Here is a 72,089-nt window from a genome sequence, read left to right as displayed (position 1 = left end):
AGGAGCTGACTGATGAAGAAAGATTGAGAAATGTGCCTGTACTCATTGGAGTTCAGAAGAATGAGAGGTGATCTTATTGAGACATATAAGATAATGAAAAGGCTCAACAAGGTAGATGCAGAGAGGATATTTCCACACATGGGGGAATCTAGAACTCGGGGTTATAGTCTTAGAATGAGGGGTCTCCCATTTAAAATTGAGATGAGGAGGAATTTCTTCTCTGAGGGTTTTAAATCTGTGGAGGCTGGGTCATTGAATATATTTAAGGCAGAGATAGACAGATTTTTGAGCGATAAGGGAGTAAAGGTAATGGGGAGCTGGCAGGGAAGTGGAGTTGAGTCCATGGTCAGATCAGCCATGATCTTATTGAATGGCAGAGCAGATTTGAGGGGCCAACTGGCCTAATCCTGCTCCTATTTCTTATGTTCTTATGTTCAACCATTTGATTAATCGTTTACAAAAATCAAAATAATTGTTCTTCGTGTTTAACAATGTTCAGTAATAAGTGTAGCAAAATTGGATTTAGTCTTTATTTGTGCTATATTAAAATCTAATTCAATTATCTACATAAATAATCCATCAAAAATGTATTGAACTTTTTCTTAATTTTTTACATTAAATATGTATAAAATGTTACTTTTTAATACTTGATTCAATTACTAACATGATTATTGAATTAGCTGCAGATTTAAACATTGCTCAGATACTAAGCAACCACAGCCCTGTGGTCAGCGACTGATGAGAATTCCTTCATATCAGAATTTCAGGCAATAAATGTTATAATTATAATTTTTTTAATGTATTCATTCACAGGATGTGGGCATTGCTGGCCTTCGAAGGTGTTGGTGAGCTGCAGGCCGTGTGGTGAAGGTACTCCCACAATACTGTTAGGTAGGGAGTTCCAGGATTTAGACCCAACGACGATGAAGGAACGGCGATATATTTCCAAATCAGCACAGTGTGTGACTTGGAGGGGAACGTGGAGGTGGTGGTGTTCACATGCGTTGGCTGCACTTGTCCTTCTAGGTGATAGAGGTCGTGGGTTTGTAAGGTGCTGTCAAAGAAGCCTTGGTGAGTTGCTGCTGTGCATCTTGTAGATGGTAAACACTGCATCCACAATGCACCGATGGTGGAGGGAGTGAATGTTTAATGGGAAACAGGGAAATGGCAGAGACATTTAACAAATATTTTGTATCAGTCTTCACAGTAGAAGACACAAAAGCATGCCAATAATTAATAATCAAGGGGCTATTGGGAGGAGGGGAACTTAAAACAATCACTATCACGAGAGAAAAAGTACGAGGAAAACTAATGGGATTAAAGGTGGACAAGTCCTCTGGACCTGATGGCCAGCATCCTAGGGTCTTAAAAGAAGCAGCTACAGAGATAGAAACATAGAAACATAGAAAATAGGTGCAGGAGTAGACCATTCGGCCCTTCGAGCCTGCACTACCATTCAATAAGATCATGGCTGATTATTCACCTCAGTATCCCTTTCCTGCTTTCTCTCCATACCTCTTGATCCCTTTAGCCGTAAGGGCCATATCTAACTCCCTCTTGAATATATCCAATGAACTGGCATCAACAACTCTCTGCGGTCGGGAATTCCACAGGTTAGCAACTCTCTGAGTGAAGAAGTTTCTCCTTATCTCAGTCCTAAATGGCCTACCCCTTATTCTAAGACTATGTTCCCTGGTTCTGGACTTCCCCAACATCAGGAACATTCTTCTCGCATTTAACCTGTCCAGTCCCGTCAGAATCTTGTACGTTTCTATGAGATCCCCTCTCATCCTTCTAAACTCCAGTGAATAAAGGCCCAGTTGATCCAGATAGTGGATGTATTGGTTGTGATCTACCAAAATTCCCTGGATTCTGGAGAGGTCCCAGTGAATTGGAAAACTGCAAATATAATGCCCCCATTTAAGAAAGGAGGGAGACAGAAAGCAGGAAATTATAGGTCAGTTAGCCTAACATCTGTCATTGGGAAAATGCTGGAATCCATTATTAAGGGAGTAGTAGCAGGACATTTAGAAAATCATAATAGTCAAGCAGAGTCAGCACAGTTTATGAAAGGGAAATGATGTTTGACAAATTTGCTGGAGTACTTTGAGAATTAAATGAGCAGGGTGAATAAAAGGGAATCAGTAGATGTCATGTATTTGGATTTCCAAAAGACATTCGATAAGGTGCCATATAAAAGCTTACTGCACAAGATAAAAGTTCACGGGATTAGAGGTGATATATTAGCATGGATAGAGGATTGGCTAAGTAACAGAAAACAGAGAGTCGGGATAAATGGGTTATTTTCAGGTTGGCAAAGTGAAACTATTGGGGTGCCCAGGGACCAGTGATGGGGCGTCAAATATTTACAATCTATATTAATGACTTGGATGAAGAGACTGAGTGTAATGTAGCCAAATTTACTGATGATGGTCATCATCATCATAGGCAGTCCCTCGGAATTGAGGAAGACTTGCTTCCACTCTAAACATTGAGTCCTTAGGTGGCTGAACAGTCCAATATGGGAACCACAGTCCCTGTCACAGGTGGGACAGATAGTCATTGATGGAAGGGGTGGGTGGGACAGGTTTGCCACACGCTCTTTCCGCAGCCTGCGCTTGATTTCTGCATGCTCTCGGCAACGAGACTCGAAGTGCTCAGTGCCCTCCAGGATGCACTTTCTCCAATTAGAGCGGTCTCTGGCCAGGGACTCCCAGGTGTTAGTGGGGATGTTGCAATTTTCAGGGAGGCTTTCAGGGTGTCCCTGTTGTTATGTATGGAGAAAGAGTCAGACTGAACACTGTGAGCTCAAAGTAAAGTGTGACCATAGTCTTTTACTGCAGGTCTCCAGAGTGCCTCTCCAACCTGTGAGGCCTCCTTAAATACCTGTGCTCACAAGGGATGATGGGATGAGCCCTCTTGTGGCTGTACAGAGAATATACAATTTTACATATATAAAACCTGTAATGTTTCCTCTGCCCCCCCTTTGGCTCATTTGCCGTGAAGGAGTTCTGAGTAGAGCGCTTGCTTTGGGAGTCTCGTGTCTAGCATGCGAACGATGTGGCCTGCCCAGCGGAGCTGATCAAATGTGGTCAATGCTTCAATGCTGGGGATGTTGGCTTGGTCGAGGAAGCTAATGTTGATGCGACTGTCCTCCCAGGGGATTTGTAGGATCTTGCAGAGGTATTTCTCCAAAGATAGGGGAAAGCAAGTTGTGAGGAGGACGCAAAGAATCTGCACAGGGATATAGATAGGCTAAGTGAGTGGTCAAAAATTTAGCACATGGAGTATAATGTGAGAAAATGTGAGGTTATCCACTTTGGTAGGAAAAGTAAAAAAGCAAATTATTATTTAAATGGGGAGAGATTACAAAATGCTGCAGTACAGAGGGATCCGGGGGTCCTTGTTCATGAAACACAAAAAGTTAGCATGCAGGCACAGCAAGTAATTAGGAAGGCAGATGGAATTTTGGCCTTTATTATAAGGGGATTAGATTATAAAAGTAGGGAAGTCCTGCTATGAGGGTATACTCCAGCCAGTGGCGAGTTTGTCCCTTGCTTCCCATTGACTTCAATTTTACTAAGGCTCCTTGGTGCCACACTTGGTCACTGCCTTGATGTCAAAGGCAGTCACTCTCACCTCACCTGTAGAATTGAGCTCTTTTGTTATGTTTGGCTTAAGGCTGTAATGAAATCTGGAGCCAGCTGGTCCTGATGGAACCCAAACTGTGCATCGGTGAGCAGGTTATTGACGAGTATGTGCTGCTTGATAGCACTGTTGATGACACCTTCCGTTACTTTGCTGATGATTGAGAGTAAACTGGCAGTAATTGGCCAAGTTGGATTTATCCTGCTTTTTGTGGACAGGACATACCTGGGCACTTTGGCCGGTAGATGCCAGGTTTTTAGCTGTACTGCAACAGCTTGGCTAGAGGCACGACTAGTTCTGCAGCACATGTTTTCAGCACTACAGTTGGGATGTTGTCAGGGCGCAAAGCTTTTGCTGTAGTCAGTGCGTTCAGCCATTTCTTGATCTCATGTGGAGTAAATCAAATTGGCTGAAGAGTGACATCTTTGATGGTGGGAACCTCAGGAGGAGGCCGAGATGGATCAACCACTCAGCACTTATGGCTGAAAAAGGTTAAGAATGCTTCAGCCTTGTCCTCTGGACTCAAGTGCTGGGCTCTACCATTGTTGAGGATGGGGATGTTCATGGAGTCTCCTCGTCCCGTTAGTTATTTAATTGTCCACCACCATTCACAACTGGATGTGACAGGACTACAAAGCTTTGATCTGATCTGTTGGTTAGCTCTTAGCTCTGTCTATTGCATGTTGCTTCTGCTGTTTAGCATGTCCTGTGTTGTAGCTTCACCAGGTTCCACAGTGCCTCATGGATGCCCAGTTTGCAGCTATTAGAGCTATCTAAATCTATCCCATTGAGCACGGTGTTCATGCCACACTACTCGATGGAGGGTGTCATCAGTGTGTAGGGGGTGGTGTGTGGAGTCAGATTCACCTCTGACTTTCTGAGCGGTTTGAATCGCTCCCACTCCCTGGGTTCTAGACTTTGGATTTATTTGGAAGATGGGAAAAAGTGCAAGAGACAACTGGTTTGGTGCAAAGAACTTCAATTTTATTAAGGACACGAAAATACAATGTCAAATTTATAATCACTTGAATAAAGAACACTATATCATACATTCAAAGGGGTTACAGAAATAATACACCACCCACCTCCCAATGCCTAACTCTGACTAGATTAAACTCCAGGGCAAACAGGGACTATGCTCATCGATCCTTTACTGGTAGTTGGTGGTGGCTCATGATTTCGGGGTTCGCTGGACTCTGTAGGTTCTGCTTACCATACCCCGAATGTCGTAGAAGACTTCTTACTGCGCAATCTTCAGTTGGGTGGTGTCTGCTGATACGGTAGGGCGCGTTTTGGACTCATGGGGTAAGACTTTGAAACCTATCTCTAACGAAAGAAAGTGGGTACTTACCCCATAAGTCCAAAACGGGGTAGACAGACCTAGATTGTAGAGTGGAAACTTCCGAATCTTCAGTTTCTTCTTGGAGGAGTTTTGTTTCAGAGTTGTTCGATTGTGGTGTTTTCGATGGTACCACGTTGGCTGTGGTTGGTTGCTGCCGCGATGATGATGTTCTTCCTTCCTTTTCGATAGCAGGGCAATTTGGGCCCAGTAGTGTCGTTGAAACTGGAGAGGCTTGTTACAACTGCTGCGGTGGTCTCTCTCTCCTTCCTTCTTGATGCTCTATGATACTAATACTGTCCTCTCAAGTAAAATCATGTCCTGCTCAGCATTGCATACCTTCGTGAAAACAGGGACACAGTTATACTTTTGGAGCTGTTCTAACCTTCGTGCCAAATCATTCCCGATTCTTTGTTTAATTTTTGGCGGGCTTGATATCTCTTTGTCATATTTTGGCAGGCTTATTAAATGTTAGCCTATCTCGGATGTGTCGATCTCCTGAATCCGTTTCCTGATGGAAAAATTAGCTTTGGTATTTGCAATGTCTGCCTAGGTTTTGGTTTTCCATGCGGGCTGGATGTGCCATTGTCATGATATATATGCTGGACTGGGTTTTCTGCTCACAGTGATGGCTGGCTATCTCTGGGTTGATTGTTGCTATGTTAATGTCTCCTGGGGAGAAGGGTTTTCAAGTTTACACAATTTCTCCAGACAATTTGTTTAGCTTCAATACCCCAGACCGTTTCATTACTCAAAACTGATTTCTTTGAAGGATAGTTCCTTTAGTTCTTAGCCCTTCACACATGGACTCAAACTGCCTTGTAAAAATCCCAAATTCGATTAAAACTTGTAGTTTCTTCCATGTGCACTTTAGAATCTTAAACTTTCTGGTTGATAGTTCCAAATTAAATATCCTTTCCAATGAGTCCAAACACTGGGGGTGGGGGGGGTTTACCATGAATTTTGTAACTCTACAAGTGCGAAAATGGGACTTTGTCTCCACAAAGAGTGTGCAGTGGTCACTGCTGCCAATACTGTTATGGACAGATATATCTGTGACCGGTAGATGGGTGAGGATGAGGCCAAGTAGGTTTTACCCTCTGTTGGTTCTCTCACCAGCTGCCGCATGCCCAGTCTGGCAGCTACGTAGTGGTGCTACCGAGCCACTCTTGATGATGGACATTGAACTCCCCCACCCAGAGTAGATTCTGTGCCTTTGCTACTCTCAGAACTTCTTCCAAGTGGTGTTCAACATGGAGGAGTACTGATTTATCAGCTGAGGGAGGGCGATAGGTGGCAATCAGCAGGAGGTTTCCTTGCCCATGTTTGACCTGTTGCCATGAGACCTCATTGACTATGTGAAAAAGATCTTCTAAGTAAGGGTTGTGGCCACTAACTACAACCCTTACTTAGGAGATATAGAACTACATTGGTTCAGGCTGGTTTAATGGAATATTCGGGTCGATTTTATCTCCCGGGCAGGAACACAGCCTAATGGGCAGCCAGCCCATCAAAGGCAGCAGCCTCGAAGCCTCATTGATTTTAACAGCCATGCCTTATTAGCATGTCACTAGCTGACTTCCTCACCAAAGGGGTCAGGAAATCTGCACGAAGCGACTGCTTGGCTGAAAAAGCTGCATGGGTACGGAGGCCTCTGCAGGAGATGTGTAGGAATGGTCCCCGGCACAAGGTTTGTAGCTTCTTGGGGAGAAGAACCATAGTCAGAAGTTGGAAGTGGGGGATGTTGTTGGCAGCCGGGAGCAGGGGAGATCCACAAAGAACCTTACAAAAACTTCAGAGGTTTACCTTACTCAGCCTCTTCCTGTTCCGAACAAGTTTGGTCTGATGGGGAAGACATCACTGCTCCCCCATTCAGGCCTCAGGTAAAAATAGCAGTCAACCCTGATGACGTCCCTGAAACTGCACTGATTACAAATAGTAATGCTGGTAACACTCAAATTCCGCTCATAACCAACAGTAATCCAATAACTCACTGATAGTCGACATGTAACCAGTAATTATATTTGTAACCCTCTGATATTTTCTTATAGTGATCTTATAAACCATTGATATTCACCCTGTTACTATCGCCAGAGCACCCACAACTGTACAAGGAGCAGTCAGGCTCCCCAGTCGAGTGCAGGGAGGTGGTGATATCAGGTGTGAAACCCAGTAGAACTTTCACTGTGTTGGTCTATGGCATTTTAACACAGCCACCTAATTATAATATTACTTCCGGGTAAGGTGCCGAATGTACAGCAGTGGGTGTGGTGCAGACCCGCATGATACAATTTCAACAGGAGTATTTAAAGGGCCAATCCAAAGATGGAAATTGGAGGAGTTAGGTGTTTGACTAAAGAGAGAGAGAAGTCATATCATGGATTCAGGATGGTCAAGGGCTGTGCCTTCATTTAACGATGCTTCACTTGATGTACTGCTGGCTACAGTGAGGCATCGGAGAGCGATACTCTTCCCCAGCAACGGGAGGAAAAAACCTGCCGCTGCAACAAAAGAGGTGTGACTGGGGGTGGCAGAGAAGGTCAGCTGCAGGAGCATTGTGCCACGATCCTGGATTCAGTGCAGGAAATGCTTTAATGACCTAATCAGGTCAGGAAAGGTGAGTACAGTTGCACATTCACCTATATCCTGTTGTGCACATCACCACCCCCGCCCCTCTCACTCTGCCTTGTAAAGCCGACTCCATCACATCACTCCTCACACCCACTTACCTTGCAAATGCACCCATCCCTCTCTAAACATTTCCTCACATTCCCATCGATCCATCCACCACACCCACTCACCCTCATCCTTATGCAATTTGATGCCTATGCCTGATAGTCACCCTCACCAAATACATTGCATCCATCAGGTGATTACCTGCCATTACACGCACTCATAGGTTTGTCTTTTCACTGTTGCAGGAAAAGAGAGCACAGAACACTTGGGGGAGGGAGGGGACTGAAGGTGGTCCTCCACATGTCTTGCAGTTGATAGTTGCAGAGGAGGAAACGCTGGAGGTCAGTGGCATTTTGGCTACCCGGTCCATCAGAGGGAGTGATCGGGACCTCCCAGCTACCTGGTGACAGAATTAAATATCAATGACCCACATGTCAGACAACACTTAGTCATGGTGACTTGATTTTAGCAGTGAGTGAAATCTGATCTTCATAATGCTAAGTTGCAACATTCTTACCTTGCCAGTACTCATTCACATCCTTTCTCTCCGCCAGGGCCATCATACGTACAGCAGCAGTCGATGGTCGTTGCGGACGATGAAACCTCAGAAAAGCAGATTCCTTTTGAGGGTGCACCATCACAGGACTCGTGCTTACCATGTACCAGCATAGATACTCGCACTTTGGTGGCTCCAGTTAGGCAGGCAGTTGGTTTTCACCTGGTGACTCACAATTTACAAGTGAGCAAGAGCAGACCGTTGTGGCAGGAACAGCTGTAGAGAGTCCATGTCGGAGGTCCCAGATGTCGGAGGACACAAATGCTGTACTCTGAGGGGGGGTCATTGATGAAAAAGATAATTATTGAGTGGCTGCAGAAAATCTGTGACATACTGGCGGACCTTTCAAGTACACTGTCCATGATTGTGGAGAGAATGGAGGAGTCTAGCTCAAGCATCAGTGGGTTGATGTTGCAGGGCATTACAAGGACGTCAAGGGATAAATTGGCCAACTCCGTGGAACATCAATCGCGGCTATCAAATGAGTTCATGCAGACTCATTTGGCCCCGGCTGTGCAGACTCTGAATGCCAACATGTCTGGTGCCTTAGATAGGATGACATAAACCTCAGCCTTGGCCTTACAGCACTGCAATGATCTGCACCAACATGCTCTCCAGCAGAGTGTGAGGAGTGAAGTACAGCTGGCCCATGAGGGAGATGCTGGTGAAACGGTACAAGGAAGTGGGAACTCCACGCAAAGCGCTCCCATTTCTCGCCTGTTGCCGCAACCCCCCACACCCGCTCCAGTCAGTTTCCGACATGCTACCTCCTTTCCCGATGACCGAGTCCACCCATGCACAGGTGCAGGTGGAGTAGGCTTCAGTGGGCCCCTCACTGGCCCTCAAGAGCATCTCAGCTTTCAGAGCAGGGATGTGCGTAGCCTGTCTCTACCTCTGCTCAAGCCATAGGGGTTGCACCATGTAGGAGCGGTAGGAAAAGAAAGAAAGGCTTGCATTTATATAGCACCTTTCACAACCTCAGGACATTCCAAATTGAAATGCTAGTTAAATTCTTGTTGAAATACACTGATTTAAATATTCAAATCGCTAACCTACCGGTCCAGAGGGGGTTACACGCACGCAGCCGAAGGCCCCTGAGTTAAATCCAGAAGTCAGTGTGAGAGAGCCAGCTTTAGGCTGTGCTGACATATTCCACAAATGTCACTCCCTACCCACACCTCAATTCACTCGTTGTCCAATGTTAAAATTCCTTCCAGTTTGCGTCTACAAATTGTATGACCCCCCATCCGCTACTAATCTTGCACTTTTTAAGAGTTTTTTCACACAAATGGAAAAAGGTGACATCTTTATGTTCCATTAGGTGTTACTTAAATGGTTTGAGTTAGGAATAATGGCTTCTCATACCAGTAAGGCTGCGTGTAGTATAAATTCAAACCTTTCTTGTGCAATTTACTGAGACATTTTATAGTGTTAATGGCCTTTAGCTTAAACGATTTTACAAACAAAAGCCTAGGTGATGGTTTGAACAAGTGGAGAACTGTTCCCAGCATTTAGTTCAATGCCATATTGTGTGTTCAGCCTTCAGGCTACATTTTAGGATATATCTCCCCATCAAATCTCCACTCCCAGTAGCTCTGGTGTAGCCATCCTCCATTACCATTATTGGGGTTAAAAGTGTTCATTGTTTAACAGCCCATCATCATTTCATTGGGAAGACTTCAGATACGCTTCGTTCCTGGAATTTGCCAAGATGCTCTGAATGATTTGCTGTAATGCTGGAGAGATTACACTGGAATAATTGCTCGACCACTGCTTTGTGAACATCTGCAATGTGATTTTTGGGTTTTAATGCTATAATTTAGAAAAGAACAAGCCGCAGACACCATGGTGATGATTGTGTAACTGCACTCTTCCTTTCATTAATCTGGTACGCAATCTTGCAAAATCGATTCCTCAAACAATACCCTCTGTTGCGAAAATCACATGCTTTGATGCAGCTGTGATTTTTATTGCTATTTTGAAACCCTTCTGCCATTTTTAGCTTTTTAACCTACACCAGAAATGCTTTTGAATGGGTCCTTGTCAAGAACAGTAACCCATGGTGATGCACTGATGTTATTACATTTTAGCTCGGTGCAGCTGCTGCCTTTAATAACAATGGAGAAAATTCACTTCTGGAAATTGGAAGTAAACACTAACAACCACATAATAAAGCATGAAAATATTTTCAATGTTTTGATTTAAAATATTGTTTTAATGCATGTGATTCATTCAAATAGTGCAGCAGTGCAAAATCAATAAATTATTAATAAAGTCAAGAATGCTGGCAATGCTGAGAATAGACTTTGCTGTTAATTGGAACTCAGCGGTGTGTAAATATTCTTTAAGAGTTTTGAAATTTATGAAGGTCTGTGTGTGTGCATAACATTCATTATTGATTAAAATGTTCTATTGGAAATCAGTTAGATTCAGCGCTCTGAACAGAGATGAGTGCAGCCAGCTAACAGCTTTGTAGAGCAAGAGAAAAATGTAGTACTCTGCAGCACTTTTCTTTTCTTTTTAAGCTACAAGAGACATTTTTTATTGCTAAATTAATTACATTCTAAGTAATGTAAGGGGTGGTCTTTGGGGGTGGGGGGTGGGGGGGTCAGTTTTCCCTTCTGACCTTATATGAGCGGTTTCGAATCGCTCCCACACCCTTGGTTCTAGACACTGGAATTATGAAGGGACTGTGACAGACTTGGACAGACAATCGGTTTCAAGGTAGGAAGCAGGTATGGCTTTATTGTGTTTAAAAGGAAGTAAAAGGCACACCTTTAATAACACACACAGAATAGTAATACCAATACACACTGAGGGGTACAACACGTTGAATAAATTGTCAACATACAGCCTGTGGGGAAAAGAATACAGCTTAAACTCTAAATGGGATAAAGAGGAGAATGCAGATACATTTACATAAGTTATCCCAGCCTCCCCCTCCCAATTCCCCTAACCAACTAAGTTATAGCTCTGGGGGTTCAGGGGCTATGTTCACCAATCCCTTTTGACAGTTGCCGGTGAATCACAGTTTCGGGGTTCGCTGCACTTTGCCTTCTAGGCGAGCCGTACCCCGAACGGAGGAGAGGACTTCGGACTGCATAGTCTTCAGTTGGGGTGAGTCCGTTGATGCGATAAGTTGCGTTTTGGATGTATGGGGTAAGTACCCACTTTCTTTGGTTAGGAATAGTTTTAGTTAGTCCTTTTTGGTAATTTCTCACCTGTTGGTCATTCAGAAGTAGATTGTAGAGTGGAAATAAATGTCGATTCTTCGATTTTTGCTGAGTTGATTTCGGTTGGTCATTTCGCTGGTTGTGGTGGCCCGGGTTGTCAGTTTGGTTGCTGACAACGTTCCTTTTGCTGTTGGCATGCTCGGTCGGTCCTTGATGATTTCTTGCAGTTTTCTCCACTACTCCATTTCTTCACTCTCCACCTCTGGCTGCTTGAGTTCTTTTCCTTGTAAAACTGGGAATAGATACACCCCAAAAAGGCTTCCTAATCTCCCACCAAATCTGGCCCAGCTCTTTGTTTCAATGGAGCTGCTCATTAGTTTTGAGCTCTCTTCTTTGTCAGAATTTGTCGGGCTCGTTCAGCAGTAATTTGATTATGATGTGGTAATGTGGAAAATCACCTGTTGGCATTGTTGGAGCAGTGTTTAAACTCTTGGACCGTTGGGCTGGGCCCGTGATTTCTATCGGTCTATTTGCACATGCATACCAATAATGGTCTCCGGTGATTAGCCTGATAGCTCTTGATGCGTTTAATTTCACTAGGGAGTGAATTTTTATGTCTCACAGTTCTTGTTAGTTATTGATTGACTCATTCTCCCAGACAGATTGAATTAGCTCCAAAACCCAATTCCTGAGTGAAGTCCCACCCTCTGTTCTGGCAGTCTGTTCCAAAATGCTCCTTTAGAGATCTTAAACTTCTCAAGCTCTTAGGTATCTTCCTCAGAGTTTTCCTAGGATAGCAAAATGTTCATCGAGTTCCAAATTAAATTCCCTTTCCTATGAGTCCAAACACTGGGGGGGGGGAGTCTCCATGAATGCATCCCCTTTTATCCCCCGCAGGCCTCGTCTGCCCTTTAAACTCATTTGTGTCCCGAAGCTTTTCCTTCCATTTTAAAAGTCCAGACAGGGATTCTTCTCCTCTGCAGGGGAAAGGTACAAGGAATCTTTGCGAAATATTGATAAATTCTACAGTAAAGAATTTTCCAATGAAACAGGAACCTAATATGAGGCGATTGATTTGCCCTTGTGCCTGATGGTCCAGCCAAAATCAACACCACACTGACTAGAAGAACATGGAGTGTTAATCACAACTAAGGTTGGCAACTCTGGTTGGACGTATTCCTGGAGGTTTTATCACATGGCCTCCCGCCTCTAACACCCCCGACCAGTCAAACAACCTTTTTTTTTTATCCTTCTCCAATATTTTTATAACTAATAAACAAAAATGACAAATACACACAATTTTTTAAATGCCCCTATGAATCTTCTCGCAGGTTGCTCGCATCCTGGAGATTAATCTTTCATTCTTGGAAAGTCCAGGGCAGTCCTGGAAGGCTGCCAACTTTATTTGCAACCAAAGGTAGGATTTCAACCCAGATTTTACTACCATGTTATTAACTGGTAACTAATTGAATATTCAGTAAAATCAGACAGTTGTCATAACCATGTCTACGATAGTTGCCACAGACTTTGTCATTGTTCTATATCATTTACTAGTTTCTAAAGCTGTCTGCCCTTGATGCTGCACTTTAATTTGGTTCTTCCTGTACACAATCTCAGTATCTCACCTTTGACATTTTCCAGGCTGACACTAATTCGATCATAATCCAAGAGTGTCCAACCTCAGCCATATGGAACGTGCATCCTGCCCATCACAATCTTATACCTTTCAAAAACTGGAATTGTTTTTCTGAGGCAATGCATTTGTGTTAACCAAATAACAAAAATATTGTGCAGGGAAATTAAATCTCTTATCAGGGTAGCAGGTACGCAATTGTTCTTAATAATCTTTATTTCTTCAAGTATGGATAATGTAATATCAGTTGTTCAGATTGTTTACATTATACAACTTACAAGTGATTGAACATTAGAATCACATGGAACTGTGATGTAGGGTTGGACATTTTAATTTACAGATTAGAAAACAGAAGCAGATAATATTAGCATGGATTTTCTGATCTGATCACAGACCAGACTTGCATTGCCCACTGGAAGAAAAGGGAGCTGACCCCAATCGTTCTTTGGGGGTAAACATAATTGTAATACCTTCAGCAAGATCATGGTTTGACATTCGACTTCCATTGGGAGCTTGCTGATTCTGGGCAAGTCCTGCAGCGGCACCTAAAGGGTAAATAGAATTACAGAGAATTACATTGGATATATAGCACATGAACAGGCTATTCAGCCCATCAGTCTATGCCGGCGTATATGGTCCACTCGAGTTTCCTCCCATCCTTCCTCATTTAACTATCAGCATAACCCTCTGTTCCCTTCTCCCTCATATGCTAATCTAGCTTTGCTTTAAATGTATGTATGCTATTCGCCTCAACTACTTCTTGTGGTAGCGAGTTCTACATTCTCACCACTCTCTGGGTAAAGTAGTTGCATTATTTGTGGTAATATTTAGAAATTGAGCATTCATTTTTATTTTTCCTCATGAGAGGAGAGAGGTGCTGCAGTAACACGTGTTAATTTTTTTCTAATCCTCTTGCGGAAGTATTATTGGAGCAAGTACGGCAGAGGATAATGACCCTCTTTGGCATTACAGGTCATAGTCCACAGACGAAAGCAGCACAGAGTGCTTGGCAGGAGATGGCAAAGTAGGTCAATGTAAAAAACAATACCCAGAAGAACTGACAACAATTAAATAATATATTTAGAGATATTGCCAAGGTACAACTACCCCCAGTTCCTTATATTAAATAGCTGTCAAACACTGCATGTTTCTACTCCCTCACACTCTCTTACAGCCCTTACCATACATAGCTATTCTGCATCAGGTCAAACTTTGCATTTTCAACAGTGAATTGTAACACTTCTTCAGCTACACCCATAAAAGGACAAAGCCCCTCAAATCCTCTGTTTAAATGCAGCTCCATAATCCATATCCCTGTGATCACACACACAGATGCCAGGCTTCAGTCAATTTAACTCACATGATATCAAGAAATGGCTGAGCGCACTGAGTACAGCAAAGACTATGGGCCCAGAAAATTCTTGGCTGTACTGCTGAGATCTGTTATCCAGAACTAACTGCACCTCTAGCCAAGCTGTTCCAGTACAGATACAGCACTGGCATCTATCCGACAAAGTAGAAAACTGCCCAGGTATGTCGTGTCCACAAAAAGGAGGACAAAAACAACCAGCCAATTACCCTCCCATCAGCCTGCTCTCAAAAGTATTGTCAGCAGTACTATCAAGTGGCATTTACTTACCAATAACCTGCTCACCGATGCTCAGTTTGGGTTCTACCAGGACCACATGGTATCCAGACCTCATTACAGCCTTGGTCCAAACATGGACAAAAGAGCTGAATTCCAGAGGTGAGGTGAGAGTGACTGCCCTTGACATCAAGGCAGCATTTGACCAAGTGTGGCATCAAGGAGCCCTAGTAAAATTGAAGTCTATAGGGATCAGGGGGAAAACTCTCCATTGGCTGGAGTCCTTAGCACAAAGGAAGATGATTGCAATTGTTGGTCATCAATCATATCAGCTCCAGGACATCTCTGCAGGCATTCCTCAGGGCAGTGTCCTAGGCTCAATCATCTCCAACTGCTTCATCAATGACATTCCCTCCACCATAATGTCAGAGTGGGGATGCTCGCTGTTGATTCAGTTCCATTCACAATTCCTCTAATAATGAAGCAGTCGATGTCCACATGCAGCAAGACCTGGACACATCCAGGCTTGGGTTGCTAAGTGGCAAGTAATGTTCATGCCATGCAGGTGCCAGACAATGACTATCTCCAACAAGATAGAGTCTAACTACCTTCCTTTGACAGTCAATAGCATTGCCATCATTGAATCCCTCACTGTCAAAATCCTGGAGAAACTAAACTGAACCAGCCACATAAATACTGTTGCTACAAGAGCAGGTGCTACTGTGTGTACCATCTACAAGATGCACTGCAGCAATTCACCAAGGCTTCTTCAACAGTACATCCCAAGCCCCCAACCTCTCCCAGCTAAAAGGACAAGGGCAGCAGGAGCATGGGAACACCACTACCTCCAAGCTCCCCTCCAAGTCGCACAGTATCCTGACTTGGAAATATATTGGCATTCCTTCATCATTGCTAGGTCAAAATTCTGGAACTCCCTACCTGACAGCACTGTGGGAGTACCTTCACCACACAGTCTGCAATGGTTCAAGAAGGCGGTTCACCATCACCTTCTCAAGGGAAACTAGGGATGAGCAATAAATGCTGGCTTTGCCAGCGATGCCCACATCCCATGAATTAATCGATTAAAAAAAAGATAAGGAAATAAAAACGAAAGATGAGAGGAAACAATAAGCAGGAAAATGAATGAGGAGAGAAAAAAGTAAGCAGTACAAAGAAAAGTTGAGTTAATATGAGTAGGTAGATAAATTGAGAGCAATGAGAATGAAATAAAATTAGGAAAAATGGTGAAATTGAAATAGGGAAGGCAGTTCCACACATTAAAAGGTAAGTAGAAAATAAGAGATATAACAGAAGGAGAATTTAAACAGGAAAAGGAGTTCTGCAGAGGAAAGTTCAGTTTAAAAAAAATGAGAAGGATGAATAGGAGCAAAAAAGGAGTATAATTGGGTAATAAAATAAGTAAATAGAAAAAGAGGACAAAAGGAGAAGAAAGGAACAGAAAAATGGGAATTAGAAAAAAGAACAAGAAATAAGATGAAGACAAAATCAGGAGTAGAGCAGGTGAAAGGAAATGTGGAGAGGAAAGTCAATCTGAAAAAATAATTCTGGAAAGGAAACAAGAGTAATGAGAGGAGAGAATTACAAAGAAAAATGAGTAATAAGCATAAAAGTTAAGTACAATTGAGAGACATAAAAACAGTAACTTGCATTTATATTTCAGCTTTAATGTAGTAAAACATCTCAAGACGCCGCTTCACAGGAGTGGAGTCAACAAATATTTGACACTGAGCCACGTAAGAAGATATTAGATAGATAACTGAAGGTTTGATCAAAGAGGTAGGGTTTAAGGAGAGTCTTACAGTAGAAGAGGAAGGTGGAGAGGCTGAGAGGTTTAGGGAGGGAATTCCAGAGCTTAGGGCCTAGATAGCTGAAGGCACGGCCACCGATGGTGGGGGCGAAGGAAATCGGGGATGCAGAAGAGGCCAGAATTGGAGGAACGCAAAGAGGTGAGGAAAGAAAAAGTGAAGTAGAGAAAGAAACGACTAAGAAGGAGAGAGTTAAGGAATAGAAAAATAAGAGATAAGGGGTAAGTAAGTACGAAATTGAGAAAGAGAAGTAAAGGTCATGGAAAACTGATAGCAATTAGGAGAGGATTTGAGGAAATAAAAAGTGAAATAGAAAAAGTAGTCTTAGGGAGGAAAAGGTAAGTAGAAATTAAAAGAATGAGAAAAGAGAAAACTGGAATAAAAAATGACATATGTGAGATATGATGGAAACAAGAAAGTAAAACAAATGAGAGACACGATGAACAGAACAGGTCAGTAGGAAATAAATGGCATAAGAAGGAAAAAAGGAAATAAAAAAAAGGTAAGGATAATTAAGATGAGAAGACAAAGAGAAATAGAAATTTGGAGAGATGAAAGGGAGAGAGCATAAACACCAACACAGTTGGACAAATATTTTCTTTCTGTGCTGCAAAAACAATGTAATTCTATGTCAGATTCAAGGGAACTATCAGAGTTGTGAACAGCCCTCCATATGGACAGAGTTAGGGGAGGGATTATAAATAAATGGGAACAGTCAGAACTGGGAACAGCCTCTCAGAGCCAGGGGATGGAAATATTGATAGAAGGGAACAGTTCCTTGAGATGGACACTCAGAGGAGGAAATTATAGAAAGAGGGGAACAATTGGAGCTTGGAACAGCCCTTTGAGATGACAGAGCCATCCATACAAGAGGAATGTAAATAGGTGAACAGTCCCATTGTATCATCTCAGCCCAGCACATCATGGTGAGGCCTGGATCTCCCTGTTCACCAACGCTGAAAATGCAAGCTGATAATGATGCCATCAAGGAAACAGAGTATCTAGGATCTAAGTGAACAGGGAAAGCAACAGTTTACTCCTTACCAATCAGATTGAAGGATTGTGAAATAAGCAGCACAAGGACTGAGAAGGACATGTAAATTAGAGTGGGGTAAATTCAATGTCAAATCAGGTACAGAAAGAGAAATAAAGGCTGCAATTTTATTTATCTTGGTGGGTCTGGGCGGGCGACATCGGTGGCTGGTCCCAACCCTACTGCTGGCTCCATCCCGGTCTCTGAAATTTCCCTTGATAGGGCTTGTTAATCCCACCCAGCGCATTTATCGGCCAATTAGAGATAGCGAGTCTGGTGACGGCATTTGAGGACGCATCATCATCTGGTTTCCTTAAAGGAACCAAGACCAACTTTATTTTGACATTTGTGCTGTACGTGTTCTACAGCACTGAGGTGCTGCAAAGACTGACAATGACTGCACAAAGGCACAGCTTGACAGCTGTGGTCCACGACCAGCGTGCACACCGGGAGCGAGCTGTCAAATGCAAAGGGTAAGTTGAAAATCATTCTTAAGTGACTCTGAACAAGCCACTAATTACTTGAATTGGGTAGCCCACCACTGCCTGTTGGGTTTGTGCAGCACTGATAGACCGGACATCGGGAAAGATACATGACAGCGAGTTGACAGCGGGTTCCCGACCCACTGACTTCAGAACTCCCCTGCAAGCAGTCACAGAGAGGATAGAGTTCCCAGCAAAAGCCTCCAAAACCCCTGTCCCCAGCCCAAGTGAATACCTCCACAGCAGCGGGAGCGGTAGATCGAGAGGCCCATAAAAAGGGCGCGGAGCTCGGGAGGAGCCACAGCAGCGGGAGCGGGAGATCGAAGCTGAAAGTAAAACAAAGAAGTAAAAAGAAATTGAAGTGTGATGTCACAGCCAAACGGGTAAGTGATTGGCTGGTGGATTGGTGAGAATTTTATCTTTTTCTTTTTCTTTGCTTTTCAGTAGGAAACCTTTGGCATTGTTGTCAAATTAAGTTAATTTAAGGGTTAAGTCATGGCAAGAGAGCCCAGACCCATGTTCTGCTCCTCCTGTGCTCTGTGGGAAGTGAGGGATGCTTCCAGTGTTCTTGACTACTATGTGTGCAGGAAATGTATCCAGCTGCAGATCCTGTCAGACCGCATGATGGCACTGGAGCTGCAGATGGATTCACTCTGGAGTATCCGCGATGCTGAGGATGTCATGAATAGCACATTTAATGAGTTGGTCACACTGCAGGTAAAGGTTACAAAGGCAGATAGGGGATGGGTGACCATCAGGCAGAGCAGGAGTAGGAAGGTAGTGCAGGAGTCCCCTGCGGTCATTTCCCTTCAAAACAGATATAATGCTTTGGATAAGGTTGGGGGAGATGGCTCATCAGGGGAAGGAAGCAGCAGCCAAATTCATGGCACCATGGATGGCTCTGCTGCACAGGAGGGCAGGAAAAGGAGAGCTAAGGTGGTAGGGGATTCTACTGTAAGGGGAATAGATAGACGTTTCTGTGGCCGCAATCGAGACTCCAGGATGGTATGTTGCCTCCCTGGTGCAAGGGTCAAGGATGTCTCGGAGCGGCTGCAGGGCATTCTGGAGGGTGAGGGGGAACAGCCAGTTGTCGTGGTGCATATAGGTACTGTAGGGGGTGGTGGGTTTGTCAGCCTTTTCTGACCTTGATGGTTCGAATCGTCCCACTCCCTGGTTCTAGGGCTTGGAATTATTTAGAGGATGTGATAGATGTAGACAGACAACTGTTTGGTGCAAGAACAAATATTTTATTTAGAAAATAGCACACCACACTAATTAACTTAATAGCATATAACAAAATGTACAGAAAAAGATGGGGGAAAATGTATATGCAACAGGTACAGAGATTATGCAGTGAAAAAAAAAACACCTCCCAGCACTGCACTAACTAAGTTAGGCTCTGAAATTGCAGGGACTATGCTCACCAAAGGATTTCTCCACAGTTTAGACCAGTTGCACACTGCTTTCTCTCTCCTCAATCTTGTGGATTCTTTGGCTGGTTGCGGTGTCTTCGGTTTTAGCACTGGTCGACGTTTTGACGGTAAATAAGTTTTTTCCTTGAGTCAGCGCTGGATGATTGTTGGTTTTTCAGTGACTTCGAGGCTTCTTGTTAGGTTCTTCTTGTTGCGTTGCTGTAACCTCATGTGGCAAGTTAGATGTTTCAAAGCCAGAGTCAAAGAGCCCAGAGTCCAAGTGTTTTTCCAGAGTGTCCTCGGGTCCGTTTCTTCAAAAGATGTTTCCTCAACCCAAAAGTATCCACCCGCCCAAAAGTTTTCCACAGAGCGTTCAAAACCTAGAAACATAGAAAATAGACCCTTCAAGCCTGCACCACGATTCAATAAGATCATGGCTGATCATTCACCTCAGTACCCCTTTCCTGCTTTCTTTCCATACCCCTTGATCCCTTTAGCCGTAAGGGCCATACCTAACTCTCTCTTGAATATATCCAATGAACTGGCATGAACAACTCTCTGTGGCAGGGAATTCCACAGGTTAACAACTCTCTGAGTGAAGAAGTTTCTCCTCATCTCAGTCCTAAATGACTTACCCCTTATCCTTAGACTATGTCCCCTGGTTCTGGACTTCCCCAACATTGGAAACATTCTTTCTGTATCTAACCTGTCCAGTCCCATTAGAATTTTATATGTTTCTATGAGATCCACTCTCATCCTTCTAAACTCCAGTGAATACAGGCCCAGTCAATCCAGTCTCTCCTCATATTTCAGTCCTGCCATCCCTGGAATCAGTCTGGTGAACCTTCGCTGCACTCCCTCAATAGCAAGAACATCCTTCCTCAGATTAGGAGACCAAAACTGAACACAATATTCCAGGTGATGCCTCACTAAGGCCCTGTACAACTGCAGTAAGACCTCCCTGCTCCGATACTCAAATCCCCTAGCTATGAAGGCCAGAATACTATTTGCCTTCTTCACCGCCTGCTGTACCTGCATGCCAACTTTTAATGACTGATGTACCATGACAACCAGGTCTCATTGCACTTCCCCTTTTCCAAAACTGACACCATTCAGATAATATTCTGCCTTCATGTTTTTGCTCCCAAAGTAGAAAACCTCACATTATCCACATTATACTGCATCTGCCATGCGTTTGCCCACTCACCTAACTTGTTTAAGTCACCCTGCAACCTCTTAGTGTCTTCCTCACAGCTCACACCAGCACCCAGCTTAGTGTCATCTGCAAACTTGGAGATATTCCACTCAATTCCTTCATCTAAATCATTAATGTATATTGTAAATAGCTGATCTCCCAGCACTGAGCCCTGCGGCACCCCACTAGTCAGTGCCTGCCATTCTGAAAAGGACCCATTTATCCCGACTCTCTGCTTCCTGTCTGCCAACCAGTTCTCTATCCACATCAGTACATTAGCCCCAATACCATGTGCTTTAATTTTGCACACTAATCTCTTGTGTAGGACTTTGTCAAAAGCCTTTTGAAAGTCCAAATACACTATATCCACTGGTTCTCCCTTGTCCACTCCACCAGTTACATCCTCAAAAAAGTATCGAAGATTTATCAAGCATGATTTCCCTTTCATAAATCCATGCTGACTTGGACCGATCTTGTCACTGCTTTCCCAATGTGCTGCTATTTCATCTTTAATAATTGATTCCAACATTTTCCCCACTACTGATGTCAGGCTAACCGGTCTATAATTACCCGTTTTCTCTCTCCCTCCTTTCTTAAAAAGTGGTGTTACATTAACTACCCTCCAATCCATAGGAACTGATTCAGAGTCGATAGACTGTTGGAAATTGATCACCAATGGTTCCACTATTTCTAGGGCCACTTCCTTAAGTACTCTGGGATGCAGACTATCTGGCCCCGGGGATTTATCGGCCTTCAATCCCATCAATTTCGCTAACACAATTTCCCGCCTAATAAGGATTTTCTTCGGTTCCTCCTTCTCACTCAACCCTCAGTCCCCTTGTATTTCCGGCATGTTATTTGTGTCTTCCTTCGTGAAAACAGAACCAAAGTATTTGTTTAACTGGTCTGCCATTTCTTTGTTCCCCATTATAAATTCACCTGAATCTGACTGCAAGCGATCTACGTTTGTCTTCGCTAATCTTTTTCTCTTCACATATCTATCGAAGATTTTGCAGTCAGTTTTTATGTTCCCAGCAAGCTTCCTCTCATACTCTTTTTCCCCCTTCTAATTAAACCCTTTATCCTCCTCTGCTGAATTATAAAATTCTCCCTGTCCTCAGGTTTGCTGCTTTTTCTGGCCAATTTATACGTCTCTTCCTTGGATTTAACACTATCCTTAATTTCCCTTGTTAGCCACAGTTGAGCCATCTTCCCCGTTTTATTTTTACGCCAGACAGGGATGTACAATTGTTGAAGTTCATCCATGTGATCGTTAAATGTTTGCCATTGCCTATCCACCTTCAACCCTTTAAGTATCACTCGCCAGTCTATTCTAGCCAATTCACGTCTCATACCATCAAAGTTATCGTTCCTTAGATTCAGGACCCTAGTCTCTGAATTAACTGTGCCACTCTCCATCTTAATAAAGAATTCTACCATATTATGGTCACTCTTCCCCAAGTGGCCTCGCACAACAAGATTGTTAATTAGTCCTTTCTCATTATACATCACCCAGTCTTGGATGGCCAGCCCCCTAGTTGGTTCCTCGACATATTGGTCTATAAAACCATCCCTAATATACTCCAGGAAATCCTTCTCCACTGCATTGCTACCAGTTTAGTTAGCCCAATCTATATGTAGATTAAAGTCGCCCATGATAACTGCTGTATCTTTATTGCAAGCATCACTAATTTCTTGTTTGATGCTGTCCCCAACCTCACTACAACTGTTTGGTGGTCTGTACACAACTCTCACCAGCGTTTTCTGCCCTTTAGTATTCTGTAGCTCCACTCATACCGATTCCACATCATCCAAGCTAATGTCCTTCCTTACTATTGCATTAATCTCCTCTTTAACCAGCAATGCCATCCCACCTCCTTTTCCTTTCTGCCCATCCTTCCTGAATGTTGAATACCCCTGGATGTTGAGTTCCCAGCCTTGGTCACCCTGGAGCCAAGTCTCCGTGATGCCAATTACATCATATCCGTTAACAGCTATCTGCGCAGTTAATTCGTCCACCTTATTACGAATACGCCTCGCATTGAGACACAGAGTCTTCAGGTTTGTCTTCTTAACACACTTTGCCCCTTTAGAATTTTGCTGTAAGGTGGCCCTTTTTGCTTTTTGCCTTGGGTTTCTCTGCCCTCCACTTTTACTTTTCTTCTTTCTATCTTTTGCTTCTACCCCCATTCTACTTCCCTCTATCTCCCTGCATAGGTTCCCATCCCACTGCCATATTAGTTTAAACCCTCCCCAACAGCACTAGCAAACACTCCCCCTCGGACTTTGGTTCCGGTCCTGCCCAAGTGCAGACCGTCCAGTTTGTACTGGTCCCACCTCCCCCAGAACCGGTTCCAATGTCCCGGGAATTTGAATCCCTCCTTTCTGCACCACTCCTCAAGCCACATATTCATCTTAACTATCCTGCTATTTCTACTCTGACCAGCACATGGCACTGGTAGCAATCCTGAGATTACTACTTTTGAGGTCCTACTTTTTAAATTTAGCTCCTAGCTCCCTAAATTCATCTTGTAGGACCTCACCCCGTTTTTTACCTATATATTTGGTACCTATATGCGCCACGACAACTGGCTGTTCACCCGCCCCCTTCAAAAGTGTTTCCTCAGCCCAAACGTTTTCCACAGAGTGTTCAAAAGTGTTTCCTAAGCCCAAAGGTTTTTCATTCAAGCTACCAGCAAGGTCAAGTTCTACCTGAGAGGCTGCTTAAACTTTTGTGCCAAAACTCAAGTGCACAATTGATTTTTGATGACTGCTTTTGTGTGATTTTGGCTGGCTGATCAACTCTAATGTAATCCCTTTGTGAGAATTTTGGTGGGCTGATTGAGCATTAACATGATACAAGATTCCCAAAAGTGTTGATGGGGTTTTCAAATGATGCTGTTCGAATGTAATCAGGTCTTGATACTGTCCATTGTGTGTTTTGCTGATGCCAGGGTTTTTCTGTATAGCCGTTTTAAGAACTATTAAAATATGTATGTATTTGGGTCCCTGGTAAGTGGGCTTTTGTTAGACTGCTAATGTCTCCCTGGCGCCCGCCTCCCAGGTGGGTTAGCAGCCCTATGCAGACCCAGCATACAATTTAAAATGTCCAAACTCAATCTGAAAGCCCCTAGTTTAGTCCAAAGGCGCCTAATAGTAAGATATTTATGTGCACATTTCTCCTCTAAAAATCTAACACAGTTCCCTTTTAAATTACAGACACATGTCCATTGAGTAGGGGTCCCAGAATTTTGTGAATCCCACAGTACCAATGATATAAGTAAAAAATGGGATGAGGTCCTACAAGCTGAATTTAGGGAGCTAGGAGTTAAATTAAAAAATAGCACCTCAAAAAGATAGTAATCTCAGGGTTGCTACCAGTGCCATGTGCTGGTCAGAGTAGAAATAGCAGGATAGTTAAGAAGAATACGTGGCTTGAGGAATGGTGCATGAGGGAGGGATTAAAATTTCTGGGACATTGGAACCGGTTCTGGGGACGGTGGGACCAGTACAAACTGGACGGTCTGCACCTGGGCAGGACCAGAACCGATATCCTAGGGGGAGTGTTTGCTAGTGCTGTTGGGGAGGGTTTAAACTAATATGGCAGGAGGATGGGAATCTATGCAGGGAGACAAAGGGAAGTAAAATGGGGGCAGAAGCAAAAAGTAGAAAGGAGATAAGGAAAAGTGGAGGGCAGAGAAATCAAAGGCAAAAATCAAAAAAGGCCATGACAACATAATTCTAAAAGAACAAAGAGTGTTAAAAAAACAAGCCTGAAGACTCTGTGTCTCAATGCGAGGAGAATTCGTAATAAGGTGGATGAATTAACTGCGCAGATAGCTGTAACGGATATGATGTACTTGGGATTACGGAGACATGGCTCCACGGTGACCAAGGCTGGGAACTCAACATCCAGGGCTATTCAATATTCAGGAAAATGAGGTGGGGTAACGTTGCTGGTTAAAGAGGAGATTAACGCAATAGTATGGAAGGACATTAGCTTAGATGATGTGGAATCTGTATGGGTAGAGCTGCGGAACACCAATGGGCAGAAAACGCTAGTGGGAGTTGTGTCCAGACCACCAAACAGTAATAGTGAGGTTGGGGATGGTATCAAACAGAAAATTAGGTATACGTGCAATAAAGGTACAGAAGTTATCATGGGTGACTTTAATCTACATATAGATTGGGCTAACCAAACTGGTAGCAATACAGTGGAGGAAGATTTCCTGGAGTGTATAAGGGATGGTTTTCGAGACCAATAAGTTGAGGAACCAACTAGAGAGCTGGCCATCCGAGACTAGGTCTTGTGTAATGAGAGAGGATTAATTAGCAATCTTGTTGTGTGAGGCCCCTTGGGGAAGAGTGACCATATATGGTAGAATTCTTCATTAAGATGGAGAGTGACACAGTTAATTCAGAGACTAGGGTCCTGAACTTAAAGAAAGGTAACTTCAATGGAACGAGACGTGTATTGGCTAGGATAGACTGGCGAGTGATACTTAAAGGGTTGACGATGGATAGACAATGGCAGACAAATAAAGATCACATGGATGAACTTCAATAATTGAACATCCCTGTTTGGAGTAAAAATAAAACGGGGAAGGTGGCTCAACCGTGGCTAACAAGGGAAATTAAGGATCGTGTTAAATCGAAGGAAGAGGCATATAAATTGGCCAGAAAAAGCAGCAAACCTGAGGATTGGGAGAAAATTAGAATTCAGCAAAGGAGGACAAAGGGTTTAATTAGGAGGGGGAAAAGAGAGTATGAGAGTAAGCTTGCAGGGAACATAAAAACTGACTGCAAAAGCTTCTATAGATATGTGAAGAAAAAAAGATTAGTGAAGACAAATGCAGCTCCGTTACAGTCAGAATCAGGTGAATTTATAATGGTTAACAAAGAAATGGCAGACCAATTGAACAAATACTTTGGTTCTGTCTTCATGAAGGAAGACACAAATAACCTTTCAGAAATACTAGGGGACCGAGGGTCTAGCGAGAAGGAGGAACTGAAGGAAATCCTTATTTGTCAGGAAATTGTGTTAGGGAAATTAATTGGATTGAAGGCCAATAAATCCCCAGGGCCTGATAGTATGCATCCCAGAGTACTTAAGGAAGTGGCCCTAGAAATATTGGATGCATTGCTGGTCATTTTCCAACATTCTATAGACTCTGGTTCAGTTCCTATGGATTGGAGGGTAGCTAATGTAACCCCACTTTTTAAGAAAGCAGGGAAAGAGAAAACAGGGAATTATTGATCTGTTAGCCTGATGTTGGTAGTGGGGAAAACGTTGGAATCAATTATCAAAGATGTAATAGCAGCGCATTTGGAAAACACTGACAGGATTGGTCCAAGTCAGCATGGATTTATGAAAGGGAAATCATGCTTGACAATTCTTCCAGAATTTTTTGAGGATGTAACTGGTAGAGTGGACAAGGGAGAACCAGTGGATGTGGTGTATTTGGACTTTCAAAAGGCTTTTGACAAGGTTCCGCACAAGAGATTGTTGTGCAAAATTAAAGCACATGGTATTGGGGGTAATGTATTGACATGAATAGAGAACTGGTTGGCAGACAGGAAGCAGAGAGTAGGAATAAATGGGTCCTTTTCAGAATGGCAGGCAGTGACTAGTGGGGTACTGCAATGTTCAGTGCTGGGACCTCAGCTATTTACAATATACATTAATGACTTAGATGAAGGAATTAAATGTACTATCTCCAAGTTTGCAGATGACACTAAGCTGGCTGGCGGTATGAGCTGTGAGGAGGATGCTAAGAGGCTGCAGGGTGACTTGGACAGGTTAAGTGAGTGGGAAAATGCATGGCAGATGCAGTATAATGTAGATAAGTGTGAAGTTATCCACTTTGGTGGCAAAAACAGGAAGGCAGAGAATTATCTGAATGGTAACAGATTAGTAAAAGGGGAGGTGCAACGAGACCTGGGTGTCATGGTACATCAGTCATTGAAGGCAGGCATACAGGTACAGCAGGCAATAAAGAAGGCAAATGGCATGTTGACCTTCATAGCAAGAGGACTTATGTATAGGAGCAGAGAGGTCTTACTGCAGTTGTACAAGGCCTTGGTGAGGCCACACCTTGAATATTGTGTGCAGTTTTGGTCTTCTAATCTGAGGAAGGACATTCTTGCTATTGAGGGAGTGCAGCGAAGGTTCACCAGACTGATTCCCAGGATGGCAGGACTGACATATGAAAAAAGACTGGATCGACTGGGCTTATATTCCTTGGAATTTAGAAGAATGAGAGATGATCTCATAGAAACATATAAAATTCTGATGGGATTGGACAGGTTAGATGCAGGAAGAATGTTCCCGATGTTGGGGAAGTCCAGAACCAGGGGTCACAGTCTAAGGATAAGAGGTAAGCCATTTAGGACTGAGATGAGGAGAAACTTCTTCACTCAGAGAATTGTGAACCTGTTGAATTCTCTACCACAGAAAGTTGTTGAGGCCAGTTCATTAGATATATTCAAAAAGGAGTTAGATGTGGCCCTTATGGCTAAAGGGATCAAGGGGTTTGGAGAGAAAGCAGGAATGGGGTACTGAAGTTGCATGATCAGCCTTGATCATATTGATCAAGGCTGCAGGCTCGAAGGGCTGAATGGCCTACTCCTGTACCTCGTTTCTATGTTTCTATGTTTCTGTATCAAATTTTCCACCAACACTGGCTGCTGACCCCTGGAAAATTCTGGCCCATGAGAGGGAAAGGAAGATTAGATTTAAAGAGAGAAAAAAGGAGACAGAAAGGCAAAGTGAAGAAAAAAAGTTTTCATTTAAAATTAAAACCGGAAGGAATGAGAATTCACACCTGCACTAGTTAATTTTCAGTGTCAGACTAGTTGTTTGGTAAGAATTAACACTTATCACGTTGTTAAAAATGTACTTGGACTGAAATGGACAAGATTTAACTACCTGTGGTGAGTTTAGTTTATGTCGACCGCACAAATGCAACAACTTCATGCCATTCATTGCATTTCAATGGTGAGGCAGATAGTGAGATACCATTTTTGCAAAGCTAACGGTGAGATAGCACATCTTGGACAGCAAAGTTTGGATTTACATATTTAACCGTACATCTGCCCTTGCCTGAATTTGCTGCAACATTTGCGCATAAAGAACGGCGAGTGCCATTAGCCTCACTTTTATTTTGACAGCAAGCTATAGCCCAAGAAGTTAAATGCAGCCCTACCTAAATCCTCTAGATAACATTTTCTACCAAGAGGTCCACATTGTGCTCTGCAGACAGTAGTTTGCAAAGAATGTCATTTACCAGCCAGATATCCTGGTCTGTGCTGGATTAACTGTTCTAAGCTGAGGCAGCAGTGGGAGCACTAAAACTGGCCTCAGGGTGGAGAGGATGGAAAAACAAATTGACTAGCTCTTCCACTCCTGATTTCTGTCCAATGACCCCTGCTGGATAGTGTGTTTGTGTGATTGTTGCATGAGGGCAGTAATAATCTCGACTGTGATGTCTGTCACAGTTGAATAGCCTGCTGACACTCACTGCACTGTCTCGGCTTGATTAAGGTCAGTTATTTGCACTCATGGAAACAGATGCAAAGCCCATCACTGGCTTTTGAGGAAAGGGAGAATTTTGAGCAAAAAAAAAATTGAAGAATCTGACTTTGAGTTAAAATAACCCTGCAACTTGTTATAGAAACATAGAGAATAGGTGTAGGAGTAGGCCATTCAGCCCTTCGAGCCTGCACCACCATTCAATAAGATCATGGCTGATCATTCCTTCAGTGCCCCTTTCCTGCTATCTCTCCATACCACTTGATCCCCTTAACCATAAGAGCCATATCTAACTCCCTCTTGAATATATCCAGTGAACTGGCATCAACAACTCTCTGCGGCAGGGAATTCCACAGGTTAACAACTCTCTGAGTGAAGAAGTTTTTCCTCATCTCAGTCCTAAATGGCCTACCCCTTATCCTAAGACTATGTCCCCTGGTTCTAGACTTCCCCAACATCGGGAACATTCTTCCCGCATCTAACCCATCCAGTCCCGTCAGAATCTTATATGTTTCTATGAGATCCCCTCTCGTCCTTCTAAATTCCAGTGAATAAAGGCCCAGTTGATCCAGTCTCTCCTCATATGACAGCCCAGCCATCCCGGGAATCAGTCTGGTGAACCTTCGCTGCACTCCCTCAATAGCAAGAACGTCCTTCCTCAGACTAGGAGACCAAAACTGAACACAATATTCCAGGTGAGGCCTCACTAAGGCCCTGTACAACTGCAGTAAGACCTCCCTGCTTCTATATTCAAATCCCCTAGCTATGAAGGCCAACATACCATTTGCCTTCTTCACTGCCTGCTGTACCTCCATGCCAACTTTCAGTGACTGATGAACCATGACGCCCAGGTCTCGTTGCACCTCCCCTTTTCCTAGTCTGCCGCCATTCAGATAATATTCTGCCTTTGTGTTTTTGCCCCCAAAATGGATAACCTCACATTTATCCACATTATACTGCAACTGCCATGCATTTGCCCACTCACTTAACCTGTCCAAGTCACCCTGCAGCCTCTTAGCGTCCTCCTCACCGCTCACACCGCCATCCAGTTTAGTGTCATCTGCAAACTTGGAGATATTACACTCTATTCCTTCATCCAAATCGTTAATGTATATTGTAAAGAGCTGGGTTCCCAGCACTGAGCGCTGCGGCACTCCACTAGTCACTGCCTGCCATTCTGAAAAGGACCTGTTTATCCCGACTCTCTGCTTCCTGTCTGCCAACCAGTTCCCTATCCATGTCAGTATATTACCCCCAATACCACGTGCTTTGATTTTGCACAACAATGTCTTGTGCGGGACCTTGTCAAAAGTCTTCTGAAAGTCCAAATACACCACATCCACTGGTTCTCCCTTGTCCACTCTGCTAGTTACATCCACAAAAAATTCTAGAAGATTTGTCAAGCATGATTTCCCTTTCATAAATCCATGCTGACTTGGACCGATCCTGTCACCGCTTTCCAAATATTTTGAACTTTATAATGTCTAATAGTTTTACAATTAGTTTCCTAAATCTGTTTGCCAAGTACATGTACTCTCACACAATAGTGCAAATATCTTCCCCTCCCAATCTGTATGTTTTTACATTACAAATGTCACCAGCAGGAACCAAGCTGTGTGTAAACACAGGCCTGCTGTCAATGGCAATGACTTCTGGAAGTAATTAACTGCAAAATATCTGAATAATTGGTAATGATGAATGAGCAGAGTCCAGTTTGATCCAAGCTGACACCAGCTTATGTTCAGTTGAAGTATTTTTTTTCACACAGTTCTATTCCTTGTGCTGTGAATGCAGACTTGGTTAAAGCACTTGGAAAACAAATCAATCCAGTTCCTTATATGTTGTTTATGGGCAAATCCATGGTATTGTGGTGGTTATTAGCCATTTCGAACAGAAGATGTTAGGTTCAAACCAAGTCAATTGATTTTAAACAGGTCAACAATTAGGGCGCTACAATCATCTCCAATGTACCTGAACTGGGGTCGGGAAAATCAGAGCGGTGCCTGCTCTTATCAATTACTTCTATTGTCTGTGGATGTTGGATGAGAACTTCTTTAGCTTTGAATGCCATTTATGAATAATGGCTACCTGTGCTGGGTGCCAGTGAGTTTCTGGCATCTGTTGAACTGTACCCAGCAAGAGTCAATGCCTTCAAAAGTGGAAAGAGGCACAACAATAAATGCATTATTGAACTAATTAAGAGTGAATATGATAGATTGAACTGAATGACATTTTCCTTGTTTCCTTCTTAACAAACTTGAAACATGTTTCTCAAACAGAATTACTGAACAGTAGACAACACAATATGTACATGCTGAATGAATTATATTTTAAAGTTGGCCAGTAGAACTTTGGGATTGAGTGAACCCAACCACACTTGGATTCACTACCTGCCTCCCCTTAAAGGGTAAACAACACTAGTATTTCAAGGAGGGGTGCTTGTCACATTTTGGGATTTCTTATTATTTTACCATAAAATGATCTTGGTATAATTTATATTTAAATGTTACCATTAAGTTAAGGGGTGGAAAGATAAAAGTTACAGTCGAAGAAAAATAGATCAGAAAGAGGAAGGATTAAACTAAGTAAGGATGTCAAACAAACACCCAAGTTTGAGTTGAATGTACTAAAATGCATAAAGTACTGTGAATAAAATTGGTGAGCTAGAGGCTCAAATTGTTATGGAGTGTATGATAAAATAGCATCGACAAAGATCTGCCTTAGGCAAGATAAGACTGGGAAGTGAACATTCATGGTTATAAAATAGTCAGAAGGGATAGAGTAGGAAACAATGGATGTTGAGAGGCAGTATTAATCAAAGATTCCATGATAGCACTAGAACAGAGAACAGACGGAGGCAATGGTGCAAAAGCTGAAATTATTTGGTTAGATTTAAGGAACAAGAAAGAAACTATTACTCGATTGAGTGTATATTATAGTGAAAAGAAAATAGAGGATAAAAAAGCCGTAATAATAGTTCCATATACAATTGAAAAGAAGAGGAAACAGTCAAAGATTAAGATACTTGACTGAAAATAAAAACAATTTAAAAGATAAAAAGAGAACTAGCCCTATAAATTTCAAAGAAAAATTGATAGACAAGACAGTACAGAAGCAATAGGAAATGTTCTAACAGGAGACAGTTACAATGCAAACTGGACACATTTCCACAAAACGGGTGGCACAACTCAAGTGACTCACTTTTCCATCTCTCAGCTCCTCCTGGGCACAACCAATTCTGCTTCACTGCTTCCCAAATTTTTGTACGTTTCCCATTTAACTACAAATGATATATCAAATAAATATATTATAAAAATATGAATTTCAGGAAATTATACTGTTCCAACCCACCATATTGTGCCCATCAATTTTAAGAAGCAGATCATTTATACTTAAATGCTTTAAGGCAGGAACATTAAAGACAGGAACCATGAATCCAGGAATCATAAGGCCTGAGCACTTAGTATCATTTAGCACTTGGCTTGATCTCATATAAAACAAATATTGCTACAGAAAACCTCTTTCCCCAAGGAAGAAGTGAGGTAGTTTCCACTTTGGATGTAATTGGCAATTCCGGCACAAATTGCATCCCAAGTTGCTCCTGTTTTGAAGGGTGCTGTCCTCCCCCACCCCTCCGCCGAGTTTACACTCAAACTCATTGGCACATCACCAAATGCAAAACCAGTGCAATCGGACAGCATATTAAAACATAATTCCAAAGAAATTGCTTTAACAAAATATTCCTTGACATATTTAAGAGTGGTAACTTGATCAAGTTTGTTTAATACAGCTGGAAATGGTTTATCATAAAATAGAAGCATTTTCTTTCAGTGTCAATCCAGCAGCTGTGAGTAATCCAAAATTAAATGGTAGAAAATGACTTTTAAAAAATATACAAAACTATTTGCTAGTTCGATTGGGGTACAGTTGTCAGTTCCTTCGTAAATTTAAAAGAAAAATGTATTCAAAACCTTTCAGAACGCACCTAAAAGTTCCAGCTTACTTTTTGGAGCCTCCTCGAAGGCTTGCAAACTACACAATTAGTGGAAACTCCCAATGTGATGAATTCATCCTGGGGGGTGTGACCAATTTTGTGGGTGGGGCCCGCTTCTTGTGGGATGATTTTAAAGCTGGCACACAAGATTGTGGAAATTCGATTTTCGCTGAACGCAATTTGCGCTAAATACTCCACAATCTTTTGCACCAGTTACACAGATATTGGGGGAATTGTGCCAAAACGACCTGCACAATTGAGCGGAAACTCCAGGCCATGATGTTTATCCAGGATCTTTCACATCCTCAGGAAGTTCCAAAGCGCTTCACAGCCAGTGATTTAAAAACCCTTTTCCCCCTGATATATAAAGAGAAGGAATTTGCACATACATAGCACTTTTCACTTCCTTACCACATCCCAAAATGCTTCACAGTTAATAAATTACTTTTGAAGTGCAGTTGCTGTTGTTATTGTCATGTATCTTACATTATTATATATAACTGTATCCTAACATGCTATACATGACTGTAATAAGATATGACCTGTAACCACCAGCATACCTTACCACCAGGGGTGCACTTGCAAGAGACAGGTATATAAGGACAGGTCTCAGGCAAGTGCAGCATTCCAGAGCTGTGAAATAAAGGTGCAGGTCCAGAGTGACCTTGACTTCACTACATGCCTCGTGTGAATCTGTACTGAGGGGACAGGACTTTACAGTGGCGATGAGTTACAGGATTACAGAATCCACAGAATGACGAACAACGGATCAGATGAAAAGTACAATGCGGAGACAATTGGGAGGACTTTATAGAAAGGCTCCAGCAAAGCTTTGTAACCAAAGACTGGTTCGGCGACGATAAGGCAGACAAGAGAAGAGCCCATCTCTTGACCAGCTGTGGCTCGAAAACATACACTTTAATGAAGGATCTGTTGGCACCCGAGAAACCAGCAAGCAAGTCGTTTGAAGAATTGAGCACATTGGTAAGAGACCACCTGAAGCCAGCGAGCAGCCTACACATGGCCAGGCACAGGTTCTACAACTACAGACGCTGTGTGGGCCAGAGCATACCCGACTTCGTGGCGGAACTTCGGAGGTTGATTAGTTTATGTGAGTTCTCCGATGAACTGAGGAGAGAAATGCTGAGAGACTTTTTCATTGAAGGAATAGGCCACGCAGGCCTATTCCGAAAGCTTATAGAGACCAAGAACCTGACCTTAGAGGCAGCAGCACTGGTTGCACAGACATTCTTGGTAGGGGAAGAAGAAACGAGGTTGATTTACAATGCAGGTACGACAGCTAACGAAATATCGGAACAAGAAGTTCACAGCACTAAACAAGCTGCTACCCCCACACACAGACAAAACCGGGAGAACAGGCTCTCAACAGCAGGCAGAAGCCATCAAGGGCCACATGAATGGCTGTTCACACCTCATCAACCCACAATGTGAGCAATCAACTACAAACTGAGAGAAGCTCAAGAGAGATCAGCCAGACACAGCTCATTCTTTGGAAAGACTTTGAACAATGGAACAGGTCTGTGCTGGAGGTGTGGGGGTGGGCACTCATCAAGGGGATGTCGATTTCAGCAGGCTGTTTGCAGAAATTGTGAATATACAGGGCATTTGGACCGCATTTGCAAAAAAACGGCAGCTCGGCTGGTATACGAATCGGATGGGTCGGAAAGCGGACCAGAAGATGGTGGGGACAGTACCCGGGACACTGATGTACAGCGGGTCAACATGATCAATGGCCGCTGCTCCTACAACAGGATGCCTCCTATAATGATGAGGGTCCTACTCAGCGGGATATCTGTCAACATGGAGCTGGATACGGGAGCGAGTCAATCTCTCATGGGCGCTCAACAATTTGAACAACTATGGCTGCATAAAAGAAACAGACCAAAACTCACAAGGGTTGACACCAAACTAAGGATCTATACCAAAGAAATCGTACCAGTCCTCGGCAGCGCCATGCTCTCTGTCACACACAAAGGGACAGTGAACCGACTTCCCCTGTGGATTGTCCCCGGAGACCCCCCAGCACTGCTGGGGAGAAGCTGGCTGGCAAAACTAAACTGGAAATGGGATGATGTCCATGTCATGTCATTAGAGGAATAGACCTCCTGCCCAACAGTTATAAAGCGACTTGAACATCTCTTTCAGCCAGGTGTGGGCACTTTCAAAGGGGCCAAAGTCAAAATCTATATCACACAGGATGCTAGACCGGTCCATCACAATGCCAGAGCTGTACCCTATGTGATGAGGGAAAAGATTGAACACGAACTGGAAAGGCTTCTGCGGGAAGGCATTATATCACCTGTGGAATTTAGCGACTGGGCAAGTCCCATCGTCCCAGTCATGAAGCCTGATGGATCCGTACGAATCTGTGGGGACTACAAATCTACCATAAACAGAGTGTCTCTACAGGACCAGTACCCGCTGCCCAGAGTGGAGGACTTATTTGCCACATTGGCTGGAGGTAAACTTTTCTCAAAATTAGACCTCACATCTGTGTATATGATGCAAGAATTGATCGAGGAATCCAAGCTACTCACCACCATCAACACACATCGAGGCCTTTTCATGTACAATCGATGCCCATTCGGCATCAGGTCGGCAGCTGCCATATTCCAGCGCAACATGGAGAGTCTGCTCAAGTCCATCCCGGGGACGGTTGTATTTCAAGACGACATACTTATCACGGGCAGGGACACCGACTCCCATCTCCATAATTTGGAGAAAGTACGAAAGCGGTTGGATCGGGTAGGCCTACGAGTCAACAAATCCAAATGCCTGTTTCTCACACCCGAGGTTGAATTTTTGGGCAGAAGGATTGCCGCTGATGGAATCTGCCCAACACAGTCCAAAACAGAAGCAATTCGCCTGGCACCCAGGCCCCGGAATGTCTCAGAACTGCGTGCCTTTCTCGGGCTACTCAATTACTTTTGGAACTTTATGCAGAACTTAAGCACGCTGCTGGAGCCTCTCCACATGCTACTCAGGAAGGGGTGCGATTGGTTTTGGGGGGACGCCCAGGAACGCGCCTTCAATAAGGCACGCAAACTTCTGTTTTCCAACGGTGTTTTGACTTTCTTTGACCCAGGTAAAAAGCTAGTTCTTACATGCGATGAGTCAGCGTATGGGGTCAGGTGCATTTTGCAACATGTCAATAGTGCGGGCAAATTACAACCCATAGCTTATGCCTCCAGGTCACTTTCGCGGGTGGAGCGTGGGTACGGAATGGTAGAGAAGGAGGCGCTCGCGTGCGTGTACGGTGTCAAAAAGATGCACCAATACCTTTTTGGGGCCAAGTTTGCATTAGAAACTGACCACAAGCCCCTCACATCCCTCCTATCCGAGAGCAAGGCAATAAACGCCAACGCCTCGGCGCAAATTCAACGGTGGGCACTCATGCTGGCGTCCTACGACTATACCATAAGACACAGACCAGGCACAGACAACTGTGCCGACGCGCTCAGCAGGCTACCCCTGGCGACCACGGAAGGGTCTGACGAACAGGACTGTGAGATAGTCATGGCAATCAATGCCTTTGAGTCCACAGGTTTGCCCATGAAGGCTCGCCAAATCAGAGCCTGGATGGCCAGCCACCCCACGTTATCCTTAGTTAAAAGATGTGTCCTAACCGGTGACTGGGCAGAGGCTCGCGATGCCTGCCCCGAGGAATTAAAACCCTTTCACAGGCGCATGCATGAGCTATCACTACAACCAGACTGCCTGATGTGGGGCAGCCGAGTAGTCATGCCTCTGCGAGGCAGAGAGGCATTTGTCCGGGAGCTCCACCGCGAGCACCCGGGGATTATTTTCATGAAGGCCATAGCGAGATCCCACGTCTGGTGGCCTGGTATTGACGCGGACTTGGAGCCCTGCGTCCGAAGGTGCACCATTTGTGCCCAACTCGGCAATGCCCCCAGGGAGGCTCCACTGAGCCCATGGCCCTGGCCGACCAAACCGTGGTCGCGGGTGCACATAGACTATGCGGGCCCATTCATGGGCAAAATGTTCCTCGTAGTTGTAGATGCATTTTCAAAGTGGATTGAATGCACCATTTTAAACTCGAGCACAACCTCCACCACTGTGGAGAGCCTCGCAACCATGTTTGCAACGCACGAAATCCCTGACATATTGGTCAGTGACAATGGTCCGTGCTTCACCAGTGCAGAATTCCAAGACTTTATAATTGACCACGGCATAAATCACGTCAAGACGGCACCGTTCAAGCTGGCCTCCAATGGCCAGGCGGAGAGAGCAGTGCAATCATTAAACAAGGCATGCTTAAAATCTAAGGTCCCACGCTGCAGGGTCGCCTGTCGTGACTGCTGCTGGCATACAGATCTCGTCCGCACTCACTGACTGGGATCCCCCCCGCGCAACTGTTGATGAAAAGGACTTTAAAAACAAGGCTCTCATTAATCCTCCTAGATGTGCACGAAATCGTTGAGGCAAATCGCCGTAAGCTGACTGAGTACCATGACAGAAATTCGAGGGGGAGACGGAATGAGATAGGGGACAAAGTGTTTGTACTAAACTATGGCAGGGGTCCCAAATGGCTTGCAGGGACAGTAACGGGCAAGGAAGGAAACAGGCTGCTGGTAGTACAAATGGACAATGGCAAAACCTGCCGGAGGCATGTAGACCAAGTCAAAAGCAGATTTACCAAAAACACTGCGGAACCAGAGGCAGATTACCATGTGGAACTCGCACCACACCTGGTGGACAGACAGAGGGAACAACCTGAGGAAAGGGCAATCCCAACAGACAGCCCAGGCGAGTCAACAACAATCACACCAATCGAAACAGACAGCCCAGGCGAGATACCAGCAACCACATCCAAAGAAAAACAGACACCAAGGCAAACAACTGAACCACAACTCAGATGCTCCACACGAGAGCGTAGACCACCTGAGAGACTGAACCTATGAAGACAATAAGACCTTGGGGGAGGGTGATGTCATGTATCTTACATTATTATATATAACTGTATCCTAACATGCTATACATGACTGTAATAAGATATGACCTGTAACCACCAGCATACCTTACCACCAGGGGTGCACTTGCAAGAGACAGGTCTCAGGCAAGTGCAGCATTCCAGAGCTGTGAAATAAAGGTGCAGGTCCAGAGTGACCTTGACTTCACTATATGTCTCGTGTGAATCTGTACTGAGGGGACAGGACTTTACAGTTATGTAGCAAATACATGCTGCCTCATTATCATATTTAAAGTGCTAATCTGCCTCCTGGGAGTGGGTTGACCACCCACCCCACATCTGCCTCTGTTAAAACCGGACGTGGGCGGGTTGGAAATGGGATGGGATCGGGATAACATTTTTTAACACTTTAACCTCACATCTGACTCCAACCAAACTGTTTTCTGGGGTTAAAATCCTCCCCAATATCTTCACTGAGAAACAGTACTGCATTGACGTGTCAATCAAGATTATAATGCTCAAATCCCAGAGTGGGTTTTGAGTGTCAGTATGACTCAGATATCACATTGCTACCACTGAGGCAAGCTGAAACTTAGCCCTTGAGTTTGATAAATTTAGTTAGTATCTGAATTGTCAAAAATCATAGTGTCCAAGAAGAAGATTGAAACAGTGCTGTAAATTCGATGGCTCGACATCTTTAAAAGAACACGTGTCTGTACATAATGTGGAGCAAACCCATTTAAAATGAAATAGGCTGGTCACTCTGCTGTCAAAGGTACACAATGAACAGAAGAAAACTCCTATTATTTACTTCACTAATCATTACTGACACAATTCATATTTGTATCTATGTACAACACAGATGACAGTAAGTTCCGCAATTATGTACAGCACAAGAAAATGAGTCATTTTCACCATGATCCTTCCAGCAAAACAAATAATTTGTGAGCGATGTTGGTGAACACATCATTATTAACTTTCTACCTAAATGACTAAGCCAGTTGCTGTCACATCACTGCGCTGCTGACATCAACACAGTGACCAATCTGCGGCTGTTCTCAATCTTTTATTTATCAGGCACAGCAGTCTTCTATTGCAGTACCACCCTTGACATTTGCAGAGTGGCACTTCGTCATTCTGCCTGGCTCAAATGCCAACCAGCTGCCTGTTCTGCATTTTGGTCGGTCATTGTGTTTGACAGGTTGTGGTCACCTTTGATGTAAAAATGTTCACTACCATAGTCTGATTAAATGGTACATGGAAATCTGTGCTGGCATTCCTCCAGAAGCATAATTTAACCATTTTTTAAATACCAAGGTCGCATTGGCAATCGTAGTTTGTTCACATTGGATGCATTAAATTAAATGTAATTATGTAATGCTGTAACGCATCAATTATTTTTCACTGAAGAAATTTCCATTGACATGAATCAACCTAAGATGGAAATTCCTTTGTACAACCATCATAAATTCTTCAGTTAGGGTGCTATTTCAACAGAATAGAAAGAAAGTAGAACAGAATACCAATAAGGCAACACCACTGTGAAGAACCACCATCTGCCCCAAACAAAATAATCACCACAGAAGGGAATGGGACCAGGCGCTAGAGACTCCCTAATTTGGGAATGCCCACTTTTGTCATCATCATCATAGGCAATCCCTCGGAATCGAGGAAGACTTGCTTCCACTCTTAGCATGAGTTCTTAGGTGGCTGTACAGTCCAATACGAGAACCACAGTCTCAGTCACAGATGGGACAGACAGTGGTTGAGGGAAGGGGTGGGTGGGACTGGTTTGCCGCACGCTCCTTCCGTTACCTGCGCTTGATTTCTGCATGCTCTCAGCGAAGAAACTCAAGGAGCTCAGCGCCCTCCCGGATGCACTTCCTCCACTTAGGCCAGGGACTCCCAGGTGTCAGTGGGGATGTTGTACTTTATCAGGGAGGCTTTGAGGGTGTCCTTATAATGTTTCCGCTGTCCACTTTTGGCTCGTTTGCCATGGACGAGCTCCGAGTAGAGCGCTTGCTTTGGGAGTCTCCTGTCTGGCATGCAAACTATGTGGCCTGCCCAGTGGAGCTGATCAAGTGTGCTCAGTGCTTCAATGCTGGGGATGTTGGCCTGGATGAGGACGCTAATGTTGGTGCGTCTGTCCTCCCAGGAGATTTGTAGGGTCTTCCGGAGACATCGCTGATGGTATTTCTCCAGCAACTTGAGGTGTCTACTGTACATGGTCCACGTCTCTGAGCCATACAGAGGGCAGGTATTACTATGGCTTTGTAGACAATGAGCTTGGTGACAGTTTTGAGGGCCTGGTCTTCAAACGCTCTTTTCCTCAGGCAGCCGAAGGCTGCACTGGAGCACTGGAAGCGGTGTTAAATCTCGTCGTCAATGCCTGCTCCTGTTGATAGGAGGCCCCCAAGCAGAGTAGCACTGGGGTAAGTGTAAACCACAAGGTGATGGGAAGGGACAATATGTATGAATATAAAGGGGCTGCAGGAGGGGTCAAAACTAAAAATCATGGTTTAAAAACTAGCATTAAAATACTCTACCTAAACGCACGCAGCATTTGAAATAAAGTAAATGAGTTGACAGCACAGATCAATACAAATGGGTATGATTTGGTGGCCATTACAGAAACGTGGTTGCAGGGTGGTCAAGACTGGGAATTAAACATACAGGGGTATCTGACAATTCGGAAGGATAGACAAGAAGGGAAAGGAGGTGGGATAGCTCTGTTAATAAAGGATGATATCAGGGCAGTTGTGAGAGATGATATTGGCTCGAATGAACAAAATGTTGAATCATTGTGGGTGGAGATTAGAGATAGTAAGGGGAAAAAGTCACTGGTGGGCGCAGTTTATAGGCCCCCAAATAATAACTTCACGGTGGGGCGGACAATAATCAAGGGAATAATGGAGGCATGTGAAAAAGGAATGGCAGTAATCATGGGGGATTTTAACCTACATATCGATTGGTCAAATCAAATCGCATGGGGTAGCCTGGAGGAGGAATTCATAGAATGCATACGGGATTGTTTCTTAGAACAGTATGTTACAGAACCTACAAGGGAGCAAGCTATCTTAGATTTGGTCCTGTGTAATGAGGCAGGAATAATAAACAATCTCCGAGTAAAAGATCCTCTTGGAATGAGTGATCACAGTATGGTTGAATTTGTAATACAGATTGAGAGTGAGGAAGTAGTGTCTCAAACGAGCGTACTATGCTTAAAAAAAGGGGACTACAGTGGGATGAGGGCAGAGTTGGCTAAAGTAGACTGGGAACACAGACTAAACGGTGGCACAATTGAGGAACAGTGGGGGGCTTTTAAGGAGCTCTTTCATAATGCTCAACAAAAATATATTCCAGTGAAAAAGAAGGGTGGTAAGAGAAGGGATAACCAGCCGTGGATAACCAAGGAAATAAAGGAGAGTATCAAATTAAAAACCAATGCGTATAAGGTGGCCCAGGTTAGTGAGAAACTGGAAGATTGGGAAAATTTTGAATGACAGCAAAGAATGACTAAGAAAGCATAAAGAAAGGAAAGATAGATTACGAAAGTAAACTTGCGCAAACATAAAAACAGATAGTAAAAGCTTTTACCGATATATAAAACGGAAGAGAGTGACTAAAGTAAATGTTGGTCCCTTAGAAGATGAGAAGGGGGATTTAATAATGGGAAATGTGGAAATGGCTGAGACCTTAAACAATTATTTTTCTTCGGTCTTCACAGTGGAAGACACAAAAACCATGCCAAAAATTGCTGGTCACGGGAATGTGGGAAGGGAGGACCTTGAGACAATCACTATCACTAGGGGGTAGTGCTGGACAGGCTAATGGGACTCAAGGTAGACAAGTCCCCTGGTCCTGATGAAATGCATCCCAGGGTATTAAAAGAGATGGCGGAAGTTATAGCAGATGCATTCGTTATAATCTACCAAAATTCTCTGGACTCTGGGGAGGTACCAGTGGATTGGAAAGCAGCTAATGTAACGCCTCTGTTTAAAAAAGGGGGCAGACAAAAGGCAGGTAACTATAGGCCAGTTCGTTTAACATCTGTAGTGGGGAAAATGCTTGAAGCTATCATTAAGGAAGAAATAGCGGGACATCTAGATAGGAATAGTGCAATCAAGCAGTCGCAACATAGATTCATGAAGGGGAAATCATGTTTAACTAATTTACTGGAATTCTTTGAGGATATATCGAGCATGGTGGATAGAGGTGTACCGATGGATGTGGTGTATTTAGATTTCCAAAAGACATTCGATAAGGTGCCACACAAAAGGTTACTGCAGAAGATAAAGGTATGCGGAGTCAGAGGAAATGTATAAACATGGATCGAGAATTGGCTGGCTAACAGAAAGCAGAGAGTCAGGATAAATTGGTCCTTTTCGGGTTGGAAATCGGTGGTTAGTGGTGTACCACAGGGATCGGTGCTGGGACCACAACTGTTTACAATATACATAGATGACCTGGAAGAGGGGACAGAGTGTAGTGTAACAAAATTTGCAGATGACACAAAGATTAGTGGGAAAGCGGGTTGTTTAGAGGACACAGAGAGGCTGCAAAGAGATTTAGATAGGTTAAGTGAATGGGCTAAGGTTTGGCAGATGGAATACAATGTCGGAAATTGTGAGGTCATCCACCTTGGGAAAAAAAACAGTAAAAGGGAATATTATTTGAATGGGGAGAAATTACAACATGCTGCGGTGCAGAGGGACCTGGGGGTCCTTGTGCATGAATCCCAAAAAGTTAGTTTGCAGGTGCAGCAGGTAATCAGAAAGGCGAATGGAATGTTGGCCTTCATTGCGAGAGGGATGGAGTACAAAAGCAGGGAGGTCCTGCTGCAACTGTACAGGGTATTGGTGAGGCCGCACCTGGAGTACTGCGTGCAGTTTTGGTCACCTTACTTAAGGAAGGATATACTAGCCTTGGAGGGGGTACAGAGATGATTCACAGAGCTGATTCCGGAGATGAGGGGGTTAACTTATGATGATAGATTGAGTAGACTGGGTCTTTACTCTTTGGAGTTCAGAAGGATAAGGGGTGATCTTATAGAAACATTTAAAATCATGAAAGGGATGGACAAGATAGAGGCAGAGAGGTTGTTTCCACTGGTAGGGGAGACTAGAACTAGGGGGCACAGCCTCAAAATACACGGGAGCCAATTTAAAACCGAGTTGAGAAGGAATTTCTTCTCCCAGAGGGTTGTGAATCTGTGGAATTCTCTGCCCAAGGAAGCAGTTGAGGCTAGCTCATTGAATGTATTCAATTCACAGATAGATAGATTTTTAACCAATAAGGGAATTAAGGATTATGGGGAGCGGGCGGGTAAGTGGAGCTGAGTCCACGGCCAGAATAGCCATGATCTTTTTGAATGGCGGAGCAGGCTCGAGGGGCTAGATGGCCTACTCCTGTTCCTAATTCTTATGTTCTTATGTTCTTATAAGGGAAGTGGTCCACGTTGTCCAGGGCTGTGCCATGGATTTTAATGACCGGAGGCAGTGCTGTGCAGCGAGGACAGGTTGATGGAGGACCTTTGTCTTATGTAAGGTTTTCGTATGCCTCAGTAAATACGTCGACTATGTCCTGAAGTTCAGCCTCTGTGTGTGCACAGATGCAGGCGTCGTCCGCGTACTGTAGGTCGACAACAGAGATTGGAGTGGTCTTGGACCTGGCCTGGAGATGGCAAAGGTTGAACAGGTTCCTTCTGGTTCTGTTGCTTAATTCCACTCCAGCGGGGAGCTTGTCAGCGAGGTGGAGCATGGCAGCGAGGAAGATTGAGAAGAGGGTTGGGGCGATGACACAGCCCTGCTTGATCCTGATCCGGACATGGATTGGGTCTGTGATGGATCCATTGGTAAGGATCACAGCCTGTAGCCCTTTTGTAGCTCTGAGACGGATCTAGCATTTCACTGGCGGCGGTATGACCTATTAAATGGCAAAATTGGACTCCCATCTGAGGGTCCACATTAATGTGCTTAGAATTGATGAGGTTATAATTACGATTATGAAATGATTTTATAGCTGATCACCATACTTCACTTTGATGAAACTTCCTAACCTAATGCTTTGTCTAAAGTGCTCCCTGAGTGGGAGAAGCAAATGTGGTGGCAGACTGCTGTTGTTCATTGTGGGAATGACGGGATGGAAGTGGCCAGCTACATTGGCACAGAGTCATACTACAACTGGAGCTACATCTGCGCAGGCAATGGTTGGCATTGCTTATCTATTAGAACATAAGAACTTAAGAAATAGGAGCAGGAGTAGGCCTTACGGCCCTTCGAGCCTGCTCCACCATTCAATAAGATCATGGCTGATCTGATCATGGAGTCAGGTCCACTTCCCTGCCCACTCTTCATAACCCCTTATTTCCTTATCGGTTAAGAAACTGTCTATCTCTGTCTTAAATATATTCAATGACCCAGCTTCCACAGCTTTATGAGGCAGCAAGTTCCACAGATTTACAACCCTCTGAGAGAAGAAATTTCTCCTCATCTCAGTTTTAAATGTGCGGTCCCTTATTCTAAGATTATGCCCTCTCGTTCTAGTCTCCCCCATTAATGGAAACATCCTCTCTGCATCCACCTTGTCAAGCCCCCTCATAATCTTATACATTTTGATAAGATCACCTCTCATTCTTCAAAATTCCAATGAGTAGAGGCCCAACCTACTCAACCTTTCCTCATAAGTCAACCCCCTCATCCCCGAAGTCAACCTAGTGAACCTTCTCTGAACTGCCTCCAGAGCAAGTATATCCATTCGTAAATATGGAAACCAAAACTGCATGCAGTATTCCAGGTGTGGCCTCACCAATACCCTGTACAGTTGTAGCAAGACTTCCCTGCTTTTATACTCCATCCCCTTTGCAATAAAGTCCAACATTCCATTGGCCTTCCTGATCACTTGCTGTACCTGCATACTGACCTTTTGTGTTTCATGCACCACTTGATACTTCTTCAGCCTTTTGAAGGGAGGGCTGGGTTGGATCAAAATGCAGTCATCCGGAAAGAAAGCTGCCTCACTTGTCCCCTCTCTTGCGATGCCCCAAATGTTGGGCCCTGCTGTGGTTGGCAATCAATCTTGGTGAAAGTAGATTGCAGGGTACCACACAGGGCTGTGAAATCCACTAACATGAATCTCTCAAGCAGATCTGTCTCCCCTAACCCCAGTCAAATCTATTTCCCGACAGGCTCCTATTGGAGCCACGGATCTCTATAGTTGCAGTCACAGCACTCGTGAGAGTTACAATGTCTATGTTGTGTCCTTTTGTCTTTGGAGGAAGCTCTCCTGCAGATAACTCTGACATTGCCATGAACTCCAGCATGCACTGCAGTTGTGAAAGAAACGACTGCTGAGAAGTTGGAGCTGCATTGCTGCACATTCTTCAAGAGCCCTTGTAGAGTGTTATTTCAGTCTCAAATTAAAATCATGGAAGCATTTTGGTCCTTGGCCAACTCCCTCTGAAGGCAGGCCCCGTCTTTGACTGTGGATTGAATTCTGAGCAGGAGTATATTTTCAAATGCAATTCAGTTATGATTGAAAACAATCAGATTTGTACATCAACACATTTATTTAATGTATACCTACAAATTGAACAATTCTCAAATGAAGACATTTCTACATTTTAAAAAATTCTTAAAGAAGGTTTTGCATTGATTAAAATACAATGGAGGACTTATCATACTTTCTAGGTGTTCTAGCCCACCCAATTCAAACCTGACTAAGTCTTCAATACATAGTTAAGCCATATTTGCTTTTGTTGGTAATCAATTGTAGTTTTCAATACATCTTCATCATCATAGGCAGTCCCTCAGAATTGAGGAAGACTTGCGTCCACTCTAAATATGAGTCCTTAGGTGGCTGAACAGTCCAATATGAGAACCACAGTCCCTGTCGCAGGTGGGACAGATAGTCATTGAGGGAAAGGGTGGGTGGGACTGGTTTGCCGCACGCTCTTTCTGCTGCCTGCGCTTGATTTCTGTGTGCTTTCGGCGATGAAACTCGAGGTGCTCAGCATCCTCTTGGATGCACTTCCTCCACTTAGGGTGGTCTTTGGCCAGGGACTCCCAGGTGTCAGTGGGGATGTTGCATTTTATCAGGGAGGCTTTGAGGGTGTCCCTGTAATGTTTCCTCTGCCTACCTTTGGCTTGTTTGCTGTGAAGAAGTTCAAGCAGAGCGCTTGCTTTTGGAGTCTCTTTCCAGCATGCGAACAGTGTGGCCTGCCCAGCGGAGCTGATCATGTGTGGTCAGTACTTCAATGCTGGGGATATTGGTCTGGTGGAGGACTCTAACGTTGGTGTGTCGTTCTCCCAGGGGATTTGCAGGATCTTGCGGAGAGATCGTTGGTGGTATTTCTCCAGCGACTTGAGTTGACTACTGTATATTGTCCATAATCTCTGAGCCATACAGGAAGGTGGGTATTACTACAGCCCATTTCTGAGCATTAAACAACAACCCAACTCGGGAGCAGCAAGGCAACATTACAGACGGCTTAAGGACGAGATCCTACAAAAAATCCAGGACCTAAAGAACAGGTGGTGGATGGAGAAAGCACAGGAGATACAGCAGCTGGCCGACAGCCATGATGTGTGAGGTTTCTTCATCGCAGTCATCATCATAGGCAGTCCCTCGGAATCGAGGAGGACGTGCTTCCACTCCCTAAGTGAGTTATTTGATGGCTGAACAGTCCGATACGGGAGCCACAGACCCTGTTACAGGTGGGACAGACATTCGTCGGGGGAAGGGGTCGGTAGGGCTGGTTTGCCACATGCTCCTTACCCTGCCTGCGCCTGGCCTCTTCATGCTCCTTGCGTCGAGACTCAAAGAGCTCAACGCCCTCCCGGATGGACTTTCTCCACCTCTTGCGGTCTGCGGCCAGGGTCTCCCAGTGTCAGTGGTGATGTCGCACTTTACCAGGGAGGCTTTGAGGGTGTCCTTATAACGTTTCCGCTGCCCTCCTTTGGCTCATTTACCATGAAGGAGCTCCACATAAAGCATTTGCTTAGGGAGTCTCGTATCTGGCATGCGATCTATGTGGCCTGCCCAGCGAAGCTGATCAAGTGTGGTCAGTGTTTCAATAATGGGGATGTTAGCCTGGTTGAGGACATTGATGTTGGTGCGCCTGTCCTCCCAGGAGATTTGCAGGATCTTGCGGAGACATCGTTGGTGATATATCTCCAGTGACTTGAGGTGCCTTCTATATATCGTCCATGCCTCAGACCCATACAGGAGGGCGGGTATTACTACAGCCCTGTAGACCATGAGTTTGGTGGTAGATTTGAGGGCCTGGTCTTCAGACACTCTTTTCCGCAGGTGGCCGAAGGCTGTGCTGGCGCACTGCAGGCGATGCTGAATCTCCGCATCAATGTCTGCCTTTGTTGATAAGAGGCTCCCGAGATATGGGAAATGGTCCATGTTGTCCAGGGCCGCGCCATGGATCTTGATGATTGGAGGGCAGTGCTGTGTGGCAATGACAGGCTGGTGAAGGACCTTTGTCTTACGAATGTTAAGCGTAAGGCCCATGCTTTAATATGTCTCAGTGAATACATTGACAATATCCTGGAGTTCAGCCTCTGAATGTGCACAGATGCAGGCATCGTCCGCATACTGCAGCTCAACACTGGCCTGGAGGTGGCGTAGTTTAAACAGCTTCCCACTGGTTCTGTAGTTTAATTCCACTCCAGCGGGGAGCTTGTTGATTGTGAAGTAGAGCACGGCGGCGAGGAAGATTGAGAAGAGGGTTGGGGCGATGACGCAGCCCTGTTTGACCCCGGTCCGGACGTGGATTGGGTCTGTAATGGATCCGTTGGTAAGGATCACAGCCTGCATGTCATCGTGAAGAAAGCGAAGGATGTTGACAAAGGCTACCTATGGTCCAAACAGCCACGGCCCCACCCCACTGCTGGCCAAGAATGGGAAAGCACTCATCAAGGACACCGAGGCAGTCAAGGCCTGCTGGAAGGAGCACTTCGAAGATCTCCTCAATCGAGACTCTGCCTTTGACTTGAATGTTCTCGACTCCATCCCGCAGCATGCAACCCGCCACCAACTCAGTTTCAATACATGCTTCATTCAACACTGCTGCACCACTCTGCTTCGGGCAGCTTTACTTACTGTAATAGTTCCCTAGGTGCTGATTCCCTTTCCCAGTTTCACCTCTGGGAGATTTTCCCCTTTGCTCACACCAGCCTTGTTTAGCTAGGAGTAGCTAAGCAACACATCTATTCTATGATAAACCAATAGAAAATGAGGATTTAGAAAGTTAACTGGCAGTGTCAGTTCTCTACTCTTCCTGTGATGATGCAGTCTGAAATAATGATGTATTCAGTCAATTGGTCCAGCCATGATATTTAATATCTTTGAAATCATATTACTTTTCTCTGTGATAGATAAAGGTTCTGGCACTAAAAATAAACTCAATATTGAAGCATTTTTGCAAGCTGTTTTATTCAGTAGATGATGTGCTTTTGATGTTGTGGTTGAGCTCCCTAGATTCTCTAGCATTACTATTATCCAGCAGTATACCTCCTTCAATAATGACAAAAGTTACCAGTATTCTGAACCATCTCCTTGCAGGCATCAAATATAATGCTATTATTAATAATCATCATAACAATGTGCAAATGTATACATACACATCAACACATTTCAACGTAAAATATTTTAAGGATATTTTCCCTCATACAAAAAGAAAACAAAATCAAGACAGTTAATGATTATTAAATATGAGCAAAAGCTTTTGTCATTCTTTTGTTATTCAATCTCTCCTGCCTTCCATCCTATCACAGACCTTCCCTTTTGTTCTTTCTGCCCATTTCCCCCTTTCCCTGCCTCTGTTGCTTGCTTAAAACCCGTTACATCTGCAATATTTTCCAGTTCTGATGAAAGGTCATCGACCTGAAACATTAATTCTCTTTCTCTCTCCAAAAATGCTGCCTGACCTGTTTTTATATTAAATATTAGCAGTTGCTTTGAGGTAATGATTAAAATGTCATATATTCTGCCTTACAGACAAACTTAAGAATTAAATGTGAATGAATGTTAAGTGTTGTATGATGTGGAAATAACCAACTAATAATTAGATGAAATTGCAATCCATCCATACCATTTTAAAATGAAAACCCATCTCAGCAAGGCAGTTACTGAAACCTCTGAGATAGCCTAAGTACTGGAAAGAGTCACCGGGAAATAAAGACAACATCTAGTGCAACTATATGTGGATATTATTTCTGTACAACACTGTCCCCAGAGGTTTTAAAGCTTGCATCCCCTGACAGGAAAACTTTGTAATGCTGCTATAGTAATGACATTTTCAGATTCTATCATTAAAATAACGTAACAAAGATTCACTGGGTGAGAATGTACTGTAGTAGAGCATCTAATAGCATCTGCTGTTAGCTAGACTTGCCCCAGCACTGCTCGGCTCATAAAATGTTTGAACAGAAGAACATAAGAAATAGGAGCAGGAATAGGCCATTTGGCCCCTCGAGCCTGCTCCGTCATTCAATAAGATCATGGCTGATCTGATCTTAGCCTCAACTCCACATTCCTGCATGCTCCCTATAACCCTTGACTCCCTCATCGCTCAAAAATCTGTCTATCTCCACCTTAAATATATTCAATGACCCAGCCTCCACAGCTCTCTGGGGTAGAGAATTCCAAAGATTCATGACTCACTGAGAGAAGAAATTCCTCCTCATCTCCGTTTTAAATGGGTGACCCCTTATTCTGAAACTATTGCCCCGAGTTCTAGATCCCTGCACGAGGGGAAACATCCTTTCTGCATCTACCCTGTCAAGCCCCCAGAGAATCCTATATGTTTCAATGAGATCATCTCTCATTCTTCTAAACTCCAATGAGTATAGGCCCAACCTGCTCAATCTTTCTTCATAAGCCAACCCCTTCATCTAAGGAATCAACCTAGTGGACCTTCTCTGAACTGCTTCCAATGCAAGTATATCCCTTTTTAAATAAGGAGACCAAAACTGTACGCAGTACTCCAGGTGTGTTCTCACCAACACCCTGTACAGTTGTAGCAAGACTTCCCTACCGATATACTCCATCCCCCTTATAATAAAGGCCAACATTCCATTTGCCTTCCTAATTACTTACTGCTAACTTTTTGTGTTTCATGTATAAGGACACTCAGGTCCCTCTGTACCGCAGCATTTTGTATTCTCTCTCTATTTAAATAATAATTTGCTTTTTTATTCTTCCCACATTTTCCCACATTATACTCCATCTAAGTTGCTGAACGTGCAAGCTGATAACGGCGCAGTGAGGGAAACAAGATATCTGGGACCTTGGTGTCCAGGGCAACCAATAGGGTAGCTCCTTAACCAATGAGATTTAAGGATTAAATGAAATCCTACATTGACCATGATATCCAAAATAATACCCCATGTGCCCACTTTCTGCATTGCAATTGCATCTACTAAATGGGAAGCTAACATATCTGGCTTACATCTGTAGGCAAAGATATTCTTTTCTAAGTGGAAGCTTTAAATGTCATTGTAATAAGTATGTGACAATTTCCAAAATTGCTGTTCAATACACATGAATGGAAAATGCCATTTAATATTGAGAAATGTGTGTCAATGCATATTTGTAATAAAAATAAAACACTATCACAAAGAAGACATTGTTAAAGATAATAGAAGAACCTGTGAATTATTTTCTGAATCTAGTGAATGAACCATTAATGCATTTATTTTCAATAGGTTATGGCCTCATTAAAATAGTGGAAAAGGAATGTGAAATGAATATATTTGTCTGTTAATATTGTCAACAGTAATGCTTGAATTTTCATGGGGACTCTACCCAGCGTCCATACTGCCGAAGGTATAGCACACAGGAAGATGCAGTGAAGTGCTCCCTGCTGACTTTTGGAAAACCATGAGAATTGAGGAAGAGAATGATTGACAGTGCTGAGGCTAAAGTAGTGTCCTGCAGGGCTGTGCAGGTAGTACAAGAGCTGTAAAGGGAAGTGTTACCTTGACAGTTCTAATCAGATCATTATATTTTCCTGCCCTGTAGGCAGATCCTGGGGACAATGCTGGAGGGGTTGACATTTTTTGCCACTTCTTTCCACGCTTGTTGACTAATTTATCATGTGACCTGTTGCCCATTGGAGAGGGCAAGGACATCCTTTCTGCTGATCAATTGGTCCACTCTGTAGGATTGCAAAATTTGTGGGAAAACCCCACAGTGTTTGGACTCATTGGAAAGGGAATTTAATTTGGAACTGTCAACCAGAAAGTTTGGGATCCTAAAGTGCACATGGAAGAAACTACGAGCTTCTATCAAATTTGGGATTTTTACAAGGCAGATTGGGTCCGTGTGGGAAGGGCTGAAAACTAAAGGATAACTATCCTTCAAAAGAAACCAGTTTGGGTATTGAAGTTGTCTGGGGCATCGAAGCTAAACAAATTATCTGGGGAATTGTGTAAACTTGAAAACCCTTCTCCCCGGGAGACATTAACATAGCAACAATCAATCCAGAAACAGCCAGCCTTCACTCTGAGCAGGAAACCCATCCAGCACATGCATAATGTTAATGGCCCATCCAGCCCGCATGGACACCCAGGCCTAGGCAGACATTATAAATACCAAAGCTAATTTTTTCCGATCGAGAAACAAATTCAAAAGATCAACACATCCGAGACAGGCTACCCTTAATGGGCCTGACAAAGTCGGGAGTCGGGAGGCAAAGCGGCAGTTCGTGAGGCCGACAAAAGGCCCAACAGGAGCATCGAGGAGGCCAGTGGGGAGTCGGGAGGCGTAGCGGCAGTTTGTGAGGCCTACAAAAGGCCCAACAGCAGCGTCGAGGAAGCCAGCCGGTGCAGCTACAGCAGGGAGAGAAAGCAAAAAAGAAGTAAAAAGAAATCGAAGGGTGATGTCACAGCCAAGGGAGTAAGTGATTGGCTGGTGATTGGTGAGTAGTTTTTCCTTTTCTTTTTCTTTATCGGTAGGTAACCTTTAGCATTGTTGTTGGCCAATTATGTTAATCTAAGGGTTAAGTCATGGCAGGAGAGCTAGGACACGTATTATGCTCCTCCTGTGCTATGTGGCATCTCAGGGACACTTCCAGCGTCCCTGATGACTACATGTGCGGGAAGTGTATCCGGCTGCAGCACCTGACAGACCGCATTGCGGCACTGGAGCTGCAGATGGACTTACTCTGGAGCATCCGCGATGCTGACAATGTCATGAATAATACGTTTAGTGAGTTGGCCACACCGCAGGTAAATGTTACACAGCCAAATAGGGGATGCGTGACCAACAAGGAGAGCAGTCGAAGAAAGCTAGTGCAGGAGTTCCCTGCGGTCATCCCCCTGCAAAACAGATACACCGGTTTGGGTATTGTTGAGGGGATGACTCATCAGGGGAGAGAAGCAGCAGCCAAGTTCATTGCACCATGGATGGCTCTGCTGCACAAGAGGGCAGGGAAAAGAGGGGGAGAGCTATAGTGGTAGGGGATTTGATTGTAAGGGGAATAGATGTGGCTGCAATCGAGACTCCAGAATGGTATTTTGCCTCCCTGGTGCAAGGGTCAAGGATGTCTCGGAGCGGCTGCAGGACATTTTGAAGGGGGAGGGTGAACAGCCAGTTGTCGTGGTGCATATAGGTACCAACAATATAGGTAAAACATTGGATGAGGTCCTACAAGACGAATTTAGGGAGCGAGGAGCTAAATTAAAAAGTAGGACCTCAAAAGTAGTAATCTCAGGATTGCTACCAGTGCCACGTGCTAGTCAGAGTAGGAATCGCAGGATAGCTAAGATGAATACGTGGCTTGAGGAGTGGTGCAGAAGGGAGGGATTCAAATTCCTGGGATATTGGAACTGGTTCTAGGGGAGGTGGGACCAGTACGAACGGACGGTCTGCACCTGGGCAGGACTGGAACCAATGTCCTAGGGGGAGTGTTTGCTAGTGCTGTTGGGGAGGGGTTAAACTAATATGGCAGGGGGATGGGAACCTATGCATGAAGCCAGAGTGAAGTAGAATAGGGGAAGAAGCAAAAGATAGAAAGAAGAAAAGTAAAAGTGAAGGGCAGAGAAACCCAACACAAAAAGCAAAAAAGGCGACATTACAGCAAAATTCTAAAGGGGCAAAGTGTGTTAAAAAGACAAGCTTGAAGGCTCTGTGTCTCAATGAGAGGAATATTTGTAATAAGGTGGATAAATTAACTGCGCAGATAGCTGTTAACGGATATGATGTAATTGGCATCACGGAGACATGGCTCCAGGGTGACCAAGGCTGGGAACTCAACATCCAGGAGTATTCAACATTCAGGAAGTATAGACAGAAAGGAAAAGGAGGTGGGATGACGTTGCTGGTTAAAGAGGAAATTAACACAATAGTAAGGAAGGATATTAGCTTGGATGATGTGGACTCGGTATGGGTGGAGCTGCGGAATACCAAAGGGCAGAAAACGCGAGTGAGAATTGTGTACAGACCACCAAACAGTAGTAGTGAGGTTGGGAACAGCATCAAACAAGAAATTAGGGATGTGTGCAATAAAGGTACAGCAGTTATCATGGGTGATTTTAATCTATATATGGATTGGGCTAACCAAACTGGTAGCAATGCGGTGGAAGAGGATTTCCTGGCATGTAAGAGCAGCGCGAGTCTGGGGTCGGAGAGGTCGATAAAGGCTCGTCGGAGGAGGAGTTCGGGCAGTTGAGCAGCGCGAGTCTGGGGTCAGAGAGGTCGATAAAGACTCGGAGGAGGAGGAGTTTGGGCAGTTGAGCAGTGCAAGTCCAGGGTCGGAGAGGCATGCTTGTGTAGCTGCAGCAGGGAGGCAAAAAAGAAGTAGAGAGAAATTGAAAGGTGACGTCACAGCCAAGGTGGTAAGTGATTGGCTGCTGATTGATGAGTAGTTTTTCTTTTTCTTTTTTATATCAGTAAGTAACTTTTAGCATTGTTGTTGCCAAGTGTATCTAAGGGTTAAGTCATGGCAGGAGAGCTCAGACACGTGTTATGCTCCTCCTGTACTATGTGGGAAGTCAGGGACACTGACTACATGTGCGGGAAGTGTATCCGCCTCCAGCTCCTGACGAGCCACGTTGCGGAACTGGAGCTGTGGGTGGATTCACTCTGGAGCATGCACGATGCTGAGAATGATGTGAATAGCACGTTTAGCGAGTTGGTCTTACCGCAGGTAAAGGGTCCACAGCCAGATAGGGAATGGAAGACCAACAGGAAGAGCAGTGCAAGGAAGGTAGTGCATGGGTCCACTGCGGTCATCCCCCTGCAAAACAGATACACCGCTTTGGGTACTGTTGAGGGGGATGATTCATCAGGGGGCAGCAGCAGCAGCCAAGTTCATGGCACCGTGGCTGGCTCTGTTGCACAGGAGGGCAGGAAAAAGAGTGGGAGAGCGATAGTGATAGAAGATTCAATTGTAAGGGGAATAGATAGGCATTTCTGCGGCCGCAACCAAGACTCCAGGATGGTATGCTGCCTCCCTGGTGCAAGGGTCAAGGATGTCTCGGAGCGGGTGCAGGACATTCTGAAAAGGGAGGGTGAACAGTCAGTTGTCGTGGTGCATATAGGTGCCAATGACATAGGTAAAAAAAAAGGATGAGGTCCTACGAGACGAATTTAGGGAGCTAGGAGTTAAATTAAAAAGTAGGACCTCAAAAGTAGTAATCTCAGGATTGCTACCAGTGCCACATGCTGGTCAGAGTAGGAATCTCAGAATAGCTCAGATGAATATGTGGCTGGAGGAGTGGTGCAGAAGGGAGGGATTCAAATTCCTGGGACATTGGAACCAGTTCTAGGGGAGGTGGGACCAGTACAAACCGGACGGTTTGTACCTGGCAGGATTGGAACCAATGTCCTAGGGGGAGTGTTTGCTAGTGCTGTTGGGGAGGGGTTAAACTAATATGGCAGGGGGATGGGAACCTATGCAGGGAGACAGAGGGAAATAGAAAGGGGCAGAAGCAAAAGATAGAAAGGAGAATAGTAAAAGTGGAGGCAAAAAGCAAAAAGGGCCACATTACAGCAAGATTCAAAAGGGGCAAAGTGTGTTAAAAAGACAAGCCTGATGGCTCAGTGCCTCAATGCGAGGCGTATTCGTAATAAGGTGGAAGAATTAACTGCGCAGATAGCAGTTAACGGATACGATGTGATTGGCATCACGGAGACATGGTTCCAGGGTGACCAAGGCTGGGAACTCAACATCCAAGGGTATTCAGCATTTAGGAAGGTTAGACAGAAAGGAAAAGGAGGCGGGGTGGCGTTGCTGGTTAAAGAGGAAATCAATGCAATTGTAAAGAAGGTCATTAGCCTGGATGATGTGGAATCGGTATGGGTGGAGTTGCAGAATTCCAAAGGGCAGAAAACGCTAGTGGGAGTTGTGTATAGACCACCAAATAGTAGTAGTGAGGTTGGGGACAGCATCAAACAAGAAATAAGGGATGTGTGCAATAAAGGTACAGTAGTAATCATGGGCGACTTTAATCTACATATTGATTGGGCTAACCTAACTGGTAGCAATGTGGTGGAGGAGGATTTCCTGGAATGTATTAGGGATGGTTTTCCAGACCAATATGTCGAGGAACCAACCAGGGAGCTGGCCATCCTAGACTGCATGATGTGTAATGAGAAGGGACTAATCAGCAATCTTGTTGTGCGAGGCCCCTTGGGGAAAAGTGACCATAATATGGTAGAATTCCTCATTAAGATGGAGAGTGACAAAGTTAATTCGGAAACTAGCGTCCTGAATTAAGGATCGGTAACTTTGATGGTATGAGGCGTGAATTGGCTAGGATAGACTGGCAGAGGATACTTAAAGGGTTGACGGTGGATAAGCAATGGCAAACATGTAAAGATCACATGGATGAACTTCAACAATTGTACATCCCTGTCTGGAGTAAAAATAAAACTGGGAAGGTGGCTCAACCATGGCTTACAAGGGAAATTAAGGATAGTGTTAAAGCCAAGGAAGAGGCATATAAATTGACTAGAAAAAGCAACAAACCTGAGGACTGGGAGAAATTTAGAATTCAACAGAGGAGGACTAAGGGTTTAATTCAGAGGGGGAAAATAGAGTACGAGAGGAAGCTTGCAGGGAACATAAAAATTGACTGCAAAAGCTTCTATAAATATGTGAAGAGAAAAAGATTAGTAAAGACAAACATAGGTCTCTTGCAGTCGGATTCAGGTGAATTTATAATAGGAACAAAGAAATGGCAGACCAGTTGAACAAATACTTCAGTTCTGTCTTCACAAAGGAAGATACAAATAACCTTCTGAATATACTAGCGGACAGTGGGTCTAGTGGGAAGGAGGAACTGAACGATATCCTTATTAGGTGAGAAATTATGTTAGGGAAATTGATGGGATTAAAGACCGATAAATCCCCGGGGCCTGATAGTCTGAATCCCAGAGTACTTAAGGCCCTTGAAATAGTGGAAGCATTGGTGATCCTTTTCCAACAGTCTATCAACTCTGGATCAGTTCCTATGGACTGGAGGGTAGCTAATGTAACACCACTTTTAAAAAAAGGAAGGAGAGAGAAAACGGGGAATTATAAACCGGTTAGCCTGACATCAGTAGTGGGGAAAATGTTGGAATCAATCATTAAGGATGAAATAGCAGTGCATTTGGAAAGCAGTGACAGGATCAGACCAAGTCAGCATGGATTTATGAAAGGGAAATCATGCTTGACGAGTCTTCTGGCATTTTTTGAGGATGTAACCAGCAGAGTGGACAAGGGAGAACCAGTGGATGTGGTGTATTTGGATTTTCAAAAGGCTTTTGACAAGGTCCCGCACAAGAGATTGATGTGCAAAATCAAAGCGCATGGTATTGGGGGTAATGTACTGGCGTGGATAGAGAACTGGTTGGCAGACAGGAAGCAGAGAGTCGAGATAAATGGGTCCTTTTCAGAATGGCAGGCAGTGACTCGTGGGGTGCCGCAGGGCTGTGCTGGGACCCCAGCTCTTTACAATATACATTAACGATTTGGATGAAGCAGAGTGTAATATCTTCAACTTTGCAGATGACACAACTGGGTGGCGGTGTGAGCTGTGAGGCGGATGCTAAGAGGCTGCAGGGTGACTTGGACAGGTTAGGTGAGTGGGCAAATGCATGGCAGATGCAGTATAATGTGGATAAATGTGAGGTTATCCATTTTGGGGGCAAAAACACAAAGGCAGAATATTATCTGAATGGCGGCAGATTAGGAAAAGGGGAGGTGCAACGAGACCTGGGTGTCATGGTTCATCAGTCACTGAAAGTGGGCAAACAGGTACAGCAGGCGGTGAAGAAGGCAAATGGTATGTTGGCCTTCATAGCTATGGGATTTGTATATAGGAGCAGGGAGGTCTTATTGCAGTTACACAGGGTCTTAGTGAGGCCTCACCTGGAATATTGTGTTCAGTTTTGGTCTCCTAGTCTGAGGAAGGATGTTCTTGCTATTGAGGGAGTGCAGCGAAGGTTCACCAGACTGATTCCAGGAATGGCTGGGCTGTCATATGAGGAGAGACTGGATCAACTGGGCCTTTATTCACTGGAGTTTAGAAGGATGAGAGGGGATCTCATAGAAACATATAAAATTCTGACGGGACTGGACAGGTTAGATGCAGGAAGAATGTTCCTAATATTGGGGAAGTCCAGAACCAGGGGACATAGTCTTACGATAAGTGGTAAGCCATTTAGGACTGAGATGACGAGAAACTTCTTCACTCAGAGAATTGTTAAACTGTGGAATTCCCTACTGCAGAGAATTGTTGATGCCAGGTTATTGGATATATTCAAGAGAGAGTTAGATATGGCCCTTACGACTAAAGGGATCAAGGGGTATGGAGAGAAAGCAGGAAAGGGGTACTGAGGTGAATGATCAGCCATGACCTTATTGAATGGTGGTGCAGGCTCGAAGGGCCGAAAGGCCTACTCCTGCACCTATTTTCTATGTTTCTATGACAAAGAGATATCGAGCCCGCCAAAATTAAAACAAAGAATCAGGGCTGATTTGGCATGCAGATTAGAACGGCTCCAAAAGTATAACTGGGGCCCGGTTTTTAACAAAAGGGAGCGAGCAGGCATTCATCTATTCGAAGAGGGGAAGGACAGAGAAAGACCATTGCAACAGATTATGCAGCTCTTCTGAGCACCAACATCTCCAACCTCGACGACACTCCTGCGCCACACTGCCCTGCTACTGAACGAAGAAGGAAGAACATCATCACAGCAGAAAGCAGCTCCCAGTAACTTCGGACATTGCCATCGCGGCAACAGTTGACCACAGCCAATGTGGTAACATCGAAAGCACTGCGATCGACCAATTCCAAAACAAAACTCCTCAAGAAGAAACCGAAGATTCGAAAGTTTCCATTCTACAATCTAGTCCTAGCTACCAACAGGTGAAACATTACCTAACGAGACTTTAAAACCTATTGCTAACGGAAGAAAGTGGGTACTCACCCTATAAGTCCAATACGCGCCCTACCGCATCAGCGGACACCACCCAACTAAAGACTACGCAGTCAGAAGTCCAGTATGACGTTCGGGGTACGGCAAGCAGAACCTACAGAGTTCAGCGAACCCCGAAATCGCGAACCACCGCCAACGGATAATAAAGGATTGGTGAGCATAATCCCTGTTTGCCCTGGAGTTTAACCTCGTCAGAGTTAGGCATTGGGAGGTGGGAGGTGTATTATTTTCTGTAACCCCTTTTGAATGTGTGATGAAGTGTTCTTTATTCTAGTCATTTCAAGCTTGACATTGTACTTTTTTTGTCTGTAATAAAATCAAAGTTCTTTGCACTATAACCAGTTGTCTCTTGTACTTTGTCACATCCCCAAATAAATCCAAAGTCTAGAACCCAGGGAGCGGGAGCGATTCGAACCACTCAGAAGGTCAAAGTGAACCTGACCCCACAGACCACCCCCTACAGAATGGCGACCGCGGCAGGACTTTGGTATAAGGGATGTGATGCACAGAGTGCTGTGTTGGAGGAAAGGACTAAGATGGAAGAGAGGATTTCCTCCTATGTGTACAAGAAAGTGAATGTCACTAAAGAATGGGTGCTTGGTCTGTTGCGCGCTGAGGATCCGGGAGACACTGCGGCCCAGTGGACAGCAAGCAAGGACCATAAAGATTGGTAGAAAAGGCAATTTGGTTGGTCTGTCTACAGAGACAGGTCTAACTCCTAGATAAAACCATTGAGTCACTATAGGCAGAACTATGGGAATGTGCAGAGACATCACATGAAATGGCTATGGCAGGAGAACGGTTATGGGGAGAACTCAGTAAGCTGAAGCATGGAAAGGCGTAGCTAATGGAGAGGTTGAAGAACAGCCAGGACTATTTTCAGTGTCAGGTTACCGAGGCTAAGAATAATGAAAAGATACTGCGGGAGGGAAACACTCGCCTTACCCTTCAAGTAATAGAACTGGAGGAGAAGTTAAGAGATGTACAGGCAGCATATAAAATAGCCAGCACTAATGGGTTTGAGTCAGGAGACCACGGTCCCTGCCAGCAACAAATCAAGAGTTTAACCCTTGCTCTGTCCAAGGCCAAAGGCATGGTATGCTTAATAAACCCGGGTACGGCCCTGGTAAACCTGGAAGAGAAGGAGGAAACTGTTCAACCACCACCTGTGGCGCTGGTGACTATACCGGTTCGGAAGCAGGAGGGCGGACGGGTTGCGGGGCGGACAGGGATAGCGGACCACCATCACCTGTGACGCCAAGGTTCAGCTCGGTCTGGCAGCAGGGAGAGGTGGACAAGCCAGAGCAGGAAATGCCAGAGCCGGGGCCGACGTGCCCGGTCCGGCAACAGAGGTTTGGCACGCCTAACGGCGCTGGGGGTCATGGGCCCCTGGAAAGTCAATTTGTGGTTCCCCACACTACTCAACAGCTTAGGGCTATGATAAGTTACCTGGGAAAGCTCACTCCAAAGGGAGACCCCTCGGTTCGCTTTATGGAAGTAGAACAGGCAGGGGATATCAACAGGTGCAATGATGCCAAGATAGCAAAAATGCTCCTCCTCTCACTGGACGGCAAGCTGTACCAGTCCCTCTCTGCCGAGAGCAAAAGGGGGCAGAGCATCTGTGCCGCCATCCAGGAAGACATTCTAGAAGCCATGGGCTGTAATGACGGGAGTCCTTTCTCCAGAGTGGAGAAGACTGTAGCTCACAGGGGAAACCCCGCAGGCTTTCGCAGACAGACTGTGGCCTGTGTATCAGAGCGCCTGTTTTGGGGACCTCGAATGGGATCGCCTAACCCGGGACGAGAGAGCTCACTGGCTCCGAAGCCTGGTGGCAAACAGTACACTACGGATCAGAACCAAGGTTGAGGCCTGGTTTGACCCGAGAGATCCCCAGGCCACCGAGCAGGGAGTAGTCAGGCAACTGACCCTAGCCTACCTGAACAGCAGGGGGATGGAAGAGCACCCACCCAAGAGAAAGTTCCACAAAATCAGACCTAGTCAGAATAAGAGGGAATGGCGCCAGGAGGGGGGGGCAACCCCTCCAATATAAAACGTACCTGTTTCGGGTGCGGAAAGAGTGGGCACTGGAGAAAGGATTGTTGGAATCCATGGAAGAGTAATGCAGGGAAGAATTCTCCAGCCCTTGCCCAAAAGACCGAGACCGGGAAACCAGTCTCTCCCCACACATTTGACACATTCATGACTGCGCTCTGAACAATGTTAGATGGCCCTGGGAGGCTAGCCGCCGCCACTGGTAGTGAAATCCCATCTGCCCCATCCCATCCAAGACAGTGACTAGGACAGGCACAGCCTGTTCACCTGTGTTCCCTCGAGTATGATGCGTGGGGGAGACCGACCGTTCAGATAGAAGTGGAAAAGGTGAAAGGGACTTATCTGCTGGACACCGGTGCATCAAGCATCCTCATCTATGCAGCTAACCCCGCCGCCTCACCTCTGTCCAGCGGGGTCACCTACAGCTTGGTGGGTTTCACAGGAACCGAGCAGACTGGCTCATTCTCCGTTCCGCTCTTTATTCATTTGGGAATACTTCACACTAAGTGGACTTGTGTCCTGATGAAGTGGGAACAGGAAGGGAGGGGGATCGTGGGGGCTGACTTCATTCTAGGCCATGGGATTCTAGTAGATTTAAGAAATTACTGTCTTTGGGGGTCAGTCTGTATGGGACAGGAGAGTGAGGTGGTGGTTATCCCAGAAAAACAGGGAAAAGGGATGGTGTGCACCATGAAGCCAAAGGATGGTTACGACCTTGAATCACTGGTCAGTAACACTCCAATGGAGTACCAAGAGTATGTGAGGGCAGACCTTGCAGCTTTTGCCACTCACAAACACGATTGTGGGAGGATAAACGGCATCGAGGTTAGCATAGATGGGGACCCCATGACCCGACTGCAGAAATAGTATAACTTTTCCAGGGGGCGGAGGCGGACATGGAAACAGCCTTGGGTTCCTTGGTTAAACAGGGGGTATTGCGACCGATAGCTACCCATGTGAACTCTCCATTGTGGCCGGTTAAGAAACCGGACAACTCCTGGAGAGCCACGGTGGACTATCGAGTACTCAACCATAACATCCCCGCCTGTGCACCCACTGTTGCTGCTGTTGCCGACCTCATTGGAAGTATCCCAGCCTCCGCGACCACCTTCACGGTGCTGGATATTTCCAACGGGTTGTGGTCCATCCCTGTACGAAGAGAAGACCAGTACAAGTTTGCTTTTACCTTTAAAGGCCAGCAATACATTTGGAACTGTCTCCCTCAGGGTTTCCACAACTGCCCAGTATTTTCCATGAATGTATGGCCAACTTTTTAAAGAACTTCAGTAGACCCCAGCAGCTGGTACAGTATGTGGATGACCTGCTCCTGTTCACCGATGAGGGGGAGGAGCATGGCCCACTGCTGGCTGAGCTGCTGGAGCTAGTGAAGGAAGAGGGAGTTAAAGTGAATCCCAAGAAGTCACAGATCAGCCAGAAGGAAATAAAGTTCCTGGGACTGGCTGTGCGTGCTGGGGAAAGAGCCATTGACAAAGCCAGAAGTAAAACAGTGCATAAGCTACCAGCCCCCAACACAGTAACAGGAGTAAGATCTTTTCTCGGGCTAACCAGGTACTGCAGAGATTTCATTGAGGATTATGCAGCCACAGCAGCCCCTCTGCTCCAACTCCTACACAAGGGAGTGGAGTGGGAATGGGACAAAGGTTACGAAGCAGCATTTATCCAACTCAAGAAAGACCTGCAGACCGCGCCAGCTCTAGGGGCTATTGATGGGGGTAAAGAGTTCTTCCTGGAGGTAGCAGCCAGTGGGGACAGCCTGAGTGCAGTACTCTCCAGGAGCGGCACAGCCGGCTGAGGCCAGTGGTCTACTCCTCCAGGATACTCACGGACTTGGAGAAGGGATACTCCAACTGTGAGAGGCACCTCCTAGCCATTCACTGGGCTGTGAAAATGTCACTTATCTTCACAGGGGGGTCCCCTATCACACTCCTTGCCCACCATACACCCACCTGGATGGGAGAATCAAGGACGGGACAGTGAGTAGTGCCCACATTGCTCGCTGGACCCTACTCCTCTATCAGATGGACCTAAGGGTAAAGGGTCTCTGCGAGCCAAGGCTCGCAGCCAACATGATTTATCAAGGGACAGCCTACCGGTGTTCCATAGAAGGGGTATGGGGAGTTAACATAGGCTTTCGGGCCGGGTTACACCCCAAAGGCCGAGAGATCTGTGTGGACGGTTCAAGCACGGTATCTGCGGGCGAACGACTCACAGGCTGTGGAGTATATGACCCAGAAGCATGCATTTCCCTGGCGATTAAACTCCCCAGTACTATGAGCACCCAGCATGTTGAACTGTCATCGGTGGTGCACATGGTCACACACCCCGAAGAATTCCTGACCCCATACACGATTTGCTCGGACAGTATGTTCACGTGCAATTCATGTACAGAATACCTGGCTATCTGGTCCCGTCGCGGATACACATCTGCTGACGGGAGACCCCTGGCAATCAAGCCTCTACTGGAAAAGATCATGGCAGCCGTGGGTGAAGAAGGAAAGGTCTATATACTCAAAGTGAAGACACACTCAACCACTGAACCCCATAGTGAGGGAAACAAGCAGGCTGACACGTTGGCCAAGCAAGGTGCCCGCACGGGCAAGCTCTGGGATCCGTACAACCCAGGCCCCATTGCAGCAGTCAGAGGCAGGATAGGGATGGCAGGGAGGGCAGGAGTAGGTTTGCCCCTGGACTTGAAAACGATTCAGACCCAAGACCCCATCCTCAAAACTGTCCTGACCACGCTAGCGAAAGGGGAAAAGGTAGATGGCCCGTACGGCGCCGCAGCTATTGCCATTAAAGAAGGCATGCTGTTCAGGGGAGAGCAATGGGTAATACCGCAACAACACCGGAGAGAAATCCTCCAGCTGGCCCACGAGGGTCCAGGAGCAGGACACCCCGGACCTGAGACCACTTAGCAATGAGTGGAACAGGCAGGGTGGTGGCCGGGAATCAGGGAAGATGTCCGCGAGTTCTGTGCCAGCTGTCTGGTGTGCGCTGCCAACAACCCTGACCCCCACAAAAGGAAGGTGTCTATGGGACATATCAAGAGGGCAGAGGGACCCTGGCAGTCGATCCAGGTTGATTGCATCAGGCCCCTACCCACCGCCCAGGGAGGCTACAACTACTGCCTAGTGTTGGTGGACGTGTTCACCAAATGAGTGGAAGCCTTCCCATGCTGAACAGCCACTGCTCTGGGAACAGCTAGGATCCTGGTAAAGGAGGTGTTTTCCCGATTGGGACTACCTCAGTACGTGGAGTCCGACCAAGGGAATCACTTCACTGGGCAGGTGATGCAGGAGACCCTTAAGGGGCTCGGCATCGAGGGGAAATGGCATGTCGCCCATAACCCGCAGTTATCCGGGCATGTGGAGCGCTTGAACCGCACTATTAAAGAAAGGTTACGTAAGGAGATGGGGGACTCACCCAAGAAGTGGGTAGAGGCTCTACCACTGGTCCTTATGGGGATCCGAGCCAGCCAGTCAAAGAGCACGGGGTACTCCCCGTACGAGCACATGACCGGCAGAGCACCCCCACGCATGTACTAGCCCCGGTACTCACGGAAGGTCAGCTCAGGGAAGCGAACCGGGACAGTTTTGTCAGGAATTTGTTTGAACACCTTAAGCAGATTAACTGGCAGGCTGCTAACAACTTGGGAAAACAGCATCGGAGCAACCGAATGCTGCTAGACCCCCGCAAACACCACAAATGGGAGGTAGGGGACCAGGTCATAGTAAGGAACTACACTCGAGTAGGGGTTTTTGAAGCAGTGTATATGGGGCCATACCACATTGTTGACAAGGCAAGCCCCATAGTCTATGCTGTAAAGATGCCCCGCCGTACAAAGTGGTTCCACATAAACCAGTGCAAACTTTTCAACCCCGGAATAGCAGCCAAGCGTAAGGGACAGCCAGAAAAGGTGAACCGTGCTAAAGGCAGGGACTCTCAGCCAGCAGCCCCCGACCTGTGGAGATCCCACAGGGGACGTGGGAGACTCACAGACTGCCCCCAGAGGGGCGGTGGACTGTGTTACTGGAGGAGCTATCCCCCCAATCATTTGGGACTCGGACGCACCCCCAGTAGCCAGAACCCTGAGGAGGACTCTCCGCACGCCACGGCCTAAGACACCGTGGTCACCAGCGCTCCAATTTAAGTGGTTCAGCCCCGGGAGAGGGACCAGCCGCAAAGGGGCACCCAAGATCAGAGACCAGCCTGCGAACAGGGGCCCCCAGACTGTAGCCTTGGGCGACGAGGGACCCCCGGAAGAGATAGTGGTGGTCCAGCCACCAATTGGCAGCCCTCGACTATGTCGAACCCTCGGGTAACGAAATGAACCTCGCCACCACCCCCGAAGGCAGCAGCGGAGGGGACATTCCCCCAATAGTGTGGGACTCAGCCACACCTCCGGTCAGGACACTCTGTGTCCTACAGTATAGGCCGACCTACTACTGGCCCCGCTGGAAACATAGAGGCCAGAGAAGAAAGGAGAAGAATAGGAGTTAACCTGGCCACCTGGAGATGGGTGGTAGATGTACATAAATATGATGATAAGAATCGAGCGTAGCGTAGGATTATGAGTGTAAGGTTTTTTTTTGTTAGGGTCACCACGACCGAAAGCAAACCACACATATGGAAGTAGTGAAACGAGTAAAATAGGATAAAAGCGTCTTTACAAATATGTAATGGAGGAGCTCCGGACGACAACCGGTGCCCAATTAGTGACAAAGGCCTGGTAGTATTTGGAGGATAACGTGTAAGAGCCCAATTGGGGGTAGGAAAAGAATCCACCAGTACAGCTATTAAAGGAAGCACCGGTAATAGTTCTTGGGGAAAGGAAAAGACCCCATCTTGTAGGCAGTAAAAGAGGCACTACAGGATTTATAAGAGTAAGATTAGACAAAAGTTGAAAACAGACATCAGTTCCTACAGGAACTGAAAAAGACAGCCAGTTGATTAAAGACTTTATTGTGTTTTCCGAGAAGAAATGAGCCCAAATTGGAACTCGATCACCTGTTGTCAAGCCAGAGAGCTTTTCTCAGGGATGGACAATCTGTTTTATGTGCCCCTACAGGAAGGAGAACAACATGAAAAGGGTCCTGTTCCTGCTCGCCTTGATAAGGATGAGCAGTGGCGGCCGAGGAAACATGGAAGAATCCCTCATCTCGGGAGAGAGAGAACCGATCGTGACTGCAAGGGGTAGCACACCGGGTGTGGAAGAGCTCGCAGTTTATGCCCACGAAGGGTGGTGGCCAGGGTGGCTGGGGTCTAATTCCACTTGCTACTCCAGCCAGGAAGGGTTTACCTATGGGGAGGCGTCCGTTCCATGCCCCAGGATACGGGTCGTTGCTGCGCGAGTCAGTGTTACAGAGGGAAAACGTGTGTGTTTGACTTGTAAAGGACAGATTCCCCTGGGTAGATGGTGGTGGCTCAGGAAGCTGAGCAAGGACGCGGGAGACCAGGAGTCTGACTGGGAAAGACTCGGTAATGACACGTACCGTACCATCACGGGGACACAAGGAGGAGTGAAGGTGTGTTGGAACAAGTGGTGGGAGTCTGAACAGGGAATTTACGTCTGTATGTGGGGGTCAGAGGGGATCTGTCCCGCAGGCATATCGATCGCCTTCGCCAGGCAGCGGCAAGATGACGGGGAAAGGATGGGGTGGGATTCCAGCCTACTCGGGCGTGCGGTCCCACACTCCCCACTCCCAATTAACACCACCGAACTTAGAGCACACATTAAGAAACCCCTGCCCACGACCCCGCCAGTGCGAACAATAATAGAGAGGTGTCCTCCCACCACCAAGGAACCAGGGAACGGATTAGTATTGGTACCGACCAAAAAGGTGTTATACCAGGAGGTACACTATGCAGTAGCTTCAGTTATTTTAAACCTTACCGAGGTGCACTTACCTGCATGGTGCCCGAAGGAAACAGAACAGCTATACCAGGCCCTACTCAGAGAAATGTTCAAGAAATTTTACAAGTTAGACTTTGTCAATGTAGACAAAGCAGATCTATACACCCCAGATGCTAGGGACACCATGGGCATGAGGAGACCTGGAAGGGGAACCTTGAACAACATTTTTACTGCATGTAATACAGGATCCTCTGTGATAAATAGCCTAGACGATATAGAACTGCAAACGCAGATAAATGATCTAAAGAGCCAACTGAGAAAGATCCTAAAAGAGGAAAACACAGTAGTAGGCTCAGGGCTACACGAGGACCAGGCTATGACTGTCCATTTAAAATAAATCATGGCTGAGCTGGAAAAACATGCACAAACAGTGAATGCACTCATATGGGAGGATAGGAATGCTTCAGACCAGGCTGCACAGAATGAGGTATGTGTGCTGTATGGGGCGTGGTTGTTGGGCGAGGGCCGCAACAACCTGGAGGATTTAAGACAAGGTCTAGTCCCCACCTGGATCAGCAACAAGCACCTCGCAGCCCTCCACCCGTATAGTAATTCACTAAGCCCGTGCCAGCTCCGTCTAGCTTCTGAAGCCTACCCTATCCCAGTAGATTGCGTGCGTTCTAATCACACCATCATGGGGATAGTACTAAGGATGCCAGTCATGGGTGGGACAGCCTGGCCCGCACTGGTATACAGGGCAGAGAACATTGGAGTCATTCAAGAAGGTGCACATGTTCGTTTCACAGCGGTCCCACTGTATGTCATAAAGTGGGAGCACGCTATGACAGGTACTGACCTCTCTGGGTGCCGGAGCTGGGGCGCACACGTAATACTGTGTCCCCAGCGCTTGAACGTCTATTCTAAACCAAAATGCGGGTTAAAAGCTGCTGGTGCACAGCCTATCAACTGTATCATGGAGGTAATCGCAAAAGACCATGTTCCCCCACAGGTAGCATACATAGGGGGTGGGACATATTGTGTCACCACCAGTGCGCCCCACTACCAGCATTGGCAACACTTCTGGTGTCCGGTCAGTGATAGCAGTTTTTGCTTTAAACCCGAGGCAGAAGTTCAAGTGGCCCAGGAATGGATTGTCTCAATTCCTGAGCCCTCCACTGTTCACCTCACTGTGAGAGAAAACATCACAGACCTGCAAAATTATGCTGTACATTTTGGCTATGAAATTTCCCCTCTACCCGAACATCTTACCGCTCTGCTAGAAGCTGTAGTAATCTCACAAAAACATTTCTATACTCGAGAATAGAAAACAATTGAGATAGGGAGAAAAATTCTAGAGATCACAATTCCACCTTAGTGGGACATTTTCAGGAATATAGAAGTTCCTGCTGGGATCAGAATAGCTTCCCACGTTTTGGTTGTCTGTCAACTTGCAATTATCCTTTACTTATGGTGTCTCACTTGTCGAGTGAAACGCAGAGGCCGTGAGGTCAGGCACCAAAGGGTGCTGTATGCTCCCTGGCCGAACTTGGGGATCGCACAGGGGTAACACCATATTACCATGTCTGATTTGTTTTAATTTTCACCTGCTGTAAAAACTCAGAGGTCGAGTGTTGTAAAAATGTTACTTAAAAATGTGTTTGACTATGTACCTTTATTTTCTATAAAATCGGAGTAATGGAGGGGTGTCGGACCTCCTCTATGCTGTAACATAATTGGAATGACTGTATTTGCCTGTAAACTGCATTGCATTTCAAAGGGAGTATGCACGTTTAAGTTCAGTTAGGTAAATGCAGGGGAAGGTTGACTCTCGGGAATCAGGAATTTTGCTCACCTAGCATGACACTGTAGCATGTAGAGTATCACGTGGGGACTGTAGGATTGCAAGATTCGTGGGAAACCCCCCCCCCCCCCTGGTGTTTGGACTCATTGGAAAGGGAATATAATTTGGAACTGTCAACCAGAAAGTTTGGGATCCTAAAGAGCACATGGAAGAAGCTACGAGCTTCTATCAAATTTGGGATTGGTTCAAGGCAGATTGGGTCCGTGTGGGAAGGGCTGGAAACTAAAGGATAACTATCCTTCAAAAGAAACCAGTTTGGGTATTGAAGTTGTCTGGGGTATCGAAGCTAAACAAATTGTCTGGGGAATTATGTAAACTCGAAAACCCTTCTCCCCAGGAAACATTAATATAGCAACAATCAACCCAGAAATAGCCAGCCATTACTCTGAGCAGGAAACCCATCCAGCACAGGCATAATGTTAATGGCCCATCCAGCCCGCATAGAAACCAGGCCTAGGCAGACATTACAAATACCAAAGCTAATTTTTTCCGATCGAGAAACAAATTCAAAAGATCAACACATCCGAGACAGGTTACCCTTAATGGGCCCGCCAAAATATGACAAAGAGATAACAAGCCCGCCAAAATTAAAACAAAGAATTGGGGCTGATTTGGCGCGTAGATTAGAACGGCTCCAAAAGTATAACTGAGGCCCGGTTTTTAACGAAAGGGAGCGAGCAGGCATTCATCCATTCGAAGAGGGGAAGGACGGAGAATGACCACCGCAACAGATTATGCAGCTCTTCTGAGCACCAACATCTCCAACCTCGAAAACACTCCTGGGCCACACTGCCCTGTTACCGAAAGAAGGAGGGAGAACATCATCACGGCAGAAAGCAACTCCCAGTAACTTCGGACATTGCCATCACAGCAACAACTAACCACAGCCAACATGGTAACATCGAAAACACCACGATCGACCAATTCCAAAATCAAAATTCCTCAAGAAGAAACCGAAGATTCGAAAGTTTCCACTCTAGAATCTAGTCCTAGCTACCAACAGGTGAAACATTACCTAAAGAGACTTTACAACCTATTGCTGACAGAAGAAAGTGGGTACTCACCCCGTAAGCCCAATATGTGCCCTACCGCATCAGCGGACACCACCCAACTAAAGACTACGCAGTCAGAAGTCCTCTACGATGTTCGGGGTACGGCAAGTAGACTCTACAGAATCCAATGAACCCCAAAATCGTGAACCACCGCCAACAGATAATAAAGGATTGTGAGCATAATCCCTGTTTGCCCTGGAGTTTAACCTAGTCAGAGTTAGGCATTGGGAGGTGGGAGGTGTATTATTTTCTGTAACCCCTTTTGAATGTGTGATGAAGTGTTCTTTATTCTAGTCATTTCAAGCTTGACATTGTACTTTTCTTGTCTGTAATAAAATCGAAGTTCTTTGCACCATAACCAGTTGTCTCTTGCACTTTGTCACATCCCCAAATAAATCCAAAGTCTAGAACCCAGGGAGTGGGAGTGATTCGAACTGCTCAGAAGGTCAGAGGTGAACCTGAACCCACACACCACTCCCTACAACTGCTACATCAAAGAACTTGGGAACCCTAGTTGAAATCATTTTACCTGCTGCACAATCTTACTGCCCAATATACACGACTGTATAAAGCAACTCCCCTTTAAAGTGCTACAGAATGCCTTTAAATACGTGTGCGCGCTGGGTCCGTGCAGCAGAGCTGGTCTCCAGTTATCTTAGGTAATCCTTGCCACTGGACCCACGACCTAGCTCTGTCAAGCCCTTGTGGTGGCTGGTGTGCAACGGCCACCACACGTTAAAAAAATCCACGCACAGGCATCTTCCATCCTTCAAGATTTAGTTCGGGACCTGGAATATTAGGTCCTCATTGAAACACCTGTGAACTTTTTGGCATGGAAGCAAGTCATCCTCACTTCGAGAGACTGTCTATGATGATGAAGTAATGGTCACCTCGCTGCATTTCCCATCCTCCCAATCGGCAAGCTGCCAATTTGAATGTTTTGTGCAGACTATTCACCAATTTAATTTAACTTATCCCAGCCATACAATTAGTACCAGCCATCCTTTGGATGAGTACAGCACAAGTCTTGAAACCACAACTTTCTGATTCAGAGACGAGAGTGCTATGACTGAATCAATCTAAATACTTGAATCGAGGTGAGTAGCTTTCTCATAAAATGTGAAAAGACATCAGGAGGCACATCAGCCATTGTTGTTGTTGTTCTGAACCTACTGGTAGAAGCCTGAGCTGTTGTATTGTCATACAGGTTCAACCTCCCTTATCCGGGACTTCCTTATCCAGCACCACCCCTCATTCGGAATCATTCCCGGCCTCCGGGTGGCGCATGCGCACAACACGGCCCGTCAAAATCCTCAAAAAATATCAATGTAAAAAAAACTTGGCCATTTACACTTGCACAGCACATTTCAATCTCAACAGTCCAGCAATAAATTTACCCAAAATTCTCGAAAAATATAAATGTAAAATAAATTTACCCAACTTCACAACAGACACAACAGCAGAAGCAAGGAGGGTTGGCCGAGCTGAATTTTGCAAATTGTGTGGTATTTTGTACCTCAGATATTTTGTTTTACTATGTGCCCACTAAATAACATGGGGAATATATGCCAATTTGGAGTGGCTCTGCTGCAGGAAATGCACTAAAGGAGAACAGCCCGAATTGGAAATGAAGGTCACACCCATCTGTTATAAAACTGCCGGTGGAAATCTGGAAACACCTCCTCAAAATACTATAAGGTCAACTGAAATTTTCAAGGCTGAGAGGAACAGAATTTTATCAGGTAAGAGTATCAAGGGATACGAATTAAAGGTGGGCAAATGGATTTGAGCTATAGATCAACCATGATCTAACTGAATGGCCTACTCCTATTCCTATATTCATATGTATTCATTCTGGGCTCAGGTAGAATAGAGGGATATTGAGGATTGGTGCTTCTTAAAGCCATCATAACTACTGCCAGGAAACTGGCGCCAACCTGTATGATGTGCTGCCTGTCATCACACATCAGCTGCACATAGAGGGAGTGAAATCCCTTCCTGTTTACATACATGTCTGGGTCTTGATGCGGAGTGTACAAGAAGATATGGGTGCAGTCTATTATTCTTTCATTCGTTGGAAGCCCCTAGCTCCCTCATCCCCCTTCGCTGGCTCCATGGGGAAGGAGATGAAGCTGTTCCTCTGGGAATAGAGAGCCTTGGTGTTATCTCGGCTGCAGCAGTGAACAGCATACTGAGTGATGTCATTGGCATCACCTGTTGCAGTTTGAAATGACTTTGTGGCATAAAACCCAGGGCCACGGTGACCTTGACAACCACACTGCTGTGTTTGATGTGGTCTGTTTTCTTTCCACTTAAAGCTTTTTTGTTTTACTCTTTGCCTGTGAAAGTTGATTGATAGGTCTTGAAAAATTAATGCACTGGTAACTGTTTTAGACACATTACCCAACATAAAATGCTTCATAAAAACAGGGGTTAAAATTAATTTCCATTATATTTTTTCACTGATATAATACCGATGAAAAGCATGTTGTCAAGTTTTTCTTGAGGTACTTGATGAATTTACCTGTTGTCCCCAAGTGAGATGCAAGGTATTCATAAGTTTCATGCCAGTCACTGTATTTTGTAGAGTATTGTGGTTTTCCTATTGATAAATAAATTCATTTATCATAATTTTTGAATATTGTTAAGGTGAAAGGTTAAAATATAATTTTTGAATATTGTTAAGGTGAAAGGTTAAAGACACAAATAACCTTCCGGAAATACGAGGGGACCGAGGGTCTAGAGAGAAGGAGGAACTGAAGGAAATCCTTATTAGTCAAGAAATTGTGTTAGGGAAATTGATTGGATTGAAGGCCGATAAAACCTCAGGGCCTGATAGTCTGCATCCCAGAGTATTTAAGGAAGTGGGCCTAGAAATAGTGGATGCATTGGTGGTCATTTTCCAACATTTTATCGACTCTGGATCAGTTCCTATGGATTGGAGGGTAGCTAATGTAACACCACTTTTTTAAAAAGGAGGGAGCGAGAAAACAGGGAATTATAGACTGGTTAGCTTGACATTGGTAGTGGGGAAAATGTTGGAATCACTTATTAAAGATATAATAGCAGCGCATTTGGAAAGCAGTGACAGGATCGGTCCAAGTCAGCATGGATTTATGAAAGGGAAATCATGCTTGACAAATCTTCTAGAATTTTTTGAGGATGTAACAAGTAGAGTGGACAAGGGAGAACCAGTGGATGTGGTGTATTTGGACTTTCAAAAGGCTTTTGACAAGGTCCCACACAAGAGATTGGTATGCAAAATTAAAGCACATGGTATTGGGGGTAATGTACTGACATGGATAGAGATCTGGTTGGCAGACAGGAAGCAAAGAGTAGGAATAAACGGGACCTTTTCAGAATGGCAGGCGGTGACTAGTGGTGTACCGCAAGTTTCAGTGCTGGGACCCTAGCTATTTACAATATACATTAATGATTTAGACGAAGGAATTGAATGTAACATCTCCAAGTTTGCAGATGATACTAGCTGGGTGGCAGTGTGAACTGTGAGGAGGATGCTAAGAGGCTGCAGGGTGACTTGGACAGGTTAGGTGGGTGGGCAAATGCATGGCAGATGCAGTATAATGTGGATAAATGTGACGTTATCTACTTTTGTGGCAAAAACAGGAAGGAAGAATATTATCTGAATGGTGACAGATTAGGAAAAGGGGAGGTGCAATGAGACCTGGGTGTCATCATACATCAGTCATTGAAAGTTGGCATGCAGTTACAACAGGCAGTGAAGAAGGCAAATGGCACGTTGGCCTTCATAGCGA

This window comes from Pristiophorus japonicus, chromosome 7, assembly GCF_044704955.1.
Source record: "Pristiophorus japonicus isolate sPriJap1 chromosome 7, sPriJap1.hap1, whole genome shotgun sequence".
NCBI classification, from domain to species: Eukaryota; Metazoa; Chordata; class Chondrichthyes; family Pristiophoridae; genus Pristiophorus; species Pristiophorus japonicus.
The sequence above is the reverse complement of the archived record's forward strand: the minus strand, read 5'-3'. Positions refer to the sequence as shown.